Consider the following 53,730-nt stretch of genomic DNA (forward strand, 5'->3'; position numbering starts at 1 on the left):
TTCACCCTTTCCTTAGAGTTCGCTGGCTGCCACTGTTGGACTCTTTTCACTAAACTGAAACACACACTCATTCTTGAGTCAAGCATAGTGAACAGTTTGGACATTAACCTGAAAATCTTTTGTGTAGAGGAAAAAGTTTTGTTTTTTATCAGCCATGCCTGTCTTGAGAGTGGCCAGAATAAATATTGAAATTTAAAGTCCAGCTTTTGAAGGCAAAGGACATTTTCATGAAAACTACTCTCTTTTTTTGTGTTTTTGTCCACAAAAGCAATTCAAATTAACGTAAAATGACAGAAGTATTCGTAGCATGCGGTTTTGCTTTCCCCTTAAAATCTGAAGGCAGTGTATGTCTTGCCAATAGGGAGAATAATCCTGGCTCCAGTCCACTGTAAATACAATATAATTGATGAGCAAACCCAGGTACAATTCAGAAAACAGGAAAGAGTGGGCTGCAACTCACAGCCAAGGCTTCATTTTCACAGAGAAGGCGCGATGGTTACAGTCCCACAGAGCCACCTGGTGGTGCTTTTAAAAAAAACTTTATTCTGTACCTTTGGAAGCAGAAAATCATCTGTATAAAACATGTTAAATTCCTTTTCTGCAACATAATAAAATAAATTTAACATCTAAATTCACAATGAAGAAATGTGCTCTAAAAGCAGCATTTTATAAAGGATGTGTAAGCTGTAGTTTATGGCTTTAACTCTTAAGAAATCATTAAAAAAAAAAAAAAATCAGTTAAAAACCAATCAATAACTATTTTCTGTTGTGAAAACTGGCATTGATGGCTTAAATTGTTATTTCTTCAAAAAGGGGACAAGACAATGGACCATAATTATTAATAATTGTAACTTATTAAATAATTAGTAATGCTGTATTTACTTTTATAACTGCAGCCTTAATGGCTCATTAGAACGGGAGAAACATTTCAGCACTTATTAACGAATTACAAACATTTATTACAGAAAACATGCCAATGGGATCTATAAAGTATAAATAAATGAAGTATTACCAGTTAATAAAGCCAGTTTATAAGCCCTTATTTATGTTTTTCTGAATAGAAAGTTGTAAATATTTCTGAGCCATCAGATGTCTTTTTTTTTTTTCTTGTAGTGAGCAGTAGCATTTTATTGACTGAAAAAAAAAGAAGGAAATTCGTACTTTCTCATCAATATGAAAACCAAGAATCAGACCTGAGCTCACTTCTCGTTCTGAAATCTCTTCACACTCACTTTTTTCCCGTTAGTCACAGAAGAGATTTTAAAGCGCTGCTGATAGATTGTGAGGCACTTGGACTAAATTAGATTTCGGACATGAGACGGAGCCAGCAGGTCTGTTCGATGTCCGCTGGTGCTGATGCACCTTGTGTTAAAACCCTGCGGAGCGGTTTAGCTGCACAGAAATAAAATCAACTTATAACTGCACCCAAATTTTTTATTAATTCACGAAGGGGGACACGTCTACTTACATCTAAATGTGTTTTATTTGATCGACTCCCATTTAGTTAAATATTTTCCTCTCGGGCGTATTTGATTTGTCCATCTCTGTAAAGCCCTTTGAATCATCTTTGGGGTTGAACCTTCCTTCCTACTGTATTAATATTAAACAGTAGCTGGAACAATCAATACAAAATATTTTTTTAATGTTTAGAAATCAGCAGTTCCAGAGCAGTTCAATCAACTCTCATTCGACGTGACACATTTATTGTAATTTAAAACAAATGCACAAAGACACATCAGCCTTTTCTTCTCCCGTTACTGACCTAACGATCAGATAGAAATACAACATGGAACCTTTTATTACCATAATTCAGAACTGAGAACGGGATTATAGACATAAAACCACAACAAATCAGCAGTAGACATTTTTCTCTTTATTTAAAAAGGAAAACAACAAATGTAAATAAAAAAATACATGTTTTTGAGCTTAGCATAAGTATAGAAAAACAGGAGAACCTGGTGCAATGGCTGCACAGGTGCTGAGATTGAATCCCTCACTAAAGCCGACCAAAAAAAAAAAAAAAACTCAGCACACTGAAACCTGATTTGAAATATATTTAAATCTAATAATAATGGTGTGTCCTGGGAGAGGACATTTATACATTCTAAAGAAAGGTACAGCTGTCGAACTCGAGTACTGAACTTTGTCGAATCCCGAAGGTAAACGAACGCTAGCAACTGAACTAATCTCTTCGTAGGATAAACCTGTTGATTCACAAATGCAGCATGCTAAAAACAATAATCATTAAAAAAAAAAACAACAACACAACATCGCCACCTCGGGGCCGCACCATTGTACAATGGAGAATCACTACAGTGTATTGTTTTCATCCCTGTGCTGGTGTTTTGTTTTTTGGTTTGTTCAAAATCCCTGGTTCCCCGTTCAAACTCAAGAGTTTGATAAAGTAAAGGGTGACACCTTATTGAGTATTTGTATTGCTGGAGAAAAGAGTTTGGTGTCGGCTACTTTGTGTTTCCTTTCATTAGGCTGGCATTCGTGTGTGTGTGTGTGTGTGTGTGTGTGTGTGTGTGTGTGTGTGTGTGTGTGTGTGTGTGTGTGTGTGTGTGTGTGTGTGTGTGTGTGTGTGTGTGTGTGTGTGTGTGACTCCACTTGACTTAACACACACCTGTTCACACCTGGCATCATCATGCGCCTCGAGTGATCGGTTCTCACTTCCTCACCCTCTTCATGCAACTGAACAACTACATCATGTAAATGAACGTAAATACAAGAAATAACCACATGAACAAACATTTATTTTACCTAAATGATACATCCTCGCTCACTGGAGCCTCCTTTTAATTTTGCCGTCTATTATATGATATTATATTTTACGTTTATAAAATGTCTTAAATTTGTGATTCACGGCCTGAACCACCGGATCGGACCCCGTCACATCAGTTCGGATTATTTAGTCATTCGAGCGGATTTGAGACGGTCTGGCCCTGCGCTCCGTTGGATAAATGAACTGTGCGAGGGGTCGACTCGTGTCAAACTGCAGACGAAAAAAATAAACTTTGGTGAAACGCGCGTCGGACAGACAGCCTGTGTTTTCACTAAACATCTGCTTCGTAGCCCCTCGTTCAGTCTGCAGCACATTCCCTGCTTTCTGCGCAGGTCAGCTGAGCCGGCAGATGCACCCAGGGTGGTTTTTCGATTGGCTATATTATTTCTATTGCTTATTCAGAGGACGTCAGTGGTAACACTGCTAAAATAATGTGGCCGCATGCATCCCAGACCACCTCTGAATGTGATCTGAGCCGATCTGACCTCACTGCATCCCGGGTGCGTTCATACCTGCACCATCGGCTGGCCAGTTGTGATGCCGTCGTCCGGGACGCTTGTTAACGGCAGGTGTGAACAGGCTCTGACTTGACAACATGCAGAAGCTGCGTTCAGATTGGGACTTAAAACAGAAATTAAAGCCGGGTGTCCTATTCTTCTAAAAGACACAAAGAAGTTAAGGTTTCTTCGCTGTTAATTTAAGAATGGCAGAGTGAGATATCTCACCCTATTCCTGCACCATTTCAGTTGTTGTTGTTGTTGTTTTATTTATTTTTTTTATTCCTGTGTCACCGTCGAGCTATCGGGGAGAGAAAACGCAAAGGGAATCAGGCACCCAGCCTACATCTCACGTTTGACGCACTGTAAATGTTACATTAATATTTCTCACTGAGCAGATTTAACTCACATAAGTAGAGAAGCTCCAATAACTACCACTCGTGCAAATGTACACACGCAGACACACAAAAACACACATACTGTATGTACTCAACCAGTACGCCTCCTGCAGGCAGACACGGGCCACTACTGAGGTCAGATAACATTTCAATGCCCACCCCAACATGCATCTGTTATCTAGAGGGCACAGGGCTGCTTTCCTCTCACTCTCGCATACTTCACCTTACTGTTGGGTTTTATATTGACCCAGAATAACAATAACAAAACAAAAATTAAGTTTCTCCCTTACTGGCACATTTTCAGACACGCTGGTCAAAAATCGGGCTCTCTGATTTTCTGATCCATTCGAGTTAGCAAAAGGAAAATGAAATGTGAAAACGGACTCCTGAATCAATGATGAAATGGAAGAACACATTCAAGTGTCATTTGGTAAATAAGAGAGGAGACATGTACAATGTGCTGACAAGGCCCTTCATCCTGCTTCACAGAACAGCCGGGCTAAAACAAACCCCTTTTTTTTCCCCTCTACATACGCGTTTTATGTCGAGTCTGCGTTTACGTCGGCACACTCATTTGGGCTGCGACACCTGAAAAACGGAGGCCCTGAGCATCCAAGACGACACGCGGACAGAACGTTTGGGTGGGTAACAAGGAGCGGCAGCCGGCCATCGCCCTCGCACTGCATTGGTAAAATAAAAAATAAAAAATTTAAAAAAAAGAGTGAACCTGAATCTGCTGAAGACCAAACAATCCACTCCACCGCAGAGTCAGGGCGGTGCTGAAAGGCCGGCCGAGTCCACTTCGCAACATCGGTGGAGAGACGGGGGGAGGAAACAAAAAAAGGGAGGAGGGTGGACAGACATCAGTGGAAATAGGCTCGATAGCAGGCGTAAGCACTGAGAGCGAGCGCTGTGCACAGGCACACGTTGGCTAGTAGAGGGGACCACGTCCCCGGCACCGGAGACGTTTCCTTCAGCTGCTCCGCCGCCTCGGGCAACTCCGGCTCCTCCGGCTCCTCCGGCTGCGATTTGGAGGCGAGATCTTGGACTCCCACGTGGCCATCGAGCTGATCGGCGCTGTCGGGAGGAGCGATGTTCCTCTTTCGGAGCTCTGACTCTTGTGAGGACCTGAATGAGGAAACAATGAAAAGCTGAATGAAGCTTTTCTGTCTCCTGGAGGCGGTTTGGTTTTATTTGATCGAGACAACAGCTGGGAGATGAAAAGGATTTTTTTTTTCTTTTTTTTTTTTTTCTTGACAGGTAGAGAGTAGCAGGCTGCAGTTCAGACTTAGTTAATACGCATGTAAAGATTGAACATTACAAAGTGCTTCGCAGTAAAAAAATAATTAAAAAAAAGCAATAGAAATAAAATAAACAAACACCTAAACCATTTTGACTAAAACAGCACTTAGTTAATACGCATGTAAAGATTGAACGTTACAAAGTGCTTCGCAGTAAAAATAAAAAAAAAAAGCAATAGAAATAAAATAAACAAACACCTAAACCATTTTGACGAAAACAGCACATTAGACAGTCAGAGAGAATAAACGAGTTGGACCACACAAACTATTTCTTACAGAGAAAGTACAGCTGCAACTACCTTGAATTTGACATTTTTGGAAAATCTGACAATCATTTCCAGTTTATTGGTTTATAAAATGTCAGGAAATAATTGTTAAAAAAATGCTGAAATGATGCCATGAGATGCTTTTTTTTTTTTTTTTTTTTTGCCTCCATAATCTGATCATGTGCATATTTCTGTCACAACTCAAAACAACACAAGATACCTCAATTTACAAAACGTTATGAACAACTGATAAAATGAAACTAAAGATTAAACACTCAATCTAAACCACTGGAACATTACCTTCTCTGAAAAACATATTTCTACATACGTGCACAAAGAAACGGAAGAAAGATATGACAACATTTTAAACATTTTGTCAGACAATTTCAGTTTATGTGGTTGATTGCGGTTCGAGTTTCCACTGAAGTACTTTGTATGAAAGGCGTTTCAGTATGAATGAGCGTTCAGTAAATCACTCGTTTGAAAGGTTTCTGCTTCATAACAAGCAGCGCTAAGAACAAAGTTGCTGATCCTGCTGTTTAACAGACTGTTGGAACTGACAGTGATAGATACACTCTAACACAACATGACGTGGACGCTTACCCGAGACTGCGGATCGCCATCTGTTGGATGACCTCCTCATTTTTAGGGAAGAAAGATGACTCCGCATTTCCGTTGTGAGGGTCTCTGGGAGGAGGAAGAGGAGGAGGAGGGGTGAACTCCGGAGGATCGTCTTCCTCGTTGGATTGCTCTTTCCATGACACCTTGAGAAAAACAAATGGAAATCCCTTTTGAGTATTTAAAACAACAACAACAACAGCACGTGATGTTAATTGAAGACATCTTATAGCAAATTAGTGCTGTTAGTAATCTGAAGATGCACCAAGTTAAATTTGCACGGCGGGACTTGCCTGCAGAAATGTGTCTCCCTTGATGTATTTGGCACCTTCAATGACGGCCAGGTAGGAGAAGCGCAGCTGATCTGCGGTCTGAATCAAGCCCATTCGATGGCGTCGCATCTCCAGCAGCACGTCGCGAATACGGACTGAAGACGGGTCCTTACGGAGCGACATCTGCCGACAACAGCAAAAACACTCAGAAGTGCAGAAGTCTCTGAGTTTTCAGCGCTTGACTTGCTTCTGAGACATGTTGACTTCTACAACAGGAGTCAGACCACACTCCTCACTGGTTGCTTGAAACAATAATAAACGTGTTTAGCGTTACTCGACCACTGCAAGTTTCTCAAGATAAGCGTGCGCTGATTTCCTGCACAATGTTAAAAGATATAAAGTCTGTTAACGTCCTGATTTCTTAACAGCAGAGATCTGCACGAACCAGCAAGAGGCAGGTGTCCACGAGACAAAAGGTCCCGGAGCGTCCGATGCCGGCGCTGCAGTGCACCACCACCGGTCCCTGGTCCGAGTTCAGACACCCCGACTCTCGCACTTTGAACAGGAAGTTCAGGAAGGAGGCAGGAGACTCGGGCACCCCGAAGTCAGGCCAGGTGGTGTAGTGAAAATGTAAAATCTCACGAGTCTCTTCAGTCTGCAGAGGAACGTCGGCGAGAAAACAAACGCAGATTTGTAACGGGAATTAAAAGACCGGGACGGACGTGCGCTCGGTCTTAAAAAGACCGATCTGAAATCACGTCGACTTTTACAAACAAACTCAACCTACCGACAGATTTTCCAACTCCAGCTGACGGACTGTGTAGTAAGACTTCACGTCCTCTGAGACGAGCGTCAGCTTGAAGTTGGTATCTTCAAAGATGGCATCTCGCTCCTCTTTTTGCGGCCAGTACTGGGCACATTTAATCTGAAAACCAAAATGAAGGTGCACGTTACAGACAGTGTCACGGGTTGAGAGAGGCTGTGAGACTGCTGTCACACATTCAGAAGATACAAGCGCTGCTTACAGATCCTTTCTCGATGACTCGGTTCAGCATCACGACACCGCGAGTCCTCTGCTCCCACACCATCTCCCAGAAGTGGCCACATGTATTTGGAAGCGGTCCCTAAAGAGGAAGGACAGTCGTTTTAAAACCGGTCATTTTTTTTTGTATTTTTTTTTGTATTACAGAACTTAAACAGAACAGTGCATCTGTTTAAAAATGGAGGAAACACCAAAGAGCGTATTGACTCTTCAGTCTGCCATCTTTATGTTGTAGCCCTGAGGTTGCCCTGAGAGGAAGTCCGCAGCACTTTAATCTTTTCTGAATGTTTCTGGGTTTCGAAATGAATCCACATTATGATAGACCACTAAAAAGAGACTGGAAATGCAAAACACTAATGTGCCGTTTGTCCTTTGAGTGTCGCCAAAGCAGCGCCGACCCGCCGAGGTCTGGACTCCACACGTCCTCAGGTGCCCTTTGTTATCTGGCACTAAGACGTTGGCAGCGAGTTCCTTTAAGTCCCACGGTTTAAGACTTTCCCTCTCTTCCACCCCCACCGCCCCGTCACCGGTCCGTGGTTTGTCCCGCCCCGTCGGTCGGCGCACACCGCTGCTGTCCGCGAGCTCCCAACAAGCCTGGCAGCCTTTGGAGTTGCTCCGAATCGGGCATCTGGCCGTGACTCATCGAAGGGACAAATCTGAGACCGCGAGAACCGACTGTTCACTTAATATGTCCCAGATGTCCAGATGGGCCACAAAATAATCAACATTATTTGCTTCAGTAAAGTGGTCATATTTGAAGTGCTCACCAGTATCGGGCAGAAGCTCTAACTTGAGTGTAATATCATGGATTATGAAAGTGAAATCATTGGCTTTGAAATTGTACTTTATTCCCAAGAAAAGTACACTTCCACATTCAGTTCTCTCAATTCAAACTCAGTTCTTGAAATTTCGTTTCAGTCTGTGTGTAACACAATCGCTCTTCCTCAAAGATCCGGATGCATCAAGAGCGATGGCGTGCTGATTCACAGAAATCCTTTTCACAACTTTGAAACAGCGAAAATTCCAACCAGTTCTCCGGGAACGAGACTCTGAGTCGAAGGCTAGATGCGATGACTCGCTCACCACCGTCTGGACCAGGTGACATCGACATGCGAGTCGAAGCCAAAAGCTACTCTCCAAAGTTATCATGAAGATTACCTCACTAATTCTAGCTTAGTGTCCCTGATAAACTCATATCTCGGTGTATGCTGCTTTTTAAACGCCGCAGATGGGAGACTTAAAGGCGTTTCCGTAATATCTAACATAAAGTATCACATTCACGATTGTTAGGTCTCCACCAAGAGAACAACATTTTATTTGAAAAAGGATTACAAATATTGTCCAATTCAACATGTTGCTGCTCTCGCTGTGTGAACGTTGCATTTCCAGAGAAGCATACCTCATCATGTCCTCACTTACCTGAGTAAGAATATAGTTCCTCTGTGCCTCCTCTACTGTAATTAGGCTGGCATTGATGTAGTCATTCAAAGCCAGCTGCAGACATATTCTGCTGTGGTCGACTGAGGAGAGAAAGAGAAAGAGAAAAAAAAAAGAAGAAGAATTCTCATGAGAATGTGTTTTTAATATCCCACAACCCACAGAGACAACCAACACAACTCTCAAACCGACACAGCTGCTCAGAACAGATGACAAGTGTCTCTGAACAAGATGAAGAGGTTTGACTTTAATGCCGAGGCGTCAGCTTGTCCTCGTATCCAGTGAAAGAACCTTTTATTCAAAGAGTAAACACCAGGAAGGAGCTTCATGCTCCTGATTTTTATATGCGGTTTAAAAGCTTGTTGGAACCGTAACTATCAGCAACACGGTCCGTACGCTTTGCATTGGTTCATTCAGTGTGAAAAAGAGGAAACCACAGACAGAAGTTCAGCTGGATGATGGTGGCGCTTAATAACGAACGTTTTATTGACTAATAATTCATCTCCAACATTGAGATTCACAGTAACACTCGTCTAATGCGGTACGTCTGCATGAGTAATCACGTAAAAGATGTATGACAAAAAAATAACTGTTAATAACTGTTATAGTCTGTTATAGACAGTGTTTTGTACTCGTCTGACTGTGTTGTTGGTTTAAGTTTGTTAAGACAAGTTGTTGTACTTCATTTCCTCCAGTCTCATTCTCCTTTTTCATCGTTACAACTTTACCATCTACTAAAGCTTCGCATCAGTTGTTAGTGTCTGGTTTTGTCGGGACTACAGATGAGAAGGAGGACTTCACCTCGGCACATTTAAATGAACGCTAAATGTCACAAAAACAAAATGACACCACAAAAATCTAAATTCATTTGAAGTTTTCCCGAAGTTTGTGGGATGCACTGGTGCAAGTGTATGTTCGGGGGTTTCAGGGTCGCAGCCCAAGATTATTACACGTTTTTTTCATCTATAAATATGCAATGTCACTTCATTTTTCCACATCATTATTACAATATCTCTGTAAAAATGTTCCAAAATAGGTGTAAAACTCGAGCAGATTATAAACAAACGACACTCGAAAAAAAGCTTCAGCACAGAAGAGGCCATTGGGCACCAACGACTACGTAAGAACTGGGATGAGTCATTTCACGATTTAAGATGCTCTCCAAAATAATTCATGCATTCAGCGTAAGTTCAGGTGGTGCCCAAAAACAGCTCGGGTGCAGCACCGAAGCCGTATGACGGCGGAAACAAGCCTGGTTTAAGAATATAAGAGATAGCAATGGGTTCAACAGAAGGTCACACAGGAGCCAGCCGGCACAAATGGATTTCAGAAGATGAATATTACAGTGTACCGCCACCCTGATCTTCTGCAGGCCTCCCGTAGCTTTACCTACATTTGCCGTCCTCAGAGTGACACGCACAGGAACAAATTAGCTGGAATTATACGTCAGTCCATCCACAGTGATGCAACGCTGCGCCTATTGTGTAATACTAGCGTTATATCATTCCAAATGATCATTACGATGCTTGTACTGGAGGTGGAGCAGCAGTAAGCCAGTGTTTTAGTGTAACAGTCAACTTTGAAAGCCTCAACGGAGACAATGCTGCTGCTGTGACTGTAAAGACGAAGTCACCGAGGCTGATGTTTGCACATAAATATGAGATTACAGACCCAGAAGTGCTGTGGGTGGAGTAACGTGCAAAGAGTCCCAACGCTGACATGAATTTAAAAGGAACATTTTTCAGGGTTTAAAGCTGATCGGTGCCGTGCATGGGAGCAGGCGAAGAGCCACTCACATGGGCTGACATCTCGGTATCGGTTCCGAGTCTTGTTTTCGGGTAATTTGGCGACCTTGCAGGGGAGTTCACACGACTGCTGACGAATCTCCTGCAAAACGATTAAGAAAAAAGAAAAAAAGACTGTTACATTCACACAAGAGTCATGGCTTGGTCACCGTAGATGTCGCAAGACTTAAAAGTGAGTCTAAAGATGACTGAAAGGGATGTTTGTTCCTTCCTATATTTAATTCTGCAGAAAGATGTTAAAAAAATTTTTTTAAAAAAACAAACCACACCATCTGTCAAGTTCTGTTAATACTAGATATGATCCCAGAAAGTTGCCTACTCCTGTGCGTGTGTGTGTTGAGCATGCAAGCACACACATATTTAAAAATAGCCTGACAGCATGCAAAAAGTGTCTAAATTCCCCATTGCTGATGTGAAATAGTCATATCATGATATATCGCTGTTGCGGTATAACATATATTATACACGTAACATACACGGCTGACAGCAGCAATATTTCATACTGAATCTGAATCTCGTTGAGTTACTGTTGATGTTTTACAAATTAAGAACTAAGACGATTTTTGTTTATTTTTTACTGATATATTAAGAGGGCGAACTGTTCCTTTATGCTGACACAACAATACCCAATGCCACTTATTTTTTTTGCCATTGTATGTCTTTGAAATGATCAAATAAAATTCCAAATGAAATATTGTATGTGCAAATCTGCTGCTTAACTGTGAGATACCATTAGTGCATATTTGGTGCAAGAAGCTGAAGGTAAATCGTTAAATAGAAGTTTATCTGAGAAATGTTTGTGTCAAAACAACAAATATAGACATGAACAATTATGTGAAGATGGTATGGGCTGCTCACTTGAGACCCAGACGGAGGCATCAATCATCGGGTAGATCCGAGCAGGTCTGGGCGATATGGATAAAATCAAATATCACTATATATATATTTTTAATACACTATTAATAGCGATATATTCGTATAATGTGGCAATGGCTATTGGTGATTTCCCAAAATGTTTACGTATTGATATTTTTGCTAAATGTGGATGTGATGACGAGGTGGACAAAGGCAAATAATAGAAGTCAGAAAATTACATCAATTCACTGTGATGCAGCTTTTATAAGCGGGAAAAGACAATAATTATGCCAAATCATGATATTACAGTATCCAAATCTAAGAGGATATATCTGTCTCATCACAATATCAATATAATATCAACGTATTTCCCAGCCTGTGGGTCCGAGCAGGTGGAGCATGGGCTCAACTAAACACGAACGAGGCTGATAGCTGCAGAAATTATAGCTTCACCGAGGGCCGGGCGACATATCGATATTTTATCGTATCGCGATATCGTGTTAGATTTGAAATATCGTGATAAGTGCTGTCTTTTCCTGGTTTTAAAAGGCAGCATTACAGCAAAGTGGTGTAATGTATTGAACTCGCCAGACTTGTTCTATTATATATATATATTTTTCCCCCTTTATCCACTTGGACATTACTGATAATTATCGATCCAAAAAAAATATTAATAATCTCCATATAAATATGAATATCTGGGTATTTGATCAAACATATCGCGATAGTAGATTTTGTCCACATCCTCCCCCCCTCCTCCCCCTCCTCCTCTCTCCTCTCCCCCTCCCCTCCAGCCCCAGTTTCACTGTCTGCTGCCGACTCCTTGTGCGTTAGCTCCGATTTTGGCCTAAACGTGACAGCTTCAGCCTCGGTCCATTCCCACCTCGATTCGCCCGGAGGTTCCTACCTGATAAACGGAGCTCCAACTCCCGAGTTCATCGATCTCCCCAAACTCGGCTTCCATTGCTGACAGTCCCAGCTGCCACTCTCTCTTCTCACTTCCCCCTCCTCCTCCTCCTCCTCCTCCTCCTCCTCCTCCTCCCCCCCCCAGCTGCCGGTACGGACAACCGCAGCTCCCCCGGAGATTAAAACAAAATTGTCGTCGAGCAGCTTCCCGCACAACTCTTCACTGTTCCGCCGCTGCTCCGTTGCTCCTCGGTGCGGCCGCAGAGATCACCGTCTCGGCCTGCTCGAAGCGGAAACACGCCGCTAGCTCCTCCTTATATACGGCGGAGCCTCCGTTCCTCGGTGGCTAAAAAAAAAAAAAAAAAAAAACACACCAAAAAAAAAAAAAAAACACCAAAATATATTTATTAAACGAGATAATATTCCGCTGCGGACTCTCTGGGTGTAAAAAAACCGGGTTTTAAAAGTCCTCTTCTGGTCCGGATACGTAACTTTCTCTGCGTGAAACAAGTCACTTTACGATCCCGCACAGCGGCAGCACACACACAAAGTAGCGGGGACGCGCGGAAGGCATCTTGTTTCTGGTCCGGGCGGGAGCGCGCACGTACGCTTCACGTAAACGGTCTTGTTTACGTGCCGAGCCGCGGAGTCGCTGCTGCTGTGACCCGCTGCAGTTTTTTTTTTATTTTTTTTTTTTAGTCAACGAAATATTGGAGCTGCGTAAAGATCGTACCGGGAGGAGGGGGGGGGACGGCCAAAACAAATATATATATATATATAAATGGCGTTAGTTTAACCTCCCGGAGGCCGCTCGTAGGAGGTCATCATGGATTCGCGGTAGTTGAGGTTTTTTTTGTTGTTGTTTTTTTGTGACTGACAGCCAAGAACCGGGACAAGGGACTTTGGTGCTACTAACGTTAAGCTAAGACGTGTTGAAATCAGCTTTTTACTGCTGCGACAGGTATTGTGAAAATTCACGGCGAGTTCCTGTGTGTGTGTCGCTTCATTGTGTTGTCTTCCTCCGGTCACCAGCCCACTTTATATAGCTGTGTTTTCCTAGTTGTTGTTGTTGTTGTTGTTGTTGTCTCCAGCGTTGGCGTTAGCCGCCGTCAGCTGTCGTTGGCTGCTGCTGCTGCTGCTAGCTAATGTGCAGCTATAGTTATTGCCTCCCAGTGGTGGAAAAAGTATTCAGATCTTTTAACGGTAAGTTGCATTTGCACAGTGCAAAAAATACTTCAATTATATATATACAGTATATATATATATAAAAAAATATAAAAAAGTCATTAATTGCTCATCTAAATAATTGTGGTGCTTCTATAATGTTGGATCTTTTAATTCTCCTCATCACAGCTATCACATCAATATAGCAAGTTAGTTTAAAGTGTGTTATTTACCTCCTAAAAATGCAGAAAATTATATCACAAATTCAGCATCGATACCTTTAACCTCTGACCTGCAGAGCTTAAATGTATTTTGTTTGTTTCGCAGGCTTTCTGAATAATCACACGAGCATCAGCAAATATACATTACGCCGTATGTCTCGCTGTGTGATACGAGTTTGTTGTCGGTGTCTCATGCACATTACGCATCTGTGTTGTGTACATGTATAAGACAAGGCTGCGAGTAAGTTTTTCAACTAATCTGTTAATTGTTTTGTCTATGAAATATCAGAAAACAGTGAAAAATCCTCGTAATTTCCCACAGATTGATTTGACACCATCAGAAGTCTTTGTCTGACTGACCGACAGTCTAAAATCAGTAGTTTTCTACCATATGTGACCAAAAAAAGTGTCAAATCTTCCTATTTGAGATTCTAGAAATGGGAAATATTTGATGTTTTTGCTTTAAAATCACTAAAAGGCACATTTGATCACCAAAATAATTCCTGATGAATCAGACTAATCCATTAATCGACTAATTGCGGCAGCTGCTAATACAGTATATACGCAAACACTCTGTCTTTAAATGTCTGTGTGACTCTTGTAGGTTTTTTTTCCCCCCCTGAGGTCGATCTCACCAGAGGTTTTCTGTTTGTTTTAGATTCTTTGAGTAGTCTGAGATCCTCGAGAGATTCTCAAGGCAGCATGGCTCCCAAAGACATCATGACCAATTCCCACGCCAAATCCATCCTCAATGCGATGAACTCACTCCGCAAGAGCAACACACTCTGCGACATCACTCTGAGGGTGGAGAACACTGATTTCCCAGCTCACCGGATCGTCTTGGCCGCCTGCAGCGACTACTTTTGTGCCATGTTCACCAGTGAGGTAAAAATATTTACTCAATGCTAGCAAAGACAAATATTGAGTTGTTTGCTTCTAGAAAGCCTGTTGCATATTATCTAATCGGTTATCCATTGTCCAGAAAACCAGATGTGGTGGTTTTTTTTTTTTCTGGCCTTTCTGGGAGTTTTCCCGAACGGTTTAAGTGTTTCTAAACTGCAGGATAATCCTTAATGATATTGATTACATATTTTTGTTGTTGTGGCTGTGCAGCTTGCAGAAAAGGGGAAGTCGTTTGTCGACATTCAGGGGCTCACCGCGGCAACTATGGAGATTTTGTTGGACTTTGTGTACACGGAGACTGTGCTCGTTACCGTGGAGAACGTACAAGAGCTGCTCCCTGCAGCGTGTTTGCTGCAGCTCAAAGGTAAGTTTCGCGGTGCCTGCTGTACCTGGATATGAAAAGTGTGTGTTATTCATCATCCATAGAAAGAAGAACTGGCCTTTGAGGGTGTTAAAATATATTTAAATTCAATTTCAAAATGTCTTCCATATGTTCTCTTTTAGATTGCAGACAGATGTAAAAACTATCAACTACAAGTGTTATTGTTGTGACAGTAAAGTGGAGTTTAAGCAACATCAGACCTAAAGTAAACACTGTCAGTACTTCAAACTTCAGAAGTTCATCTACTATCTAATATTATCGCACATCGTTTTGAGCAAAAACCTATATTAATATATAATATTTTGTTAATTGATTTGCCTATGCATTTTATGCCTTTTGTCTGAGTCTAGATGACATCACTGTTATTACTCATATCAAGAAGTATTATTAGCCAGATCATCTATTTTCCATTGCACTTTAATAATTTGGCTGGAAGTGGGATGAAATTTAATTCTGTGTGGTACTAAAAAAGTCATTGAACAACTTTTCAAATGAAATGGCTTTTTCAGATTTTCCAATCAAGAGTTGATTGATTAATTTGATGTCCTGTTTATCAATGTTTGGCTGAATTTGTGTGATACATGCGTGTACGTACAAACGTCTCTTTTCGGTTTTCCTCAGGGGTGAAAAGAGCATGTTGTGATTTCTTGGAGAGTCAGCTTGATCCCACCAACTGTCTGGGTATTCGTGACTTCGCCGACACTCACAATTGCCTTGACCTGATGCAGGCCGCCGAGCTCTTTTCCCAGAAGCATTTCTCCGAGGTGGTTCAGCACGAGGAGTTCATGCTGCTGAGCCAGACAGAAGTCGAAAAGCTTATAAAATGTGATGAAATCCAGGTAAGAGAACTGCACGTCTGGAGGTTTTCTACTTTTTCTGTGGATGCTGCTTGATATGGTTCTGCATACAACTAAATGTATTACATGAAACACCTGTGGGCTGCCTGGTGTAATGAGATTCTTGATGTGTAAATACTTGCACAGAATTCATCACCAGTAATCGACCCACGATATATGCCAGTTAGATTTCTCTCCGACTCGATCCCGACCTGCACAGCCCCAGGGCACGATGGGAAACGGCTGGCTTCTACCCGATCTAACAACTGATTAGCTTAGATGTTGTTCTCAACAATATGTGGTTCTATTAAAACTTCTCATTTTTGTTTAATTTGGGAGATTTTGTCCAATATTGAAGGTTTATTCTCTAACAATAAATGTTGATGGTGACGTTTATTAGTCAGTGAGAAGGTTTCAACATTGTTGGAAACATTGGGAATAGTTTGAGTACACAACTCGACAAAATATATAACTAGAAGTTTTAAACATTAAGGAGCAGAAAAGTTGCATGTTACAGCTTTAAGACGCCCTAAAATTGACTTGCTTTAAAAAGAGTGAAATCCGCTTGACTTTCACAGCTTTTTATTATCTGTCAAACACGAGTGTGTCGAAAGAGAAACGCGAGTACCAACCTGCTGTAATCTCGCTCTGTGGCCCCCCCAAGTTCCACTCAGTTTTGCTGATCGGCCTGACAATGAAATTGCAGAGAAGTAAACCTGATTTAAGTTTGCCTTTGTGCTCAGGAAATTCCTGTTTTCCAACCACATGCCTTGCTTTGTGAAAACACAGTGATTATCAGTCGATGATTTATAGATCATCGCTTCTGTCAGATTGTTCTTCCTGTCAAGTTTTGTTGTTTTTAAAATAAAACTAGACTGTACATGTAAATTACAGTCATGTATAATTTGCCTTCAGTTAAAGGATTCTCTGTCATCTCTGTGGATTTTAGGATTGATGGCTTGTTTTACTTTGAGCAAACGGGACTCTTTTTCTTTTGCTCATTGTCTGTTTGCAGCAACAGAAATAACTAAACTTGCGGCACTGTTAATGATATTAGTTAAAGGTAATTAGCTCAGCCGCAGTGGTTGCAACACTCATCATTGGTTGCATATCTCTTAAAGGTCCCATATTATATGTATATATTCTGATTTTCCATTGTTAAATTATAAAATAAGTGTAGTTGCTCTATAAATATGTTGAAAGTGTCACAACGTTCAGGTCACGAAAAAAATACACGCAACCTGTTTTCAGCAACCATGCTGTTTGGACTTCTGTAAGTTTGTGATGTCACTAACTCATGTCCATGTCATGTGTCTGCCGCCGAGGACAACCCACCGTCCAAACTTTTATTTGGAAATGAAAAACTGACCGTACATTCTGTTACAGAGCTAAAAAGCTTCTTACTGATATCGAGACTGCAAATGAAACAGAAAAAGTGTAAACAATGGGACCTTTAACTCTTAATTTATACCACTTAAAAACACAAAACCTCTCTCTGCAAATGCATTTTATGCTGGTATTGATAAACAGGATAGGCTTTATTAGGTATGCGAGTTAAATTAATCAAATATACACTTTAATACTGCCCTTTAAAAAATGATTCAAAAAGAAGATTGTGATTAAACTGAAATAATGGAAGACCAAAAAATATTTTCTTATGTATATCAAAACCCTGGAAAAGTGTCCAATAACGGACCTTTAACTGCAGCGGTCCGCTGATTGCGTAATTAACGTGTGTATTCACTGTCGTAGTTGTAATTCTTTTTATTGTACGTGTCGTCTGTATGTAGGTGGATTCTGAGGAGCCTGTATTTGAAGCCGTCTTAAACTGGGTCAAACACAACCGTAAAGAGCGAGAGCCTTACCTGCCAGACATGCTCGAGTTTGTCCGATTGCCGCTGCTCACCCCCCGCTACATCACCGATGTCATTGATGCTGAGGTGAGCCGGGCGACACGCAGCAGGTCGTTGTGTAATCGTACGCCGACTCCCTGAGTGAAAGATTGTTGAAGTATTTATCACTCCGTAATTAAGCGAGTTTTTACATGTTTTAGCCTCTCATTCGGTGTAGCCTGCCATGTCGAGACCTCGTTGACGAGGCCAAGAAATTCCACTTAAGACCGGAGCTGAGGAGTGAGATGCAAGGCCCACGCACACAAGCCAGGCTGGGTAGGAGTCCTGTCTTCAACTGCAATTTAGCTAAATGCACGTCTCTTGTGCAGCAGCTATGTAATCCTCACTGTTTTCTTGTCAGGTGCCAAAGAAGTCCTTCTGGTTATAGGCGGGTTTGGTAGCCAGCAGTCACCGATAGACATAGTCGAGAAATACGATCCCAAAACTCAAGAATGGAGCTTTCTTCCTGTGAGTGCCGAATATTTGAACAAGAGCCTTGCGGTGTTTTTCTTCTCCGTTGGTCTTGGCTCACACAGACACGTCTGTCCTAAACAGAATATAGCGCGGAAGAGGCGTTACGTGGCCACGGTGTCTCTCCACGATCGAGTTTATGTGATCGGAGGCTACGACGGCCGGTCGAGGCTCAGCTCCGTGGAGTGCCTGGACTACACGGCGGACGAGGACGGCGTCTGGTACACCGTCGCCACCATGAATGTGCGTCGCGGCCTCGCTGGAGCTACGACTCTCGGAGGTGAGGGGGGGGGGTTTCTGTTCCGAATACCTGTTCCCCGTCTCAGAAATCCCCCGTCAGCGTTTTCTTCTCTCAATAACAACACACTTGCGGTTTTATTTGGTTTCTCGACAGACATGATCTACGTTGCCGGTGGCTTTGATGGCAGCCGGCGTCACACCAGCATGGAGCGGTATGATCCCAACATCGACCAGTGGAGCATGCTGGGAGATATGCAGACAGCGAGGGAAGGAGCTGGTCTGGTGGTGGCCAGTGGGCTCATCTACTGTCTAGGTATGGAGAGAAAAATGTGGCTTTGAGGTAAATATTAAGGCCTCAACATACAAGTGACTGAAGATGAACTGCCAATTTTATTGGTCCCCACTGATTGTGGAATTTCTGGAATATCACGGGATTATAAATCCATTTCAAACATGGAAAGTCAGGAGAATTGGTCATAATTTGATAAGAAATATTTTTCTCAGATTATTGTGTAAACTGTTAAAAAAAAGTTTTGTACTGAAAACACACTATGCAGGCGTCTGATGAATACTTCCTCCAATCCAAGACGAACACAATTTAATAAAAAAAAATAATAATAATTTTGTATTCTGGCCAATACAGTAACTGAGCTGTATTTCATATTGAAAACATTTATGAAACATGTTTTGTGCTGCAGCTAATGACCATTCACATCACAGGCCCATTATTTCTGAGTTCATTCATTTCATTATTTGGTTTATAAAAAAATAAGCCCTTTACATCATTTCCTCAGCTTGTTAAATCCAATAATATTCACCTGATTACGGCATAATACAAAAAAAAAAAAAAAAAAAAAAATCGAAACAAAGAAGAAGTTAGAACTCAAGACTGTTTTACATTAACAACTGAAAAGTTATCACAATTATTTTTTTATCAGTTATTATCAGTCAATTTAATGGTGGACCAACCACTGCAGATCTAAACTCTCCCTGATATTCCCTGATAGGTGGATACGATGGACTGAATATCCTGAACTCAGTGGAGCGGTACGACCCCCATACAGGCCACTGGACCAGCGTGACTCCGATGGCCACCAAGCGGTCCGGTAGGTCAAACAAACTGTGTGTGTGTGTGTGTGTGTGTGTGTGTGTGTGTGTGTGTGTGTGTGTGTGTGTGTGTGTGTGTGTGTGTGTGTGTGTGTGTGTGTGTGTGTGCGTGCGTGTGCGTGTGTGTGTTACTCTTCGTCTGAGCACCTGCGTGCTGTTTCCCAGGAGCTGGTGTGGCTTTACTCAATGACCACATTTATGTCGTGGGAGGTTTTGATGGCGTGTCACACCTGGACTCTGTGGAGGTCTACAACATCAGAACGGACTACTGGACGACGGTGGCCAGTATGACGACTCCTCGATGCTACGTAGGAGCCACCGTCCTCCGAGGACGACTCTACGCCATCGCCGGGTAAGACGGCGTTTCCACTACTCTGTGGGAGTTTATGTTCACACAGCACTCGCATGAACGTTAAGACACGCTGAGGGGCTCCATCTTAAAGCTGGTGCAAAGTGTCTTTACTAGTTTCAGACTGAAGCGGTTGTCATTTCACCGTCCTGCGCACACACTGTTTCAACAGCAAAGGTACTGGTGTCAATGTGTGCGCTCATGGGCATGTTGGTTTTAAATTGAGGTGCGGTCAGGCTCATCGTTGGCACGCTGCTATCTCCAAACGACTGACTGACAGAAACCTGCTCTGATGTCAGTAGCGCAGCATTTTACTGTTATTTTAACAGCACGTTATTAAAACAGCCCACATGTGGATATACTCTGCGTGTTACAGACACACACAGACATGCAGGAGCGCTCAAGCATGCAAAAGATGAAAAGTTAAAAAGTTTACAATGTAAAATATTATTACTGTATTACATCAGTCTCTGCTGAAGCGCTCTTTCTTAATAGTTTGCGAGTTGGCCGTTAAAATGGGAGTCTGCCAAGAAGCAAGCACACCCGGCCTTTAAAGGGAAACACTGACGGCGGTCTTATTTGTTAATTTCAGGTTACACCTTAAACACACCTATAATGAATTAAGAGACTAAGTTCAACCGCTTTGAAACGTGCGCTTTACTTTACACTCAAATTATTTGATGTTAAAAACGGAAAACGTGGATTTGGACGCGACTTCAATGAACCTGCACTTTAGACTGTTTCCCTACGTCTTAAAACGGAGCTTTAATGGGTCACGATATGGACTTTCTCCTCTTCATTATGGCCATGACGTGATGCCCTCATAGAAATACTGCCCTGTGAGAATTGGTGGGGGAAACAAAAACCTTGTTCTGTGCAGAAAGTCATTCTGAACTTAATCCAGCATCTGAGGCAGCTCAGTCACTGCCTGCGTTTTGTTCCAACAAGACATGTCCTTCCTCACCGTCTGGGAAAACATAAAGAGAATTAAGTACTAAAAAAAACAACTGTAACTTTGTGAGACGCTCTCTTCGTTTGTCTGTCTCAGACTGCTGAGACTTCGTATGATCTTTGGCTGAACTTCAGAAAGCATTTTTGCAAAGAGCGTAAATTTGCTTGTCGATTTCAGAGTTCGGTTCATTCAGACGTCTCCTCACGGCCGGCGTGGAGTAAAGACTGATCCCGACGACAAGTAAATCTCAGTGAACATGGAGACTTTACGCTTTTAAAAGCTCCAAACTTGTCCTTTAAATACAGATTTTCAATAAATCAGAGCACAATTGTGAGAATTTTAATCGTTGCACCGCTGAAATAGTGTGAGAGTAAATCCAATCTGTTAGCCTGCGTTAAGACTGACCTCCTCCTGCATGATCAGGAAAAAAAAAAAAGCCCATTCATTAATTTGAATGACTGCAGTGGGGGGTGAAAACGCTGGAGCCTCCTGCCAAAACACACATTTATTTGGGCATTTGTTCAGCGATGTAGAATCGTGTGTCAAAGTATTATAAACTGCTGTAGACTTTCTTGGCACCCGATGAACCTTCAAACTCTCAGATCTGTTACACAAACGAGACTTCTTTGATTGTATTTCTCAGCCGTACGTGAAGCAACACGCCTCCACCGTCACACAGATCCTCACATCGGTGGAACACAGAGCTGGTTTTGTCGTGTGGTTGCAGCTTTCTGATTACTTAGATATTTCAGTTAAATCACAATCTTCTTCTTAAATCTTAGTTTAAATGAGTGCGCTTTCTGAATTATTTAACTCGTAACTGATGAAGTCTAACCGGTGTATCACTACCAATACCACAACACTACATGCAGTGTGCAGACACAAGTACCAACGGTACCAGTACAGGTTGTTTTGTATCCGTGTCTTTAAGTCGCATTGATATCAATGAAGCTCTCTTCTGATTGGCTGACTGTTTTCTGAGGGACACACGTTCAGACCAATCACAGGTCTTCTTCAGTCTTGTAGCTTTTTAGCTCGATGAGGGAATGACCGCTCTATGTTTTCTTCCACTTATATATTTGGATGATGGGTCGTGCTCTGGGAGGACATATGACACGAATCTGAGTGTGTGACATCACAAACTCACCGAAGTCCAATCAGCACAGTTGCTGAATACAGGCTGTGTGCACTTTCTGACATTTTTACAGTATTTAAAGAGCAATTAGACCTGCTTTATGATCAAAAAAGACATGTAAATGTGAATATATACACAATATGGAAGCTTTAAATAAAAAACAGAAACAACCCTCAGGGGATTTAAACTAAAGGTTGAACTGTGGCTCGTTACTCATCAGGAGTCACTTTAGTGTTTCTGCTCGTTTCTTTTCACATTAAATGTACATCATGTCTTCAAATGCACTCAGACGGCTGTAATTTGAGACACAATTAGTTTCAGCATAATATTTGAATTCACTTAGATTTAACTGATGTTGAACTGGTACAAATCACCGTGTTATAATGGACTCTTTCTCACTTGCCTTCTCCAGATATGACGGGAACTCTCTCCTCAGCAGCATCGAATGTTACGACCCGGTTATCGACTCCTGGGAGGTCGTCACTTCGATGGCGACCCAGCGGTGCGACGCGGGCGTCTGCGTTCTACGAGAAAAGTGACGTTTGTCAAGAACAAGAACCGCAAGAGGAAAAGCAGGCAGGAGGACAGGCAGCTAGACTTCGCTGAAATGCCACTAAAACAGATTCCCACCAAGGGAGGTGTTCGTTCGCCAGTATGCAAATAGGCACTCTCTCGAGAAAAAACAAAAACAAAAGGTAAAATGAAGTGCGGCGGTTTGGGCTGCCTCCTCCTGAAGGACGGCTGACCCTTCGCCGCTCGGACTGTGCAACAGAGATTGAGCTTCGCCGTGGTCGACTTCACCTCAAAAGAGGCCCCCGAGGAGCCCATCACCACTTGCATGACTCTCGTCGGTGGTACTTGTGTCTGTCGTTACCTGTGAGATTATTTTTTCAGTTTGTCTTCAAAGTGCAATATATTTCTACTCATCAAAAGGAAGCGTTAAACGACGGAGCAGATTCAGACTCCACTTGCTGCTATATGCCTTATGACTTCGGCCTACATCGAACAGTGATCATCCATGTTGCCTCCCATTTGACTTTGATGGTAGTTTGATTAGCTTGTTATCGAATGAACTCATTTGGCATTTGAAAAAGGTCAGTAATGGGTCGATATTTCAACCCCTTTTTGTAATTCTTCCTGTAAACAGTGCTTTTAGATCAAAATCACTTTAATACAAAAAGTTTAATACTTACTGTCGCTCTCAGAAGATATATTTAGAGGTGAATATTGTTTTAGAAAATGACTGAATTGTACCAGTTAATTTTTTTCATTATTTAGGCCAACCATTTTGGCAAAATTGGAAGAATCAAAGTAATAAGAATGCATGTGATTTTTTTTTTTTTTTTTTCTCGGCGTATAGATCTGGACATGTACATGTAGGATACAAAGTCCTAACATCACTGTTGCCTGGGAAGTAAATAAACACACTGAGAACTGAGGCGTTTGATCTGTGGTGCATCGAAACACCCGGTAAGTGACGCAGAGACAAAACGCATATTCGCTTCACACGTCGCTGAGTCAGTGGCGTCTCCGGGGAAACGTCAACACTCGCATCGTGAGGACATGACGAAACGTCACTGAACCGTACGAGGTAGATTCATTGATGATTTCACTTCACTTTGTCCATTTCAACATTTAGTGACAGTGAAATCGTGAATGTCGGCAGGCCACCAAGTTATTGATTTCACCCACCAACCTCATAAGTTTCTCCTTTCAAAAACTAAGTCATTCTGTTATCAATTGCCATGGAAACTGGCATGTTCACGGTCCACAGAGAATAATCAAGTCTGTTGTTTAATTAGTTTAATACTTAAGTTTATTACCACAAACCTGCAGAAGCAATGCCATTTCCCATCAGCCTCAGTGGTCACAGATTTGTTTTTACCCAAGTATCAGTACAACAGTGTGAAAAAACTTAATTGCACATTACATTTATTATTTTTATATATAATGTATAACAATATGTGATAGACCATGATTATATGATTAAAAAGTTTCAATAAAAGTGACAAATTTGACTTCCATCTTAGCAGATGCGTTATTAGAAACTACCATCTGAAATTATAAACACTGCATTGATTAAACAGCATTTTACTGTTAGTTACTGCTTGTTTTAATTAACTCCATTTACTTTATTTAGCGTGTTTCCCAATCTACGGGTGGGGGCCCCTTCAGTGGGTCATATGGTGATAATGGGGTGAAAAAGAAAAATCTAAATTACATTTTTTGCGAGGAGTATTTTATGAGCTGATCACATGATTTGAACATGCAGAGTAAGAGGTGACTAAAAATGTCAAATACATTCCCAGCATGCAACCACTTCATGACTTTTTAAAAAAGATAAAAAATATGAGGGGAAAAAACAGAAAGAAGACAAATATGTCCGATTTTCTCTCCAAATGCTCGTTTGTCTGACAAGTAACGACAAGCAAACAAAAAGGGATTCAAACAACGGTTGATAATGTGGGAGGAAAGTTATCATCCCTCCCTCCATCTATCTGCTCCCTCCTCCTGAAGCCCTGAATCAGCAGCTTCACACTGAAGTGTCGGCACATATAAAAAGCAGCAGACAGCGGAGACGCCGTCTTCATCCCGGGACGCAGCAGAGGTGCACAGCCTGTCTGGACCGTCACTGACAGACGATACACTTCTAATATCCTGCATTAAAGCTTGATATCACCTGGAGCAATATGGTAAGAGAATGAATGGGAAACGGGGAATCTTTGATATTTGTTTAGAAAAATTTGACTTTTTCCACGGCCTGTTCAATCCAGTCCGCAAAACGTCCCGACACTCGGTACCAAATGTATTCGTTCTGTATTTCATTTCACTCTTTGCACCCTTTGTGTTTGATAGTTGTGTGACTTTGATTATTAATTCCCAGTCTGCGTTGTGTTGACACCCAGAAAATCTTCATCTGCTGCTTGAAGCAAAGTTATTGGTGAATATTTAAGTCTTCGGATGTCTTTTTATGAATGCTCATGTCCTCTTTATGCTACCCATGTCTTACAAATGTCACTCAACGGTGAAAAATCATCTAAGGGGATGTTCTTCCCTCGGGGAAAACAAGCTGAAATTCTCAACATGTTGAAACATAACTGCTGGAGGTACTTGGAAAATGCAACAGTCATGTTTGTTTGAATAAGTTCGTCCTGTTTTTGACTTTGTTTACACTCAACAATCAGAAGAGCAGAGCACAAATACGAGTTTATCGTCAGACAGTTTTGCACTCTGCTCTGAGCTGCAGGATGAGGAGTTAATAGTTTGAATTTTATAACTTCATTGTTAAATTGAAGCACTGTTGAAATTCAAATACCTTTAAATTTTTAGCTAATTGGAATATTTTATTCTGAAAACTATCTGTTCCCTGTTTTTCAAATATAGTATCTCCCTCTCTTTATTTACTTTTTTGAGTTTCTTTTTGGTTTTAGTTTAAAATCTTCATCTAAAATTTCCATACCTGGATTTCACAAATCCAACTTGAGCAGCTTGATTTCTTTTATCCGATTTGATTTTTAAATCTGACTTTGACTCTTGAAATTTAATCTACTTTTCTCATCACTTTTCAGTCATGGACAGTTGAATTTGCTACTTGAATATTTAAACTCTATAGAAATAGACTAAGCAAACCAGAACTTTTAAGTCTCACGATGTGAAAATACTACAAATTTCCAAATTGTGATTCAAACCAATAATGAATGCAGTAACAGGATTTTCAAAGTAAAATAAAAAAGTTATGAGGTGCTGTATAAATTCTAAAACTGCTTTTCTAATTTCCCTTTCTTTGCTCACTGTGCATCTTTATCTGATTCCCTTATCTACACATCCTTGACTTTTATTTTGAAAAGCAGTTTTAAGATTTAGGTTTCTTCTGAATACCCATGAATATTATCAATGGGTTGCAAAATATGTATTTCCAGCAGAAACAATATATATTTTTTAGAAAGCTTCCTGTTCGTCCTCCACATAGTTATATTTCCAGCAGGTGGGAAGACCTGCCGGCAATTATCACTGTTTTTGTCTTGAAAGACGAAAACCTCCGAAACTAATTTTACTGCCTTATTTTTTTTTTTGTCTTTAGAGTTATGAACTTCCATTTTCATTAATATTCTTCTGCACAGAGGGAGTGCATCTCCATCCATGTGGGCCAGGCAGGCGTCCAGACAGGAAACGCCTGCTGGGAGCTCTTCTGCCTCGAGCACGGCGTCGGTCCTGACGGCGTCTTCCTGGACAATCCTGAACAACCAAACTGTCGAGAAGATCCGTTCAACACGTTCTTCAATACCGGGAGCTCCGGGCATCACGTCCCACGAGCCCTTTATGTGGACCTGGAGCCCACAGTGGTTGGTGAGCAGTGCAAACAAACGCTGAACCTGCTTTAAATCTGGGAACATTCTTCTTTGGCTCATTTAACAGCTTACGTAGCTTTTCACTGCAGATGAACAGTCCACGCTGGAAAAGATATAACAATGACTCACTTAAAAACAACTGAAGTAATCGTTCACATGAAATATTTGATGTTGACTCAAGGTATGCCCCACTGTCGGGTTATATTGTTTAGAAATGAAGAAAAAAAAAACGGATTCAAAAATAAACATAAATTACGTTTAATTCAAATGAACAAAAATAATAATTTTCAGCCATTGAAATGAGAAACAAAACACATTGAAAAGGTATTTAATCATGTCTCTGCATCATATTTCACATTTTTCTTGTGATATTTAAGTAAATGGAAGCAACCATGTACTTATGTCCAATATTTTCTATTTCAACGTGTCAGACAACCGCTTGCTGTCGCATTTATATCGGATTTGAATGAAACCCCCAATAGAAATAGAAGAAAATGAATCAAATCTCTCTTTCCAGACGAAGTCAGGGTTGGAAAGTACAGAGAGCTCTTCCACCCTGAACAGCTGATCTCTGGAAAGGAGGATGCTGCCAACAACTACGCTCGTGGCCACTACACTGTGGGGAAAGAAATCATCGACGCAGTCATGGAGCGAGTTCGCAAGATGGTAAGTAAAATAAATGCGAGAGGATACCTGGGAATTTCCTTCATTGAATAAAGGATTTTCATATGAATAAAAACAAATGTGTCATTTACAGAGAACCATGAGGACATTGCTGTGGTTATTTTTCCAGTAATCTTGGTGTGTTGTGGGATAATGCTTTTATAATGATCAAAGTCTTATTGCATCAGCTCAAATGTTATACACCGGAACAATGCACAATGTTTCTGTTCTGCTGAGTCTGCTTAATTTCGAACAGAGACATTTTTTTCAGTAAACACTGAAAATGTGTGACAAAATTTGGACGATTTTACATTTGAAGGACTAATTTGATATTCCGGTGGTTACTGTTCACGAACATGGATAGAAAATAAAGCTTAAAAGTTAATAAGTGACCAGGGTTAAAACACCCTGAACATCCCTCAACATAAAACCCACCTGTGCCAGACTTTGACAAACTCTTAGCTAACATCTATCCACCCACGAAGGCCTTAAGATGTGGTTGAAATCCCTGAAAATATCCTCATTTAAAATCACCTTAATATGGTGAAGATGCAGATTTACGGCAACGTAATCGTTCTTTTGGAGTCGTGTTTTCTTTCTACCTGATAAATATCTCTTTTGGCTCTGTTTGTGGTCTCCACCAACTCCTGGAGGAAATATTGGCTCAATCAGCTGCTAAATTCTCCAGTATTTTCACAAGTTAGTCTCTAACTTTGACTGTCTGATGTTGGTTGCTGAGCAGGAAGGCTGTACTGTAGCGGTATTGATTGCGTGTCCTTCTCATCAGACGGACCAGTGCACAGGCCTGCAGGGGTTCCTGGTCTTTCACAGCTTTGGAGGAGGCACCGGCTCCGGCTTCACCTCTCTGCTGATGGAGCGTCTGTCTGTCGACTACGGCAAGAAATCCAAGTTGGAGTTTGCCGTCTACCCGGCGCCCCATGTGTCCACGGCGGTGGTGGAGCCCTACAACGCCATCCTGACCACCCACACCACCCTCGAGCACTCCGACTGCGCCTTCATGGTGGACAACGAGGCCATCTACGACATCTGCCGTCGCAACATGGACATCGAGAGTCCCGGTTACATCAACCTCAACAGACTGATCGGTCAGATTGTTTCCTCCATCACCGCCTCCCTTCGTTTCGACGGCGCCCTCAACGTGGATCTGATGGAGTTCCAGACCAACCTGGTCCCATTCCCGCGGATCCACTTCCCTCTGGTCACCTACTCGCCCATCATCTCTGCCGAGAAGGCGTGCCACGAGCAGCTGACCGTGGCCGAGATCACCAGCGCTTGCTTCGAACCGTCCAATCAGATGGTGAAGTGTGACCCTCGTCAGGGCCGCTACATGGCCTGCTGCATGCTGTACCGAGGCGACATCGTCCCCAAGGATGTAAACGCCGCCATTGCGAACATAAAGACCCGGCGCTCCATTCAGTTTGTTGACTGGTGCCCCACTGGCTTCAAGGTGAGTCGCGCTGCGACGGTGAGGAGTTCAGCTTGAGATGCTTTTATGTTTTCTGATCGTTCTCTGTCTCAACAGGTCGGCATTAATTACCAGCCTCCCACTGCGGTTCCCGGCGGAGACCTGGCCAAAGTCCAGAGAGCCGTGTGCATGCTGAGCAACACCACCGCTATTTCAGAGGCCTGGTCTCGTCTCGACCACAAGTTTGACCTCATGTACGCCAAGCGCGCGTTCGTCCACTGGTACGTGGGCGAAGGCATGGAGGAGGGAGAGTTCGCAGAGGCCAGAGAGGACCTGGCCTGTCTGGAGAAGGATTACGAGGAGCTCGGCCAACTGAGCCCCGATTGTGAAAACGACGAAGAATACTGAATCTTAAGAGGCCTTGAGCTGTAAAAGCAAAGCAGATTTTGATTTTATTCTTATCTTCTAAGCTAGAGTTAACCAAAGTGGTGACTTTTGTCACTGCCTTTGTTTTTGTTGTTTTTTCTATGACGCTTTAGATAGGAATATCTAAGTTGGATTTGATTTGTGCTCAGAAAATAAAGTTTGTCTTGTTGTATTCTGCATGAAATTTGAGAGACACAGTGTTTGAAGATGGTACCACATGACCACTACATTTCCATCACAAAACCGGCCGGGAATTATTGTTGCATAAATGTGTTTTCGGTGAATAAATCAAAGACAAGTCAGTAAAACAGGGTTCCTCACAGAAATGAGGGAAATATTATATCCAATAAGGATTTGCTTCTATCGAGGAAACCTATTGTGATTTTCATTTAGTTAGTGTATTAAAAAGTGCTTCTTAAATGATATATATATTGTGGAGACTTGCATTAAGCTTCATACACAATGCCCTTCAAAAGTTTGTCAACAGTATAGTTAAATTTAAAAAAAAAAACTATATTCACACTATATAACTATCTAACTTTTTAATATCAAACTATATAAATGTATACTCTTTTTGGATACAAATTTTTGTGAATAAAATCAGTTTCAGTCTTTGGTTTGGTGTCTTTGTTTTGTTTTTAGCTCGAATTAAATTGCTAATATGGGAAAAAACAAATAAATCTACTTTATTTGTGGAGGCTGCTGTATGTATACTTTAATTAATACTTTAATACAGCAGCCCTGGAGGCCACCCTTGACTTACAGACACAGATTAGACCCCTGTCCGTCACACTGTACCATCAGAGAAGTGTCTGATAGATACAACAATCCCAAACATGATGAAGAACCATAAACAAGGAGAAGAACGAGGAGCAACAGATGGCCTCCCAACATCACAGAGTCCGTCTGGGGTTACAGGACGAGTCGGCCTAAATCCACAGAAGAACTGGGGCAAATTGACCAAGACTCTCCGGTGGTCAACAGATATTGATCGGATTTAAGTTTGTTTTCTGTTTACTGCACTTTGTACGAAGTTAACTGACAGTGAAAAGTAGTCATGGCATTGTTTTTGAAAGCCTCCTCACTAAATCAATCACAAGACACGATGGGACTGGCTGAATAAGAGCAGTACTATGTTTTATTTTCAATAGATTTTTTTTTAATTTTTTTTATTTCATTGTGTCTTGGACCCAGACCCAGTGAAAGAGGCGCTAATGTGCCTCTTGTTTGTTCTGGTTGTTGAGCAGCAGATGTTTTAAACCGTTTATATGAGTCGCAGCCAATCAAAGTGCTCACTCTGGCTATTTAAACAACGAGTCCCCTTAGCCTTGAAGGTGTCACCTGCACGTATCCATCCGCGCAAGTGTAAAACGTAAAAGGGGCTACAAAGAAGAGGATTGTTCCACGGACTATAATTTAACATTTTCTCAATTACACGGTGCGGGAATGGCCTTTGATGTCGTTAGAGTTGTATTTAATTTAATGGAGGTCGATGGTGAAGTGGAAAAAGTCAAGAGTCGTTCAACTCGGTGTGGTTTCATTAATACTTTATCCTGTGGAGCAGACGTCATGGTCTCGACTATTGTGTAGATTATATAATGTTATGTCATCCTGGATTTTTTTTTTTTGCATTATATATGGACATATTTATTGGTAAAGTGTCCTAATAGCACTAATTGGGCTATAAATAGTTAAAAAGTACTGCATTCAAAATTTTACCCACAAATACAAAAGTATAAACATTAAAAAAAAAAAAAAATAATAGCCTAGTTTAAGTACCAAAATGATTAAGTACTTATTTGGCAGAATGCACTGCAAAAAATACTACTTACATACAGCGGAGTCAAGCATCATTATTTACACAAGTAACTGCTTGTGATTATACAATATAAATGTGTTTTTACGAGCTGGCTCATTTCTGAACAATACTGTATTGTAATTTTTTAAGGCGTCGGTAGGAAATAAAACCTTTCAATATATTGTATTTCAAATGGTCAGCGAGGACCAGAAATCCTTCTGGGCCTCCGTCTGGCTCTGTGTCCAGGCTTTAGGAAATTTAGCCGGTGACGGAAACTTTAGGCCAATCATGGGTCATTTCAGAGTGAGGGTTTACTGTTGCCTGTTCTACAAAATGCAGGAGCGTGTGCATATCCCCTTCAGACATTAGGCCTGATTCAGTGGCAGAAAAAGTTGCTTTTGAACTTCCAGATTCAACTCTCCTCCCTCAGAGGCCCACGGAGGGCGACCAGGGTGAAGCTGCTTTCACCATGCTGAGGTTCTGGGTGGCGGGTCAAGACTGGGATGCCCCGGAGGAGAACCCGTCACTGGCCCCCCCCACGCGCACCTTGTCGTTCAGTCCATCAGGCCTTTGAGCAGGCCGCTGACGTCCCTTAGACGGAGGTCGTGGAGGACACGGGGTCATTCGTTCTGGAGCGAGGCCCAGATTAAGGGCTGTTTTTCTCTTGCAAGGACAAACTCTGGTCCCCGCCGGGTGCAGCTTCCACCGGGGGAGGTCTGTGGGCGCTGATGGGGGCAACGAGAAGCCAAGGCAGCGGAGGCACGCCATGGCACCTCAGGAGGCCCGCACGGAAGCCACGGGGAGAGTGACGAAGGTCGAAGGGCCGAAGGGTAACCCGGAGGAACAGGGCGAGCCAACGCCAACCAGTCCCCTCCTCCACCGCGTACTGCCGAAAGCAGACAGGGTGAGGGACCCTCGCCAATCTGGAGTCAAGGAGGAGCGCAGCTGGTCAGTCACCCAGGGCAGGCGGGCAGGCCTTGTGTTGCGTGTGCATATAAAGCTAGTGTTTATGCCCTTGCTCATCTGGTGGGAGGGGCTTAGCACAGACAGGGGAGGGTGGAGAGCTGCTGATGGGTTTCTTTCTTTTTCCAGAAAACTGCTCACTCCAGCTTTAAGTGTACACCGGGTTTTAAAGGTGGAACTGATAGCTTGGATCATTAAAGTTATCTTAATTCATAATTATGTATTAGAATTCATTTGCTGGTTGAATTATGTACCTGCAAAGTAATACATTGGGAAACACGTGCCTCTGATTTGTAGCTAAAAAGTATTAGAAACACTGAAGTGCAAGTACCTCAAGAATTTTACATAATAGCGTGTGCTTCCCAGCTGAGGAAATTATTATTAAAAATCTAGCCTTTTTTTTTTTTTTTTTTTAATCTTTCCGCTGTTTTTGGTTAAGGACTATCTAGTTATTTGTATAATAACTGTTATTTTATTCATTTATTATTAATGTATTAGTTTCAGGTCTTGATTTTTGGTGTTGCGTAATGCATTTGAAACCTACACATTTGGACACCAGGAACTCCCACTTTCATAAATTCAGCAGTAAAATTGGATTATAAATATTCTATTCCAGGAGGATTATACAGTCACAAACAACGAAAAGATATATATATATATAAAAAAAGATCAAATTAAACCTTGTGGTTTGTTTTTTGCACAATGGTGTTTCATAATAATACAAAAAAAAAATGTACAACTGTTTTTTTTTGTTTTTTTTTTTTTATTACACAACTAAAGAAAGAGTATTTGGCTCTGGGTTAAAAAAAAAAATGGATTAAACAGCAAACATTGCAGAAACTGAGAAATCCCACAGGCGTGAAGAACCGTGAGGTGTCTAGTTTTTCGGGCGGACGTGCTCACTGCCTTGGAACAGTCTCTTCACTGTGCGTGGATGCGTGTGTGTGTGTGTGGATATGTGTGTGTATGTATGTGTGTGTGTGAGAGAGAGAGAGAGAGTGTGTGTGTGTGTGAGTGTGTGTGTGTGTGTGTGAGCTGCCTCCTCTCGTGTTGATGTCGACTGCCTGCCACCGACTCTGACGGTGAATAACACGGGATAAGAAAATAAAATCAGGAGAGAGAGGAGAAAAAAATATATATTTTCACTCCGGGAGAACCGCAGCAGCGCGCCGGTCGGTCCCGAAAGCGGTGACCCGTCCCGTCCGGCTTTACCAACCCCGACCGGGGGTCGTTCCGAGACGATGAGCCAGCCTCGGCCGGACGAGTTCGAGCCTCCGCCGGAGTGCCCGGTCTTCGAGCCGAGCTGGGAAGAATTCAGAGACCCCTTTGCCTTCATCAACAAGATCCGTCCTATCGCCGAGAAAACGGGCATTTGCAAAGTCCGTCCGCCTCCGGTGAGTACGCTTAAAAAAAAAAAGGAAAAAAAAAAAAAAAAAAAAAAAAGGACGACGGAGACGCCGCTTTTCAGTTGACCGTTTTAAAAAACGGCCGTAGACGGGACCGATCGCCGGGGAAGGAGGAGGAGGAGGAGAGGGGGGGGGGGAGAGAGAAGAGATTTAAAGGGACTGCTCAACATGGCGGATGTACGGCGGTGCTCAATTCTTTGTGCTGCCGCCGCTAAAGCTACCTCCTCTCTTAACATTTTTTTTTTGTTGTTTGGGGAGGGGGCGGCTATTTATTTCGGTCGACTTTTCAGCTCGCTGAGAAGGGCCGCACGAACACCGTCCGTGTGCTTTAAATAAATAAAAAAAAGAAGAAGGAAAAAAAAAAAAGTGGGATTACGGTCGCGGTTCCGGCCGTGTGTCAACAACACAAAAAAAAGCCTCGGCGGTCCGGGTCATTGAGCCGCTTTTAGCCGGCGAGGCTAACGCGAGCTAACGAGCTCAGCCGAGCGAACCTGTCACAACGTAGCACGCAGCTTTGACTATGCGGAAGCCAATTCGGGCTTCTTCGTAAGAAGATGATGAAAGCGATGATTGTGTTACTGGTATAAACTTAACGCTTCTTATGTCCCGTTTGTCCCTAAAAATGTCCTCCCTGCCCTGAAGTTGTCTTTTTTTTTTTTTTTTTTTTTTATATAAATGTGGATTATTTGTTGAGGAGCATCATGAAAGCAGCCCCGGTGGAGCTCCCATCACTTTCCCGTCCATTTCTAATTAGCAACTGAAACCAGGATGTTGTTGTTGTTGTTTTTATTATTATTATTATTATTATTATTTCACAGGCCAGGATGAACTATTTCAAATATATATATATATATTGTAGGGAGGAGTCAAAAAAAAAAAAAGTACACTGCAATTTAATTAAAATAGGACGACTATTGTTTAATAACAAGTCGTGACTTTTTTTTTTGGGGGGGGGGGGAAGTTGTGGTTAAATCCGCCATGTTGTTGCAGATTGGGTGCACGTTAATCAAATGAAGAGTTTGTTGAGAAGGAGCCACTGTTCATGTATGAGCCTGTGTTGTAGGGTGTTGTCCTCCATGTTGGCTTTGTGGTAAGTTGGGCTGGTGAGTGAGTCTTCCATCTGGCCATTTTGTGTGCCAGTGGGAGGGGTGGTGGTGGTGGTGGTGGGGTGGGGGGACGTTGGCTACTCACTTAAACCAAGAACTCGGGGGGCCCCTGTTTTGTAGCTCAGGGTGTTTTTCATTGTATGTGCCATGCTGTGTGTAGTATTGACACGGTTATTGACTGCTGTAATGAGTTGCATCGTGAAAAGGAACACTGTGTTCACTCGGTACCAAGCAGGTCTTGCCTTTTCTAATATCGGTTTATAAACCCGCCAGTTGTCCCCCCCCCCCCTCTTACAAGTTGAGCCATAATGGGTGACGTATAAAACAAAATTAAAAAAACTCCCATGAATTGTGCACACGCTTTCAAAAAAACAACAACACAGTTGCCACAAGTGGACAATTTCTTGAAAGACAAGTAATTAGCCTTGATAACATGAGATGTCACTGCAAGAATTAAAACCAGGTAAACCTCAGACTTTGTGGTATGATGACCCTCGTTGTGTGTGTTCTTGCTGCTGCTTAGGATTGGCAGCCTCCGTTTGCCTGCGATGTTGACAGACTTCACTTTGTTCCTCGGATCCAGAGGCTCAATGAACTGGAGGTGAGTTTTGTTATTCAGATTATAGCAGCACTCATTTGACTATAGTCTCTCTTTCTGCATCCGAACTCTGAAATCGTCTCCTATGTTGTTGTTTTTTACCTTCATGTAGTCACTAGACGCATGCAGGCTATATAGATAATAGCAGTTATGCAACAAAGAAGAGTAATGCAATTAAAGCCTTGTAGTAATGTTATGTAACAATGGATAAAGTGCTCATTTAGGCTGGAAATAATCAGACTTAAATGTTACTTCATCAAAACTCAAAATAACCAAATTAAGCGCATTAAATCATGTAATTATTTTTAAACCAATAGAACACAGGACTGCATGTTGTTGTGTAAATATCAGCTCGTTCAGATCATTTTTTGTATTTATTTTCCTCTGTGATTGTCTTGGTGTGACTTGAATGCCCTACATTCCTTGTCTTCTTTGATTTCCTTTGATTTCATTTATTTGTAGCCGACTGTTATCATTGTTTACGTTTGTTTCTCAGGCGCAGACAAGAGTTAAGCTTAATTTCTTGGACCAGATTGCCAAATTTTGGGATTTGCAGGGATGTCCCCTGAAGATTCCTCATGTGGAGAGGAAGATTTTGGATTTATATAGGCTAAATAAGGTAGACTACTGATTCCAAATGACCTCCATTTAAACGGGCGTTAAAACAACCTGCATCACTAACGCAACTCCTCGTCTTTTCAGCTTGTGGCAGATGACGGCGGATTTGACATCGTCTGTCGGGACAGGCGATGGACCAAGATTGCACATCAGATGGGCTTCGCTCCTGGCAAAGCTGTTGGCTCTCACCTGCGAGGGCATTATGAGCGAATCCTCTATCCCTTCAATCTGTTTCAGAGCGGAGCAAACCTGCTGGTGAGTCGGACGCATGCGTCAGTGCGACGGCGTCTCTGGTTGCCGATGAGTGTGTGGCTCATCTGTAAGCAAATCTCTGATAATGCAATTCATTTAATGTCACAATGGAAAAATAGAGCACATTAATCTGGCTAAACGACTCGTGTTTGAGTCCTGTAAAAGATGTAAAGCTAAAATGAACGGCATTATTAAGAGACGCATGTCCTGTGCTGGACTATAACTTTTATGTTCCATTTAATTTAGGGATCTGTTGCTGTCTTCTTTTTTAGCCTTTTTTTTTTAAAATTTTTTTTTTTTTTTTTTTAAGTAAATGCTGTCTGACTAATATACTGAGTGTGAATCATTATCTGGTGTCTTGTCGTGTAATGGCATTTGCACCCTCATATTTCATAAGATGCTGCAAGAGAGCTCATCCAAGGTCATTGGATTGGCACTGTGTGACCTCTGGGACAGGTCACTCTAAATTGTTTAATTACCAAAGCTCTCTCTTGCCTCAGGCACCAGATGCAGCTTCCAAACTGATGCGTTTGGAGGCTGATCCTGAACTTGAAGAGGTATGTTTGTGTTGTGGTTGAGAAGCCACTCGGCCTCACGATTAACAAAAATGCATGTTTACCCGCAGCTGGGCCGGTGTGCCGATATCCAGCTTGATGAATGTTGACAAGTTATCCTCAGCTCTGCATCATCATCTGCATTCAGCAGGTGTATTGGGACAAATGTGAAAGTATTTTACGAGATTTTTGGTTTTTTTTTCTCTCTTTTTTTTTTTCCCGTCTGTAATTACAGAAAACAAAAATACGTGTGAAGCGTCAGGAGTTCGTTGACAGTTATGCAGCGCAGACTTTATGACGAAAGGCAATCTGGTGCTGAAATGTCATTTAATGAAATAAAGCGTGCGCTGTGTAGCCGTCTCAAGTGCTACCTGCGTCTTTACAAGTACATCTGCTCGTTTATATTCCAGTTCATTTCATTTATATTCAGTTATTGTACATTTTCACGCAGCCGAGAACACTTCTGCACAGTTTTAAGTGCGTTGGCTGCGCAATGAACTGCTCATGCAAACAGTTGAACTAAGAAGTGAAAGGAACGTGCAGGTTATCACCTGCGTGCTGCTGCCTCAGCTCTCCTTCTCTTTGATTTAGCTCGTTCCTGCGCTCTTTGTTCGAGGGGACGAACTGAAACTAACCACATCCTTCTAATGGCCTTTTCGTCTACTGTCTGTTTAAGTTGAAGCATTGCTAATAAGTACAAACCTGTCTTTCAACTACATTTGGTTGCTGCTGATACTCTTATGTAACCGTCTTTTTTTTTTTTTTTTTTATCTTATTACACCCTGAATCATAAATGCAGATCCTTTTTAACATGTATGCTGGGCCACGCTCACAACTCCTGTTTTTAAGCTCCTAAATCTCTCCTCTCTGTGTTTGCGACTTCCTGCTGTATCTGCCGTTCCTTTGATATCTTACCGATTGCTGCGTTTGAGTGGACCGGTATTTCCAGTTAGGTCCACGAGAGCTTTTTTTGTTTTTTTTAAATTAGCCATCAAGATGTTTTAACAGGCTCACTGTTTCCCTCAGTGTGTCAAGAAGCCCGTCCAGCCGGCGGACGACACGGGAAGCAAGGAGAGCGAGGACACCAAGGAGCCCAAGCTGCAGGACCAGGCTCAGAGGCAGCCGGCCCAGATGCCCGACAGCTGTCCCACCGCTCGCAGGGCCAAGCGCATGAAGTGTGAGGTGGGAACAACAAACGCCTGACTAACACGGCCCTGAAAGCAGCAGCACAGACCTTATTATTCACAACACGTTTTCACACTTGCGTCATGATTTTAATAGTTTTAAGTCGCCTGGAGTTTCACCTCTCACCTTTTTTCTGTAGGCCGTCTGCGTGAAGACTGAACCGGGCGAGCCAGGTGACAACAAGCCGAACCTGAGGCGGAGGATGGGTTCTTTTGTAGCCAAGCCAGAACCAGGTCAGTCTCCACAATCCCGGAGCGGAAAAACAGTTACTGTGATGACATTTACAGCATTTACGGCTCACACGTATTACTTTAATTTATCAGCGTTATGTAAGGACTCGTGAATGTTTTATAACACATTATAATATAATTATAATGTCAAACAAGCATAACTCCTCTTGTGGGATCTGACAAGTGGAGTCAGTTGCATGACAAGATAATTAATGACATCATAGTAAAACATAGTTGTAAGAGTATAACTGCTGACAATACAAAAGAATTTACACACTGTCCTTATATCTGTTTACAACTCAATTATTGTGTGTTATAAAGCAAATGTGGGGTTAAATTAAAGTCTCTGTAGAGGCAGAAGCGTAAGTGATGAACTTTGTGATGTTGTTTGTAATGTTTCCGGTTGTCTTGCAGAAAAAGAGATACCCATTCCAGTGAAACAGGAACCAGTTGAAAGTAAGGAACCAGCAATCGAAGCTGACAAAATCAAGTCACGTTACAAGAAATTCATCCCTCCGGTTGTTCCTCCGAGTCCAGTGAGTAGGAACATCTTTTATCTGTTTTTTGGTTTGAGATTGGTTGTATGAGACGAGAAATTACTTCGAGTTAGAGGGAGAAAGAAGAGTCAGTTTAAACTCCTTAAAAAAAACTATGCTGTAAAACTAATTTCCTTTTTTTTTTTTCCATTTTAATAATAATAATAATTATTATTAATTACAGGGTTGGCATTAGTTTCCACTTTCTGAGGTTTACAGATGTGCAAAAATACCACATAACAAAACTTCACTTGACATTTCAGCTAAATGGCACCAGGCCACAAATATGTTTACTCCAAATCTCCTTATGTATGTAATAAACTGTGATAAATGCCTTATAATTAATATATTCTATGAAATGTCTATCTCGAAGTTGCTTCTTTCAGTCGTCTCATTGGCAACTGCTCCTGTTGTCGTCCAGGTGGACCTGGTTGTGTGTCTGGTGTGCGGCAGCGGGGGAGACGAAGACCGTCTGTTACTGTGTGACGGCTGTGACGACAGCTACCACACTTTCTGTCTGATCCCTCCTCTGCATGACGTCCCCAAAGGAGACTGGAGGTGCCCCAAGTGTCTGGCTCAGGTGAGGAGAAACTGCTGAGTTTGATTAAAGTGATGCCAGTTTGGCTCTTGATGAATTAAAGGGGATATATATCGTGCATATTTCCAGGTCTGTGTTTTAGCTCTGTGGCATATTTTTTTTTTACATCATTCGCAGCTCAAAAAAAACGACCATCTTTATTTATGTAGGTGCTCACTTTGAGCTAACTGAAACAGTATGTTTTAACTCCTGGCTCTTTATGCCGAGGTCTGAACCCCGTCCAGAAAATGAACACCGACGTCCTCTCTCTTGGCGTTGGCCCAAACTTTGCCCTGAACCTTTTCTAAATAAGAAAAGAAATAGATTTACAATCCACATTGCATCACTAAACGTGGTCAGAGCAGCCATGAATGAAAGAGAAACATGAAAGCATCATATGTCCCCTTTAAGAGAGAGACTGTATTAATAATGATATCATTAAATACAAACTATTGAACTGTCTCTAACAGGTTTTAAGCTGATCCAAAACATAATTATCACAATAATATTTAACCACTTCCCCACAGGAATGCAACAAACCTCACGAGGCCTTCGGGTTTGAACAAGCATACAGAGATTATTCCCTGCGTGCGTTCGGCCAAATGGCAGACGCATTCAAATCTGATTACTTCAACATGCCGGTTCACGTAAGTAGTAAAAAGTTTTAACATAAATCTGTCAGTCTCTCTTGTTGTGAGTATTTTGGAGTTGAACGTCTCTCACTTGTTTGTTTCAGATGGTTCCAACGGAGCTGGTGGAGAAAGAGTTCTGGCGTTTGGTCGGAGCCATCGAGGAGGACGTGACCGTCGAGTACGGCGCAGATATCGCCTCCAAGGAGTTCGGGAGCGGATTCCCTATTCCGAATGGAAAGTTTAAAGTTTCCCCAGCTGATGAGGTTTGTCCTTTCAAAACCTTAAATGTGTCTATGAAATCCTGTTGTGTCAGTTTGGACTGTATGTGATGGCATTAATGCATCCTGAAATTAAGCTGCACAGTTTCATTGATCTGAGTTTGTCGCTCCTTCTGCAGAAATACCTGAAATGTGGCTGGAACCTCAACAACCTGGCGATGATGAACCCGTCGGTGCTGACTCACGTCACGGCGGACATCTGCGGGATGACGCTGCCGTGGCTTTACGTTGGCATGTGCTTCTCCTCCTTCTGCTGGCACATTGAGGATCACTGGAGCTACTCCATCAACTACCTGCACTGGTAAAAAGAAAAGTCTTCTAATGCCGAAGCTCGGGTATTAAGCTTCGACATTGGCTTGTGTTGCTCCTCATTTCTGTAACGGCGTCAGTAAACTCTTGTGTTGCGTTCACTACAAGGGGGGAACCTAAAACCTGGTACGGAGCTCCTGGTTTTGCTGCGGAACAGCTGGAGGAGGTGATGAGGAAACTGGCCCCAGAGCTGTTTGACTCTCAGCCTGACCTGCTGCACCAGCTGGTCACCATCATGAACCCCAACACCCTGATGGCACACGGAGTCCCGGTGCGTGTCGACGTTGCTGCTCTTCTCACTTCTTTTCCACAGCAACACACAGCTGGTATTTAAATGAAAAGAATCTCTCGTACTGAATCTTCTTTCGTCCGTCCGTTTCAGATTTACAGAACAAACCAGTGTGCCGGTGAGTTTGTCATCACGTTTCCCCGAGCTTATCACAGCGGCTTCAATCAGGGCTTCAACTTCGCTGAGGCGGTTAACTTCTGCACGGTGGACTGGGTGAGCGTCGCTAAACAACACGTCTTTGCTGTTTGTAGCACAGAAAACTCATTTTATTAGACATTCTTCCATTTTAATTGTTAATGATTTTACAAAGTTATTGCAAAAAAAAAAAAACAAAAAAATGACTCCAGCTTATTTTAGTAGTTGTCATGTGCTGGTATAAATTGCTATTATTGGTTAATGCATCAGTAGTTAGGTTACCTTCAGTGTTGAAAGAGTTTTCATTGTTTTTCAAAGGCCTAGAGAGAGGGAAAGACTGGCACTGCTTGTTTTAGATTTTACTTCATGCATGGCTGCAAGAAACAATTCTGTTCTTTGTCAGTTAATGTAAAAAGCCCATCAAAAGTTTACACATTTCTTCTTTTAGCCAGCAGCCTAACATGAACACGCTCAGTTTAATGCCACATAAGAGCAAATAAAAAAAATATATTCACATCTGAGAAGCTGGAACCACTTAAAGAACTAGATTCTTCTAGATTGACTAAAAGTTATTTCTGATCAATTTTACATGAATTCTTTGCAGTAGGTATTTTTGTGAACGCTGTAATTTTTTCCCCCCTTCTCTCTACCACCAGATGCCTCTTGGCAGGCAGTGTGTTGACCACTACCGCATGCTGCGCCGGTACAATGTGTTCTCCCACGATGAGATGGTGTGCAACATGGCATCAAAGGCACAAACACTCAACGTGGTCCTGGCCTCAGCCGTCCACAAGGACATGACGGTGATGGTCCGAGAAGAGCAGGAACTGAGGGAGCAATTGGAGAAGATGGTACAGTAGCCCTCGTTGTCATATTAACGCACCTTCACACTGCGTAATGTGTTGATTTTATTACATTACTCTGCACATACTCTAAATATTGGTTGTGAAGTTGAATTCCTCGTCAGTAAAGAAGCACGTCGTTGACTTGGATTTGCTTTTAACGCGCTTGTTGTCGTCTCCCACTTTCAGGGTGTGTTGCACTGCAAGGAGGCTAAATACGACCACCTCCAGGACGACGAGCGGCAGTGTGCCAAGTGCAGGACCACCTGCTACCTGTCTGCTGTCACCTGTCCCTGTAGCCCAGGAGTGCTGGTCTGTCTGCACCACATGGCCGACCTCTGCTCCTGCCCCGTCACCAACTACACACTGAAGTAAGTCCCGCTGGAACTGAGTCAGCGGCAGCTAATAGTGATCGGAGGAAATGTAGGTTATGAAATATTTTACCTTTTGGAAACTTTCCTGAACCTGACTTGAGCATCTCGATGTGTGAGCCGTGAATTCAGTGTTGTGTTTGCCGCTGCAGTTACAGATACACACTGGACGAGCTGTTCCCCATGACGACTGCAGTGAAGCAGCGAGCTGAACTGTACGATAAGTGGGCCTCCTGTGTGACCGAGACTCTGGAGGCCAAACTGGAGAAGAAGAAAGGTAAGCAGCAAGAACCGGCAAGAAAACAAAACATTAAAGGTCCCTATCAAGAGTTGTACGTGTTTAGGTCATACAACATACAACGATTCTTAAAATACGTGTTTTAAGATGATACAACTTTACTGTGCATCTGCAAGAGACTGCTGAGTGGTTTGTCACTCTTATAGCTTCCTCCACCTCTCTGACTCCTTCATCAGCTGTTCCCAAATGTTCCATTAATACCAGCAAAAATGCTGTCGTGGATCATGTAGTTTGTCATGTGTGACGGCTCCGCCACCAACAGCTGCTGTCTGACAGGGCAGCACTCCTTCTTCCTCTCTGTGCTCTCCTCAGCATCCTCAGCTCCTCTGCTCCTCTGCTCCTCTGTGTATTTTGGCTCAAATTAATAAGTCATTCTGTTGAAGGTCTAACAATCTTCTTGTTTCAGCTCCTCAGCTTCCCGTTTATTTTCTGACATCTTGTTGTTAAAGTACCACCAGTTATCAGCTTTATGTCTCAGCTAACTAATTTTGATTTACTAACTGGTATGCAGGTCTTCCTGATTATCTACTGACATGGGACACAGAGAGGTGGTGTGTTTATGTGCCGCTCCAACTGTCTCCACAGTCACCAGAGTCATTTTTGGAGATCGTTCAAGATCATTTTACTGCTTTCAGATCATTGCACTATTTAAAAATAAAGATTTAGGTCAATTTAATGCATCCACTGCAGATGTGTGCATTATGTATGTTGTGCAGATGTGATATGTCTGTGATTTTAATAACACTAAATAATAATTGGTGTTATAACAATAATAATGAATAGACTGGAAGCAATGAAGAATACATTTAAGAATTACAGCTCCACCTGCATGACTTTAGGAATAGTTGTCATTAATATTATAAGCGGAGAGATTTACTGTGTAAAGTCATATGAACATCAAATCTGATGATAAGGAAGTCACTACTTGCTCAGTTATTTTAACCGTGAACGTCTGTGATTAACCGGCTCCTCTCTCCTCAGGTCTCCCCGTCTTTCGCTCCCTTCTCGCCGAATCAGAGACGCAACTGTTCCCCGACAACGACCTGATGCGTCGGCTGCGTCTGGTCACACAGGATGCAGAGAAGTGCTCCTCAGTGGCTCAGCAGCTGCTGAACGGCAAGAGGCAGACCAGGTAACATCTATGCGCTGCATCAGACAACAGATCGCTGTCCGAACGAATACAGTGCCTTCGTTGGGTGGATGTCTTCATTCATGGACTCCTGTCTCCAGGTATCGGTGTGGAAGTGGGAAGTCACGGAGTCAGCTGACGGTGGAGGAGCTGAGTTCGTTTGTGAGGCAGCTGTATAACCTCTCCTGCAGCCTCCCTCAGGCGCCCATGTTGAAGGTGAGCTGAGCAGGAAAAATGCATCCTGGGTTGTTACACCAGTAGAATTTAATTACAGCTCGTGTGTCATGTTTTAATCGTCCAGAACCTGTGACTTTATATGCTCACATAGTACGGATCAGCTGCCCGGTCGTTAACGTGTTAACTCACTCAATGTAGACACGTGGTTGGTTTTGTACGTTGACGTTTTGAATTATTTAAATTCATTCAAATAAGGGCCCGCTTCCTCGACGATGTTGACATACAGAGAGAGAAAGGCAGCGTTGCTTATAATGGAAAGTAAGAATGAGAAAAGAAAAATCTGGAGCTGCAGATGGCTGGAAGATGCCGACAATATGGTCTGTCTGCTCTGCTGCAAAGTTCAGGGTTAGTCACGAAATGTAAAACGATACTCGAACGTATTAAAAAAACATCTCTACTATTTAAAAAGGATCTTGTGACAGCAGCCATGATGGAAGTAGAGTACGTCAGATTGTTAGTTGTTCAGGAAGTAGCTTTCTTGATTTCCCTCAAACTGAACGTCAAACAATAACTGACCTTGGAGAAACTGATGTCTTCTTTCTTTTAGGAACTCCTCAATCGCATCGAAGACTTCCAGCAGCACAGCGAGAAGGTCCTGGCGGATGAGTTCCCCAGAGTCGCCGAGATCCAGAGCCTGCTGGACGTCAGCTTCGACTTCGACGTGGACCTGCCGGAGCTTCTTCGCCTGCGAGTGAGGCTGGAGCAGGCTCGGTGGCTGGAGGGGGTGCAGCAGGCCAGCGCTCAGCCCGCCACCCTCACTCTGGAGGCCATGAGGAGGCTCATCGACCAGGGCGTCGGTTTGGCGCCTCATCCGTCCGTGGAGAAAGCCATGGCACGCCTTCAGGAGCAGCTCACCGTGTCGGAGCACTGGGAGGACAAGGCGAGCAGTCTGCTTAAAGCCAGGTGAGCGCAGCACTGACTGATCCACCATGATGTTTACATGCAAGCCAGAGGGTGGAAAGAACCCTCAGAAACATCCACAAGAACACGTGAAAGATAGGTTGTTCTTACCTTAACCCAAAACCAAATCATTTCTAAGATGTTCTTCTGCTTCTTAGCGTTGACTTTCTGTCCAGGTTATCTGCACTGATTGTAACTAAATCATGTAATATGACGTCAGTGCTCCTGATTTTGCTTCGTTTTAATTACAGCTAGTGCAAAATGCTGCTGCTAGAATATTCAACAAGACCAACAAAAAGTGAGCATCATGTTTAGTTCTGCCCTCATTCCATTGGTACTCAGTGCTGTTCAGTATTAACTGTCATTAGTGCTTTTTCAAAGGCTTTTTAATGGCATGGCTGTCAGGAATGTGCTTCTCTTCTCTCCATTATCAAATCAACTAATCGCAAGTCAGGACTTCAATTTTAAAAGGTGTTACGTTCCTTCATCCTTTTTTAGTTTAGTGCAGAAATTTGGGTGTAATACTCCATACGAAGAAGCTTGGTTTTCAATATGAATGCAGGCTTTATTTGTTTTGCTACAAAACCTCTGAGTTCGGGATATATTTTTTTTGGGGGGGGGTTTTGAAAATATTTGTTGGAGAATAAATATTTAAAAATCTTCTGAACAAAATGTCCTGACAGTTCTTGTGGTAGATTATAGATCTGGTAGATAAGGTGGAGCCTATTCAGATATTGTGCCACGGTTTATTACATTGAGTGTATCATTTGTGTTTTTTTACGGCCCGCCAGACCACCACACTCCATCGAGACTCTTAGTGCTGCAGCCGAGAAGGCGTCCGGCGTCACAGCTCACCTCCCAAACTGTCTCCTCCTGAAAGACACCATCAGAAAAGCCCGCGAGTGGCTTCAAGAGGCCGAGGAGCTCCAGGTGAGGACGCGTCATGACCGGGTGGAACATCAGCGGATGTAATTGATGAGAGAGAGATTTTTAACACCGATATAATTTAATTCCAGGCCAACGGATGCGTCCCGCCGGCGGACAGCCTCTCTGACATGGTGCTGCGAGGACAAGCCATCCAGGTCCACCTGGAGCCTTTAGACCGGCTGGAGTCTCTGATGGTGGAAGTGCAGGAGTGGAAAGAATCTGCAGCGACGACTTTCCTTCAGAAAGACTCGACTCTCACCTTACTGGAGGTAAAGTCCCACAAATGATGACGTTATCGTGACTTTAAAGTCCGCAAGAAATGTTTCATCCACATTTCCGATGTTTTTTTTAACACTTTGTGTCTAAGATTGCGTCATCATCGTGGTAACAGATGCTTTGCGTCTGTACTTTGAGAGGACGACCTGATGTTCTCATTTTAAATGTCAGTGCAGCAGATCCCGCAACACAGCTGCTGCCACACTCTTAACATCACCTGTTCTTCTGTTAGTTCTGCCATGAGCATATGATAGTAAAATTGTATCTTGATTGGATCAGAATCAGAGTTTGAATCACAATTAAATCACTTTTTGTGACTCGTTCTGTTGTCTAACAACAGAAACAGAAAAGTATGTAAACGAGTGTATATGTGTCCTGACTACAGCTGCATACAAATGTTCTACAGTATGTGTTCAGAGAAAGTCAGTAACAAATTATATGTCATTGAATATTCCTTCTAAGTCGATCAACAACTAATTAATTAAATGATTAGGTCATCGACATTAAATGCATCAACCTTTTTGATAATTATTTTAGTCATTTATCAGCAAATATTTTCTATTTGTAGTTTCTCATTTGTGAATTTGATTCTTTACTTTGTCACACATGATGGTGAACTGAATATTTTAGAATTAAAAAGAAATCATTTGAAAAGGGTCTGTATGCATTTTTCACTATTTTCTGGTATTTAATGAACAAAATGAATTGATCAATCAAAAGAATAACTACTAAATCCATCAATATTGAAAATAATGCCAGTCCTTGTCATTTGCCAATTGAAATAGGCATTTTATATACATTTAAAAGTGACTTTCATGCTTTAGAGGCATGAGCAGTTCAGATAAACGCAGAAACGTGGCGATAGCGGAGCAGCGCGGTGACATGACAAAGTCAATCTCTGGTTCCGTTGTTCCGGCTGTCTCATGGTTATTTGGTTCATTGCAGGTCTTGTGTCCGAGATGTGAAGTTGGAAACGTAGGTTCTCCAAAGAGGAAGGCCAAGAAAGGGAAAGAATCGCCTAAAAGCAACAAAAAGAAAACGCCGAGCCTCAACACAGTCAGTGATGTGGAAAAGGCTCTTTCAGAGACCAAGGACTCTACCTCTGCCGTAAGTACAGTATTCAAAGAGGATGTTTGGAATATGTGACAATATTTACTGAGATAATAAGAGAAAAGTTTGACAATTAGACACGTCACTTAGGTGACAGAGTTACAATGATATTTAAAGAACAGAGACAAGAGACTGAAGATGGAGAATAAAGACAAAGCATGAGGGACAGATCTTCACGCAGGACAATGACAGACAAATGAATACTGAACTTTGCCTCTCTGGAAGTGTACCGACTCGGCCTGTTCTTCATTCGCCAGATGGCGACTCTGGAGGAGCTGGGGGTGCAGGAGATGGAGGCTTTCTCTAATCTCAGGGCAGCAAACGAGTCAAAGCTCCTCCCCACGGCAGACTGCATGGACCTGCGGGTGTGTTTCTGTCAGAAGGCGCCCATGGGTGCGATGCTGCAGTGCGAGCTCTGCAGGGACGCCTTCCACAGCGTATGCGTCAGAGACCCGTCGGACTCCCGCGAAACACAGCCGTGGATCTGTCCGCAGTGCCAGCGGTCGGAAAAGCCCCCCTTGAGCAAAGCCCTCTCTCTGCTGGCGTCTCTGCGGCGCGTCGGGGTGCGCCTGCCGGAGGGCGACGCTCTGCACTACCTGGTTGAGAGGACAGTTAACTGGCAGCACCGAGCGCAGCAGATCTCGGAGGCATGTAACCTGCCGGAACTAGAGGAGAGACCGGGAACCCCTCCCACACTCACCCACTGGGTATCGGGCAGCGACGACACTCACAACAACACTCAGGTCGACCGCCGTCTCCTTGTGCCGCTTTTATGTCGCCGTCAATCACTTTCAAATGTTAAGTTTTAGGGTTTGATGTCTTCGATACAGGCTCCTTGTTTGACTCCGGAGTGGAATAGGACAAGTCATTCTCAGACCGTCTTCTACACCGAGCAGAGATGCATACCGCTGCAGGGTCAGTGACGCCTTAATTGGAGCTTCGGCTGGGTTTGATGTCCATTTCTGAGGATTCTTTTTGAAGCTGTGTGTGTTTGCGTGTGACAGGTTTGAGTCAGGACCTGGAGGAGCTCATGGTGGAGGGCCTCCTGCTGCAGGTGTCTCTGCCGGAGGTCCAGAGCCTCTACCACATCTTACTGGACCGAGCCAGCAGCCAGCACGCAAACAGATGCACGTCGCCACCGCAGGACGAGTCCACAGACTGTGACACACACATGCAGTTCATCTCTCAGGGAACAAATCTGCCAATGAACCAGGTACGCAACTCTTTCCACAAACGGGACGGGTGCAAATCCTCGAAGCTGCTGCACCATCGCTTTCATTGTGCTGGTTTTGTTTTCAGGACGGCGCCAACGGGGTGAGGGACGCCACGATGTGCTCGGACAAGAAGGCAAAGAGGCATCTGGAGAGGGACGGTTTAGATGCAGAGCGCAGGGCGAAGGACAAAAAGCCCTCTCACAAAAGACAGAAGATGAATAAGAAGAACCCGCAGCGCAGGCCGGCCTCCACCTCGTCCTCCCCGCGCTCCGACTTCTCCCAGTCCGACGACTCGGACGAGGAGATGGCCGTGTGTCCAGCTGAGAGGTGTCAGCTGCCAGAGGGAGATGAGGTGAGGAAAAAAACATGAAATGAGGAGAGTGGGAGTCAGTAAAGTGCTTAAACTACTAAGATATAAAAAAAAATTTTTTTTTAAAAAGCATGCGTCATACATTATTTCTTTCTTCTGTCCTAAAATTATCAGCTGACAGTTTGTAACTGATATAACCAGCTGACTTTGCTATGAGCTGATGGGCTGTTGTGGGAGATGATGGTGCCTCAGCTTCTAAAACTGTCAACTTGACAAGCCGAGTCTCAGGTGACACCGACAGGTTGAGACGAGCCGGTTCACGCTGCTGCAGCAGCTTTTCCTGCAACGTGCTAAAACATATTTGTCAAATCGTTGGTTTATAACATAAACTCATAAATAATTTAGTCTTCAGAGGACAGTTCGGAGAGCTACCGCGAAAATATGAAACGCACAAGCAGCAGAGCATTGCTTGCAATCAACATAGTCTATGTAAAGATCCCTGACACCCTGTATGTGAAAGGTGTCGTTCACACCGAAGAACCCACGGAGAACTGTTCTCCCAACTCGTCTGCTCCTCTCAGCTCTCTGCAGCGATTTTATTACATTTTGAGCTGTTTTAGTTTTTCCTAGAATTGAACTGCTTTGATTCGGTCACGCCACCGCCATCATGTAGTTTCCAGCTGGTTTCCCTTTCCCTGGTTTCTAAAGGACGTAGGTTAGGGATGAGGCTGTGGTAGCAGCGGGGACTATATGATATTATAATTTTTTTTTTTAAAGGCACCGTCAGCCATAACAATACAATCACCGAACATTAGCGAAACAAAGCTTTTAGTGAAGCTACAGTGGCTTATAGGTGGTGTGTGGGGGGGGGGGGGGTGAGGGGGGGAACAACACTTGAATGCAGCATCAAAGCGTTGTAATGGAAGAAAGATCCCTGAATAAAGCTGTAAAAACTCAGAGTGCACAATCTGTTCAGCACCAAACAGCAGACGGACAGTCAGAGACGAGCCGGCGAACATAGCGAAGCATTGAGCAGCCGATAGGAGGGAATATTGGACATGGGTTCATCAGCAGAGCAGAAAGGTGACTCTATGATAACGTTGCTGTGTAAACAAGCCCTTGTTTGCTGTTTACAGCTGGTGAGCATTACAGGCTCAGTTTCAGATCCTCTGTCTGTGTGTGTCTGTGTGTGTGTGTGTGTGTGTGTGTGTGTGTGTGTGTGTGTGTGTGTGTGTGTGTGTGTGTGTGTGTGTGTGTGTGTGTGTGTGTGTGCGTGCAGGTGGACTGGGTCCAGTGTGACGGCAGCTGCAACCAGTGGTTTCATCAGGTGTGCGTGGGCGTCACCGCGGAGATGGCCGAGAAGGAGGACTACATTTGCGTCATGTGTACACTGAACGACGGACACATGAGAAAATGAAGAGAGTTGTTTTTTTTTTCTGAAGAGTCCTCTGTCCGTTATTGGAGCCTCCAGTCTGGATGTGTCACTGATCCCGTTCTCCTCCTCACCCCCCCCGTCCCCCGTCCCCCATCCCCCGTCCCGTCCCCCGGTCCCGTCTGTCCAACCCTTTTGTAACAACGGTGCTATCTCCTCTTTGACTTGTTGTCCAGAACTATAATGTTTAGTTATTTTTTTTGTATTTTTACATATATATATTATATATATTTCGTTCTTCTTATAAATGGTTTGTGGTCGTCTAAATGGAAAAAAAAAAAAAAAACACAGGACGTGAAGTGTGCTGCATGGGATTCCATTACATCGGCGCGAAAGAGTCTTATACCATGAAACCCCGTGAAGAGAGTTAATTAAAGGTTAATATTATCTTCTTTGAAACCTCCTTGCATGTTAAAACCAGAGCTAAGAGGACAGAAGTTTTCACCCCCTACAACCCCACAAAAAATGACTATTACAGGTTCTTTTTCTTTGAAATCCAGTGTTTAGTACATGCATCTTAATATAATTATTCCCTTTTTTTTTTTTTTTTTTTTTTGTAGAATAGTTTTATTTATCTGAGCAATAATTCTTTTGTCTGAATTGATTTAAATGGCTTGATCTCAGCTGAGTTGTGTTTTAGCGATGTACAGAAAGCTGCACAGGTCGGATGGGTCGCAGCGGTGGGGTCGCAGCGTCGCAGGCTGAAGGACAAACGCGCTGCTGACGTGCAGACCGGCGGCGGGGAAGGACTCGGGGTAGCTGAAGACGTTACGAGTTTATATTGTGGAATAAAGCCCTTTTGTTCTACGGAGAAGTCTCGTCCTTTCACTTGAACGTGCCGGACAGAAGCCGCAAGATGTCCTCGTGAATTTCAAACCACTTTAATATCCGTCTTTACATTTATTCGGATCATTTTTAATTCATGCTTTATGGAAGTGCACATTTTAACTTTTATTTTATTGTTGTTAACCGTGACCAAATGTTGTCCTGGCAAATAAAGACACCTAAATAACAGTGGTGGAAAGTACATTCACTCAAGGACTGCACCGGTATTTTATATTTAGATCGAAACTTTGCCCTTGTACGCCACTACATTTGTTGGGACAATAAAATAATCATTCCAACAGGAAATACAAGTTGAGCTGAAATGACCAAATTATTTCCTAAATATTTCCTCCCTCCTGCTTCTGAAATGTGACGATGTGCAGCTTTGTCAATATTTGAACAATTGATACTACTTGGTTTCACTGACTTTCTGCCACTCGGCTCTTAATTCGTTTTTACTGAAGATGGAACCAGAAACCAGCAGAGGGAGCCAAAATATGACAAACATGCTCAGAAGATTATGAAAGACTTAATAATACTGCAGTAAAAAAAAAAAAAAAAAAAAAGTAGACACCAAAGGAAATAGGCGATGAAGTAAAGAAATATGACAGAAATATACAACAGGGTCCAAAAATCTGAGACTGCATAAAGAATCTGTCATATTTCTTTGTAAACCTGGAAATAATTTGAGAAGTTTTATATCGAAGATTCTACTTTTCGGTTCCTATCTGGCTTTGTTTACAGAGGGACAGGTGTGAGTGTAACAATCTGTTGAGGAATGTGCAGCTGGAAATCCAGAGAGCAGGTGACTCTCCAGCCCTGTTTTGGTTTATTAAAAGAAGATTATTCAAAAACAATCTTGAGGCCCAAAGAATCTGAAGAACCCACTGAGAAATAAAGTGAGACATTTTTTTTTTTTAGTTCCTTTCCAACCTGCTGTCAGACCCCGTGATTTATCCTCATTGAAAGGCCTCCCTGCCAGAGATTTACTCCTCATGGTAATAAAATGATAGATTTCTGAAGCTGAGCTGTCACACACACACACACACACACGAAGCTCCGTTAAATCCAGCAGCATGTTAAAAAAAAAGACAAAAGCAATAAAACACCTGCTCTCTCTTTTGAAAAGGCTGAAGGTGGAAACTGCTGGCAGGTTTCTCCTCCTCCTCCTCCTCGTCCTCCTACGTCAGACCTGTCCTCCTTTCTTTTATCCAAACTAAAGCAGACTGGCAGACATCAAGAGAAGGTGGAGGGAGAAACTATACAGGGAGAACGTGTTGGACTTTGTTCAGACAGCATGATGAAGGCAGCGATCAAATGAATTGGACGGATTTTCCAAAAAGTATTTTTTTTTTTTTAAATGTGAGCAAACTGGTCGACTCATGAAGCGAGTTAGAACCAAATTTGAGTGTATTACATTTCTGATCATGTCCGGTGCCTGTTTGACCTCGACCTCGTTGAACTGAAAATAAATGAAGATGTGTTTCTATTTCAGATGATCTGCAGTTTGTTTGTCAAATTAATGTCATTCATGAAGCCCAATATTACAATAAGAAATCAGTCTTAAGTATGTAACATCCTGAGATCCCTGAAATCCAATAAGACTGAGCAGCAACAGCCCTAAAAACTGAATAATAAAGTAGTGTTTGATTTTATGTATAATTAAAAATAAATATGTTAGATAAGACAAAATTGAAAATATTTCCCCCAAAGTGCACACTTAGTGTAACAAAAGTGATTAATGCCGAGTTGAAACAACAACATGAGCCGTCCGCATCTAATTTCTTTCTGCTTTAATGACAAATCTAATTCTTGTCCGGTCGTTTATTGCTTCTTTGTTTATGACTGTGGTAATCACTTTTTAATGTGTTTGCTTTAATGAAGACGGGGAACATTTTGTCTGAGTAACCCGGCGTCGCCGTCCTCAGCATGCAGCGCATCAAATGATATCTGCAGTCATAAGTCATGCAGCCTCTTTCTCTGACACGAATCCATATTTAGCCGGTGTAATGAGGAAGATGTGCAGAAACTCATCTGATCCGTCCAGTCGCCGGATCCTGACCACCAGCTGGGCGTCTCCTGCCTCTTTCATGTGGGGCCTTTGTCACAGAGGCACAATGAAATATCTAAATATAAAGTGGACGATTAACCAAAGGAAACATCCAGCAAAAATGTGACACGCCTACAGAAATTTAAAAAAAAAACAATGTTAGCTAACCGGTCGAGTGAAGAGATGAAAACTGTGAGTATATTATGAGCAGGCCCAAGAGTCTCCGGCTGCTTTGAGCTGTGATATTAATGTTTAGCAGGAATAATGTTCATCATGTCCACCATAGAGTAGAACAAGTTGCCCACTTCATTCAAAGGTTGATGGTTCAATCGCCAGGGCAGCTTATTTGGGGTTGTCATGGAGACTCGGCTCACCTGGCCTGGCTCCACTACATAAGGTGGTCCTTTTCCTTTGGCTTTCGCCTTGTCAGGTTTTGTGACACATTTGGACAAATTGATAATGTCGCTCAGACGGTGGAGCATATTTGAAAAGTTAGGTTCATTCTGACGGAGACAAAATGTCACTCAAATACCAAAAGATCAGGATTTGGATTCATTGTCTGAAAACCATTTTTTTTTTTTGGCTCATATTTAAAGCTGATACATCAAAGTTGATATGCTGGATATATTTAATGGGACGAATTGAAATAAATTTGACCTGCTGGTAACGCTAGAAGAAAGGAGTCAGCAATTATATAAAAATTCACCCTCTGGATACCATGAATGTCCAAAAAAAAAATGAATAGCAATCCAATCAATGTTTCAGTCTAGACCAACACCTCCATGATATATATATATATATATAAAAAAAAAAGATGATACATGAATAAACTGAGTGCAAGTAGGCCTGAAGTCAAAAGATAAAAACTATGACTCATACATACTTTGTACTTCCTGCATGAGGCCCTGAAGTGGCTGCATTGTTTACATATGAACCTCTCAGATGAGTAAAGAGACAGAAAGGCTTCACGGACTCAACTCTCAATAATACGTCGATTATCAGACGCCCTGAGCACTAAAACCAATAAAACCCTGGCAGGACCAATCTGTCGTATGGTCCAAAGTTAAATATGCACAGCTTTATCAGAAGGATATGTCTCGGAAAGGAAACAGTTCTTATTGCGCGTATTTCAGCTTAAAGTGAGTCTGCACCAAAAGGTCACGTCACGTGTTACACGCACGTGTTGTATGTAGCTGATCCCTCCAGCGACGAGGGAGTGACATCATGTGATCGGCATCCAAACGTTAAAAAAAAAACCCCAAAAAAACAGGAACAGAACCAACATGATGCTTCGAATAACATTTATCTGAATGGAGAAACAGGACTGCAGCTATCAGAGGTAATGAATCCCCCTGTCTTTGCAAATCTAACACCTCAACATGAGGAAACACAAGAACATACCTGGACTTTTAGATCACGTCTTTACGTATCATACACATCAAAGCATTTGTTATTGGATTCGGCTTCAAACGTCTCCTCAAAAACTCACCTGCCAAACATCCGCTCTCAGAGCAGCTGTGCCACTTTAAGTCAAAAAACTTCAACCTGGAGAAGCAGCGTTCAGCTTTTACGATCCACACGTCTCAAAAACAAACTCACGAAGACTGACGGTCGCCTGCAACTCTCACTTCTTTTAAATCAAGGC

At 42.6% G+C, this 53,730-nt stretch overlaps 4 protein-coding genes across 11 annotated transcripts; 3 read left to right on the forward strand and 1 right to left on the reverse strand.

The window, feature by feature from the left end:
• Positions 1 to 1,851: 1,851 nt before the first annotated feature.
• On the reverse strand, positions 1,852 to 12,289 carry ptpn1 (protein tyrosine phosphatase non-receptor type 1). Its single transcript, XM_069704247.1, has 9 exons — positions 12,184 to 12,289; positions 10,413 to 10,503; positions 8,599 to 8,699; positions 7,163 to 7,261; positions 6,925 to 7,062; positions 6,583 to 6,792; positions 6,159 to 6,320; positions 5,851 to 6,011; positions 1,852 to 4,808 (listed from the first exon to the last, which is right to left on the reverse strand). The coding sequence occupies exons 1-9, from the start codon at positions 12,238 to 12,240 to the stop codon at positions 4,544 to 4,546; spliced, it is 1,284 nt and encodes a 427-aa protein (XP_069560348.1). The 5' UTR covers positions 12,241 to 12,289; the 3' UTR covers positions 1,852 to 4,543.
• Positions 12,290 to 12,784: 495 nt separating this feature from the next.
• On the forward strand, positions 12,785 to 23,272 carry LOC138624243 (kelch-like protein 12). 4 transcript variants are annotated; one of them, XR_011311133.1, is made up of 13 exons: positions 12,785 to 13,385; positions 14,226 to 14,452; positions 14,681 to 14,834; positions 15,474 to 15,691; positions 17,479 to 17,628; positions 17,742 to 17,856; positions 17,942 to 18,048; positions 18,136 to 18,331; positions 18,446 to 18,604; positions 19,299 to 19,397; positions 19,564 to 19,750; positions 22,247 to 22,928; positions 23,195 to 23,272. XR_011311133.1 is itself a non-coding variant. In XM_069704244.1 (13 exons), exons 2-13 carry the CDS (start codon positions 13,328 to 13,330, stop codon positions 22,371 to 22,373), a joined length of 1,797 nt encoding a protein of 598 aa, XP_069560345.1. In that variant the 5' UTR covers positions 12,785 to 13,143; positions 13,274 to 13,327; the 3' UTR covers positions 22,374 to 23,272. The 4 variants fall into 4 exon arrangements, 3 of the variants coding, with proteins under 3 accessions (XP_069560345.1, XP_069560344.1, XP_069560346.1); XM_069704244.1 differs by having other exon boundaries at positions 12,785 to 13,143; positions 13,274 to 13,385; positions 22,247 to 23,272; XM_069704243.1 differs by having other exon boundaries at positions 22,247 to 23,272.
• Positions 23,273 to 23,371: 99 nt separating this feature from the next.
• tuba5 (tubulin alpha 5) lies at positions 23,372 to 29,314 on the forward strand. Its single transcript, XM_069704246.1, has 5 exons — positions 23,372 to 24,527; positions 25,956 to 26,181; positions 26,701 to 26,849; positions 27,634 to 28,314; positions 28,390 to 29,314. The coding sequence occupies exons 1-5, from the start codon at positions 24,525 to 24,527 to the stop codon at positions 28,678 to 28,680; spliced, it is 1,350 nt and encodes a 449-aa protein (XP_069560347.1). The 5' UTR covers positions 23,372 to 24,524; the 3' UTR covers positions 28,681 to 29,314.
• A 3,059-nt stretch (positions 29,315 to 32,373) lies between these two features.
• On the forward strand, positions 32,374 to 50,224 carry kdm5bb (lysine demethylase 5Bb). 5 transcript variants are annotated; one of them, XR_011311132.1, is made up of 28 exons: positions 32,374 to 32,853; positions 34,495 to 34,572; positions 35,066 to 35,188; positions 35,272 to 35,442; positions 37,020 to 37,175; positions 37,318 to 37,411; positions 37,823 to 37,944; positions 38,318 to 38,524; positions 39,049 to 39,168; positions 39,258 to 39,416; positions 39,551 to 39,732; positions 39,849 to 40,011; positions 40,123 to 40,242; positions 40,821 to 41,015; positions 41,196 to 41,377; positions 41,530 to 41,654; positions 42,657 to 42,807; positions 42,906 to 43,020; positions 43,589 to 43,944; positions 44,733 to 44,871; positions 44,958 to 45,137; positions 46,090 to 46,251; positions 46,512 to 46,997; positions 47,085 to 47,169; positions 47,259 to 47,467; positions 47,554 to 47,820; positions 48,755 to 48,861; positions 49,058 to 49,130. XR_011311132.1 is itself a non-coding variant. In XM_069704240.1 (28 exons), exons 1-28 carry the CDS (start codon positions 32,701 to 32,703, stop codon positions 49,193 to 49,195), a joined length of 4,695 nt encoding a protein of 1,564 aa, XP_069560341.1. In that variant the 5' UTR covers positions 32,375 to 32,700; the 3' UTR covers positions 49,196 to 50,224. The 5 variants fall into 5 exon arrangements, 4 of the variants coding, with proteins under 4 accessions (XP_069560341.1, XP_069560343.1, XP_069560339.1 ...); XM_069704240.1 differs by lacking the exon at positions 48,755 to 48,861 and adding an exon at positions 35,940 to 35,996 and having other exon boundaries at positions 32,375 to 32,853; positions 49,058 to 50,224; XM_069704242.1 differs by lacking the exon at positions 48,755 to 48,861 and adding an exon at positions 35,940 to 35,996 and having other exon boundaries at positions 32,376 to 32,853; positions 38,366 to 38,524; positions 49,058 to 50,224.
• Positions 50,225 to 53,730: the final 3,506 nt, after the last annotated feature.

Source organism: Brachyistius frenatus, unplaced genomic scaffold (genome assembly GCF_029030835.1).
Source record: "Brachyistius frenatus isolate BFR_SWC_R1_liver_20210118 unplaced genomic scaffold, ASM2903083v1 Contig_50, whole genome shotgun sequence".
NCBI lineage: Eukaryota > Metazoa > Chordata > Actinopteri > Embiotocidae > Brachyistius > Brachyistius frenatus.

Excerpts from the sequence above, each read along its gene's own strand:
- kdm5bb (XM_069704240.1), top strand. The coding sequence starts at position 32,701 with ATGAGCCAGCCTCGGCCGGACGAGTTCGAGCCTCCGCCGGAGTGCCCG. Across the intron at positions 39,733-39,848 it reads TCCATCAACTACCTGCACTG|GGGGGAACCTAAAACCTGGT; the intron begins GTAAAAAGAAAA and ends GTTCACTACAAG. Across the intron at positions 42,808-42,905 it reads AACGGCAAGAGGCAGACCAG|GTATCGGTGTGGAAGTGGGA; the intron begins GTAACATCTATG and ends TCCTGTCTCCAG.
- tuba5 (XM_069704246.1), top strand. Across the intron at positions 26,182-26,700 it reads CCTGGAGCCCACAGTGGTTG|ACGAAGTCAGGGTTGGAAAG; the intron begins GTGAGCAGTGCA and ends CTCTCTTTCCAG. Across the intron at positions 26,850-27,633 it reads TGGAGCGAGTTCGCAAGATG|ACGGACCAGTGCACAGGCCT; the intron begins GTAAGTAAAATA and ends CCTTCTCATCAG.
- LOC138624243 (XM_069704243.1), top strand. The coding sequence starts at position 13,328 with ATGTGCAGCTATAGTTATTGCCTCCCAGTGGTGGAAAAAGTATTCAGA. Across the intron at positions 17,629-17,741 it reads CCGATGTCATTGATGCTGAG|CCTCTCATTCGGTGTAGCCT; the intron begins GTGAGCCGGGCG and ends TACATGTTTTAG. Across the intron at positions 18,605-19,298 it reads TGGGCTCATCTACTGTCTAG|GTGGATACGATGGACTGAAT; the intron begins GTATGGAGAGAA and ends ATTCCCTGATAG.
- ptpn1 (XM_069704247.1), bottom strand. The coding sequence starts at position 12,240 with ATGGAAGCCGAGTTTGGGGAGATCGATGAACTCGGGAGTTGGAGCTCC. Across the intron at positions 8,700-10,412 it reads ATACCGAGATGTCAGCCCAT|TCGACCACAGCAGAATATGT; the intron begins GTGAGTGGCTCT and ends TTCTCTCCTCAG. Across the intron at positions 6,793-6,924 it reads TGGAGTTGGAAAATCTGTCG|ACTGAAGAGACTCGTGAGAT; the intron begins GTAGGTTGAGTT and ends GTTCCTCTGCAG.